Below are 55763 nucleotides of genomic sequence, written 5' to 3'. Positions count from 1 at the left end.
AAGATTATGATGACGAGTTGATTTGTGGCGATCGATAAATTATATACAAACACAAAAAAACACAAAACAGAACGGCATTTACTCAGTGAAATGAACCACGCTAATAAGATTTATTTAAATTCAAACATTTCTGTCCCAAAATCATCGAAATTGATTCGTCATTNGTATCCCCGAACACTTGCTAATTTATGTTCCCTACTGCTATTCGAGAACAATCCGAATTTCCGAAGATAAGTTCGAACACTAACAAGAGTCGGACCGATTCCAAAAAATACTTCCGCCAAGAAGTCGTAGTTAATTCGCGAGNCGTTGTCAATTGGCGAAATGTTTTGGTCGTCAAAAGTACTCTTGGGACTGAAAAACAGCAATTAAATTGGAAAGCTGTATTTAATGGAGCCGTATTTGAAGAATTATATTTACGTTTGAACAGGTTGAAATGTGTCTCTAGCAAACTTCATTTGTTTCGTGAATTTCCAAGGTTTTCCCTGATTTGGCCCAGCTGCACCACTTTTTTTCGTAGATTTTTCCTCACCCAGTTTTCTACCATACGAAGCTGNGACCGATTCCAAAAAATACTTCCGCCAAGAAGTCGTAGTTAATTCGCGAGGGTTTTCGTGACTGAGGTTTGATTTTTTTGGAGGGGCCTCGCCTNAAATTTCGCTAAATGAACATTTCTTTGAATATAATCCTCAAATAATGACTAAGTAATAGATGTAATAAACCATTAACATAGAAAATTTCTGTTTACAAATTTGAATTTTCTTCATAACGATCTCCCAGTCCCTTCTAATTGCATCTCTATTCCGTTCTGCCATGCTCAGCTTGTGATTCCATAAAATAGGATATTTCTCGACCTCGAATATGAGAAACTCAGCAGCACCATCATCGNTCGAAGGACAAGAATTTTAGTCTTTTAGCTAGAATTTATAATTAAATAAACTGGACGACGCTGCTTTTTTATTATTACCTGAGGTTGATTTTACTATTGATGGATATGGATTGGAAATTGAATTAAAAAGCGATTAGATCAACTTTACACATTTATTTGAATTGATTTTGATTCTTCGTACAATTTTAGAGGTTGACACAATGATTATCTGTGAAACCCTGCAATCATTACTAGATCTATCTCTTGAATGTTAACAATGGTAATGACTCACTTTGAGTGGTTCTTAATTATATTTCGTGAATTCTTGCGGTAATCCACCACGTTTCTCTGCCAGCGAACGATTGGTACACTATTACAAATACTTAGGTGGAATTTCCGTCTTCCACTCGTTCGGAATTGATGAAGTTAGAATTGAATAAGTCTTGAGACTTAATTGTTTATAAAAGTTGAGCCACACCCACGATTCACCAAGTTCACCACTAATTCTCTCAGATGCAAGAAGCGGTTCTACTTTCGGTTAAAGGAACTTGTATCCCCGAACACTTGCTAATTTATGTTCCCTACTGCTATTCGAGAACAATCCGAATTTCCGAAGATAAGTTCGAACACTAACAAGAGTCGGACCGATTCCAAAAAATACTTCCGCCAAGAAGTCGTAGTTAATTCGCGAGGGTTTTCGTGACTGAGGTTTGATTTTTTTGGAGGGGCCTCGCCTTACTTGAGGAAAATGGAAATTTATTTGGAGTGGGGGAGGTGGCGTGATTTCCGCCTCTTTGGTTTCCTGGTTCATCGACCCGGCTCTGTTGTCGAATTTTGCAAGGTTGCGGTCTTTCGTTTTGCAAGCGTTCCCGAGGAGTGCAACGTTGTGCATTCTTTAGAGGTCGATGTCGGTTGGCATTGATTTTGAAATAGGGTGATTTGTGCATTGTTGTTGATGTGGAAGTGAATGAAATAATCTGGACATTACAGCCCCNGCCCTCGTCTTTTTTACATGTGAAACTAAAGTAGCTGATTGAGCGGTCGTCTCTGGAGATTTTGATTGTGAGACGACCGCTCAGAATCTCCAGATTCTGATTGAGACCTGGGATGTTTTTCTTTGCGNATAGGGTGATTTGTGCATTGTTGTTGATGTGGAAGTGAATGAAATAATCTGGACATTACAGCCCCCGCGGAGAAAATCTCTCTTTATTTATTTTGGTGAGGTTTTATCGGAAAGAGTGAAATCTCATTATTTGAATTAGTTCCGATTCGCACGCGCTTTTAATTAGCAGGTGTCGGTAAGTGGTGGGTGTGGTTGACCTCATTAATATGTTAATGCGGCCGTCAGGGGTGCTGGGTCACTAGGCCATGTCGACGTCCTGTTATCGGTCATCACTTGTTCGCCATTTTTCTGTCGTTCGGTGCACGTGGGTGGCAACAGGTGGTTGTTGGGATTTTTGTGGTTTTCTTTGTGGTTCGTGGTATGTATTAATGGTGTTAATGGGTAAATCTAGATTTTGAGTGCGTTTTTTAATCGGTCTAATTTGGTTTTTAGATGAGGGGATCCAAGCGTGAGTGGAAGCGGATGTTTGGTTGGCAGCCACGTGTCGATCTTTTTCGGTGTGATCGTCTCATGGGGAGGGCTGCTGTTCCTGTGGGGCTTATGGAGTATGTGGGGAGAGTTCTTGGGGACGATCCCGACTATCGTGAGTAATCTGGTGTGGTTGGTCTGTTGGAAGCAGATGTGTGGTTTTTAATGAATCGAAATATTTTTTGTTTTCTTTTTTCAGGCCGTATGATAGTTGGAGTGACGGGGAGTAGCTGTGTACCAAAGGGTGGATTTTGAGGGTGAAGATGATGTCAAACTGAATTCTAATCTCGGAATCTAAGGATCTTCTACCCTGGTGCTATTCATCGGCGCGGCTCTTTTTGCCCGTTTCCTCAACAGTAGCTTTCTGTCGGCCGGTTGTTGGCTGAGGGATATGTGCATATGTATATACCTGCTTAGTATAGATTGTTAATACGTTTTTTTTTGTTGTGATGGGTATGTATCGAGAGGTGGGTGCAAATACATATGTGGGCATATATATATATATTTCTGTGGCTCTCCGGCGGGGAATGATTTTAGGGGGTGAGGATGATGTCAAACTGAATTCTAATCTCCGAATTTTAGATTCTCAGGTGTCTGATTTGGCTATTGACTCTCTGAGTTTTTCAGATTTCTGTAACCCTGGCACTCTGTCGGCCGATTATTGGGCCTGTCAGTTTTTGATAGCAGTGTATGTATTATTATTGATATTTCGACGGCTAAGGTGTTTAAGAGGTAGTAGATTTTATTTGGGCGGAGTAACTTGTCATATTTTAAAATGCTACTTGATCATTTGGCTAATTAGTGACCGTTGGGGTACATTATTCTATTTTACTTTCGGAAGGAAGTTTCGGATGGTTAGGTGTAGTCAACGGTGACGAATGATTGTGAGCTGGTCACGTTGTTGCCAGAGGGACGATGATGGACTTCTGTTGGGGGTAATGCCGGTNATGTAATCTAGGTCGATCAGATTTAAATCACATAGAAGCTTCGTGTTCTGATTAGTGAATTCCATGTCGGCCGCCAGGAAATGTACAATATTTCCNCTGATCGGCACTTCATAGACCCTCTGAATGCGGGATCGTTGGGTGGATTGCCTTGCAGCTTGTCGCTTCGGTTTTTTTGGACTTCCGGCAGCAGCAGGCTAGGATGTTGAGGAGAGCGAATCCCTTTTTGTAGGCGCCGTAGCCCACCGCAGTCGTTACCAGTGATAGGATCAGGGTGATAACCCCATTGGTTGCCGTGAAGATACGGTGGTAGTAAACTTCCTGATGGTGTACTCCGATTTTCTCTGCTTCATCAATGGTTTGCTGTAGGGAATCNCCAGCTGGATTCGGGTTAAGCTCTATCCTTTCCTCTTGCGGGTGATCTACGGAGAGTGGTTGATTGGAATAACCTGATTCCGCCCCCGATAAGGTGTCGTTGGTGAGAGTGGAGGAGGGAAGTTCCGTAAATTCTTCGTTTCCTACAGAGTTGGGCGTGACGTCTTCCTCTCCTGAGAAGAGTTGTTTGGGAGTTACGACGTCCTGTTTTTCGGTTGCATTCGATGGTGAGGATCCGGCTGTTGGATTTTTGATAGCTCTTGGAGTCGGGAGTAAGGATTCTCGAATAATCCTTGGTTCGGAGATTATCGAGTGTCGGATGGGGGGTGATGGATTGACCGCCCCCGATGCCTGTTCCGACGTGGTGTTGTCGACCTGGTTCGGCTCATCGTTGTGGTCTTGGCTGCCCGGTTCTTCTTCTGCCGGAGTTGTGGAATCCTCTTGTTCCCCTTCTCTGGTTCGTATTCTTTCATCGACCTTATCCTTGAACTTGATTATGGCCTCATGTAGTTCTTCAGCCGTCATCTTGTCGAATTTCTCCTTGGAGATTTCATCTGTAGATTTGATGAGCGCTAAGGATCGGTTCTCATATTGACGCATCTTTTCGTTGAATTTTTCGTATAACGTATGGAGATTTTTGTGGAATTCTGATCCCAGGTTAAGCTTCTGTTGATTGTAGAAGTTCGGGGGGGACGGAGATTCGAGTTCCTCATCAGGGTCTCCTTCGTCTGGATGGGTCTCATTGTGGCGTTCCATGATCTCGTCGAATTTTCTGAGGCTTTTGTGGAGGCTTTCGCAGTTGAATGGTTCCGAGGATGGATCCTGTTCTTGGTCTAGCTCGTCTTCCAAGTCTGTTAGGGGGTCAGCTTCCAAAATAATCGGTTGATTGGTCGATGGAGTCTGTTCTGAAGTGAACACGTCATCTTCTAGTTCTCCAGTTGAGTCCCCCTCTACAGACACTTCCAGTTCTGCCTTCTCCGATGCGGTTGCACTTGGTTCCAGAGGAGTCTTTGTGGATTCCAATATGTCGTTGCTAGGAATAGCCACTTCTTCGGGTACCTCAATGACAGCTTGAGGTGATGAAGCTGAGGCTGGCGGGGTCCCTTGAGGAGCTTCCATGTGAGGTCGGGCTCCGGTTGTTGGACTTGGAGTAGTCTCTTCAAGGGTTTCAACGATTGGTTGAAGACTGGTTGTAGGGGTAGGAGTGGCTTCGTCCATGGGTGGTGACCTTGTTGACCTTGCTGAGTTGCGGTTGATGTGAAGGCAATATTCCCTATTGTCTCGGTAGCTGATAGGCTTCCTGGTGTCGTCAGATGTTTGAGTAGCCCTTCTGAGTCTAACTCTATCAGTAATGGAGCCCTTGATGTTGATAACGTCAGGTTCACTGTTGATCCTGACCCTGAGATGCGGGTTGGTGACTGTCCGAGGAGGTTTCAGGCATGGTCTGGATGGAAGCTTAGTGTTGATTGGCAGACACACGGTGAGAAGTACCGGTTCGGAAACCTGCGTTTCCAAAGGGTTTTCTGCGAACGCCTCAGCCAGTTGAGCGCCTTTCTGTTTCCTGATTTCTACCTCGAATGAGTAGTCATTCAGGAACGTCTTCCAATTCACCTGGCGGATCGTCGGGTTGCTTGAATCCATCAGCCAGTTTAAGGAGGAGCTGTTCGTGACTACGGTGAATGGTACCCCGTAAATGTATGGCCTGAAGTAATTTAGAGCATACATGACAGCTAGGCAATCGACCTCCGCAGGTGTATACCTGGTCTCCGCATCTCGAAGGGTCCTGGAAGCGTATAGGATCGGGTATTCATCCCCTTCTTCGTCTTTTTGACTTAAAATTGCTCCAATTCCCTTAGATGTTGCTGAGACGTTGACGATAAATGGTTCGTCCATGTCGGGGTGGAATAACAGGGAGTCCTCGGTGATCGCCTTCTTCAGGGCCTCGAAAGCTTTCTCATGTTCTTCGTTCCACTTGAATTTCGTATCCTTCCTCAAGAGATTTGTGAGGCTTTGGATTTTTCTGCGTAGTCCTCTACAAATCTTCGGTAATAATTGCTGAAGCCTAGAAATCTCTGTACCCCATGTTGACTGGTCGGTGCCGGCATTTCCCTCAAGGCCTTGACCTGCTTTGGTGGATTCCCTTTTTATCGATGACGTGACCCAGATAGGCGACTTCTTTCTTGAAGAAATTGCACTTGTCTGATTGAAGAGAGAGTCCACCTTGTCTGAGGCGGTTGAAGAGGTTGTTGAGTCGTTTGACATGATCTTCTTGGGTTTTTGAATAGATGACTATATCGTCGAGGTAGACGTATAGTTCGGTGCCCTTTAATCCAGTGAGAACATGGTCCATCATTCGTTGGAAGATTGGTGGGGAATTCTTCAGTCCAAATGGCATTCTAGTGTATTTGTAATGGCCCTCTGGTCTGGTAAATGCTGTCTTTTCGCCGTCCCTTTCATCCATCCTTATTTGATGAAATCCGCTAGCGAGGTCGAATACACTGAAGTATCTGGCTTCTCTCAGCTGTGACAAGATTGTCGTGATGTCAGGCAGAGGGTACGAATCTCCAATGGTCTTCTGGTTGAGAGCTCTAAAGTCAATCACAAGTCTCCAACGTTTCCTACTTTGGGAGTCGCTCTTCTTGGGAACGATCCATAGTGGTGAATTGTAAGGAGATTCTAAGTCCTTGATGATGTTTTGTTCCTTCATAGACTTAATCTGTTTGTTGATTTCCTCTCGATGTTGCTGGGGATATTTGTATTGTCGTTTGAAGACAGGGACTTCATCCGTTGTTCGAATTTTGTAGGTGAAGTCTTTGGCGTATCCCAGGTCATCTCCAGGCAGATGGAACACATCAGGGAATTGTTCTACCAGTCGGATTACTTGTTTCCTCTCGAATGTCTTAAGGTCCTGCTCTGACAAAGCCTTCAGAATTTCAGCAACTCTTTTGTTCAACAGTTCTTCCTCACAGGGGAGTAGACCTAGGTTGCAAGTGGCCATGCGAATCCGCCTGGTGTTGGTTCGTCTGAAGAAGGCTTAGAGGTTTCATCGAAAGGTTCAATCAGTTGGGGTGATAACTGTAGTTGGACCGGTTCCTCAGTGGTGTTGATCACCATAGCTGTAGCCACGTTGTCTTCCACTTGGACCACCGCTTCTCCCAAGAATATTCCGGATGGTGTGTTTACCTTGGGTAGGTAGCCAATTTTCACCTCGGAGTTTTCGAGGAGTCATCCCTGATGATGGCCCCGTAACCACCAGATTGGTGGGTGATCACGTGGAATTTGACCGCCACCTTGGGATGTATTGGGAGCATTATTATTCCCAATGATTGGACGACATGGTTGGTCAGTCCAACGATTCCAATGGTCTCTTCGATATCAATGGTGGTATCAGAGTTTAGCGACTGGAGAGATAGTAAGTTGACCGATGCTCCGGTGTCAATGAGTGCAGTGATTTTTCCCGATTTCAAATAGGGTCCGTTTAGGGCAATCATTGGTCCATGACAGGGTTCAGCAACAGCTACCTTGTACACTTTTATTGGCGGTGATGAGTGCTGGACATCGCGTGTGGCGATGGGTTGTTCTGGCTGCTCAGTGCACTCTGCTGGCGAGCCAGGATCCCGTGTAAATTCTGGGCTGACGGAAGTTGAACTGGACTGGGTGTTCCTGGACTGGTTGAGCTGGTAGGGGTTCCTTCAAGTCCGAAGTTCCTGCTCCGGTCTCTGGAACGGTCTCTACGGGGTGTTGCTCCTTGGGACCCTCCCGCCTTGACGTGAGTCAGCAATTCCTTGACGAGAGAACTCAAGCTGTCGAAGTCTCCTCTCAAGTCGTCGAAGTGCTCCTTCCTGACGTATTCTTGCCTTGGTGCTTCAGGGGGTTTCCGTGGTTTTGCCATCATGGTTGTGGCAAGGGGTTGAGCCAGGCGGTCATCCGGTTGCAAGAAGTCCTCATACTCGTTGGCGAACTCGGGGTGGCGATGTTCCGGTAAAGAGAAGTCATTCCCGGTCTCGGGAGTCCCTCTCCAGGAGCGCGGCTCTGGTTGTGCGCCCCATTGCGATGTGTCTCCTGGGTAGGTGTATCCCATCATCACTCTTGGGTGGAGGTTCCTCGTTGAATTGGGCATTGGAGGTCCTGGTGGATTCACCGATGGTCTCTGCTGGCCCCATGGTGGGGTGCTCCTTGGTGCGATCCGGGTTGGAGGACGGTATCTATTCATGAGCTCGTCCACAAGAGGATCCGGAGGGCGTTGAAGTCTTCCATTCGGTGGTTACGAGTAATGGAGGCTGTTCGACGGAGTTGGTGTGAGCATGTGGGCGTGGGATTGATTTTGCCCTTAGTAGACGTTGTTGTGGGTAACATGACGGGTAGGCTGGTGTAGAGGGTAATCGGCTTTGTCCACTGGAGTTGGTGTATCCCTGTATGGACGGATACTGGGACGTATAGTTGGCTTAAATTCGTCGGCGTCCACCTTCGTTCGGACGTCAAAGATCTTGGTGACCTTGTGATGTTTGATACCGTCCTTAATACTTTGTGGACTGTACTCCTTGAATCTTGCGAGGGCATCCTCGTGCAGGATTTTCTCGAGGGATGGTTTGTCTGCCGCTTCATACGTCTCAATCGCTCTTAGACCGTATTGAACCAGTGCTGCCAAACGATCTAAGAAATCTTGCAAGGTTTCGTTTTCGAATTTTAGGAGACCGCGAACCTTGTGAGCATAATATGTAAAGTTGTACTGACCCCTGTACCTTTCAATTAACAATTGAAGAATGTGATCCACGGAATAAATCTGAGTATTGGCTAATAAGTTTTTAACAGGGAGTAAAACTCGTTTTAAAATTTGATGGATACACTGTTCTTTCTTTCCATCTGCAGTGGGTATAGATCCTTTATTGGCTCTAATTGCGTACTCGAATTCGTCGAGTGACGCATGGTCGGATATACCCGAAAATAAGGGGATGCTATTTGAAATATCGCGAGCTTTGATGTAATCATCATATTTATCTGAAGGCGCGGCACCCCCGACGGGAGTAGTGGTTACTGCATCTCCCGAATAGTCGATTGTGATAAAAGATCTATCTGCCATTTTTGTGCGATTTTTCGAGTAACCGGAGATGGAGAGAGAGACCAAAGTTTAAATTGAGGTAGGTATTTCTTCAATTATTAAAGAATATGCGACAATTAATTTGTATAGAACCAAAAACAAAATTGGAATTGATTTACTGAATAAATTCTGTTCTAAATGGAAATTGAATTTCAATTATTTCCTTTTAAATCATTTTTAAATGATGGGATTAACTGTTAATTTGAATTAAAATTTTAAATAGTCCGAGTGACGTGAAATTTCTAATTTTTTATTTAAAATTCACTAGTGAGGTAAGAATAAAGGAAGTTCAGGCGCGTCCTACCGACTGCGCCATGAAATTCAAGCTGTTATGTCCGGAGATGTTACCTGCGTCGAAGGACAAGAATTTTAGTCTTTTAGCTAGAATTTATAATTAAATAAAATGGACGACGCTGCTTTTTTATTCTTACCTGAGGTTGATTTTACTATTGATGGATATGGATTGGAAATTGAATTAAAAACAGATTAGATCAACTTTACACATTTATTTGAATTGATTTTGATACTTCGTACAATTTTAGAGGTTGACACAATGATTATCTGTGAAACCCTGCAATCATTACTAGATCTATCTCTTGAATGTTAACAATGGTAATGACTCACTTTGAGTGGTTCTTAATTATATTTCGTGAATTCTTGAGGTAATCCACCACGTTTCTCTGCCAGCGAACGATTGGTACACTATTACAAATACTTAGGTGGAATTCCCGTCTTCTACTTGTTCGGAATTGATGAAGTTAGAATTGAATAAGTCTTGAGTCTTAATTGTTTATAAAAGTTGAGCCACACCCACGATTCACCAAGTTCACCACTAATTCTCTCAGAAGCAAGAAGCTGTTCTACTTTCGGTTAAAGGAACTTGTATCCCCGAACACTTGCTAATTTATGTTCCCTACTGCTATTCGAGAACACTCCGAATTTCCGAAGATAAGTTCGAACACTAACAAGAGCCGGACCGATTCCAAAAAATACTTCCGCCAAGAAGTCGTAGTTAATTCGCGAGAGGGTTTTCGTGACTGAGGTTTGATTTTTTTGGAGGGGCCTCGCCTTACTTGGGAAAAATGGAAATTTATTTGGAGTGGGGGAGGTGGTGTGATTTCCGCCTCTTTGGTTTCCTGGTTCATCGACCCGGCTCTGTTGTCGAATTTTGCAAGGTTGCGGTCTTTCGTTTTGCAAGTGTTCCCGAGGAGTGCAACGTTGTGCATTCTTTAGAGGTCGATGTCGGTTGGCATTGATTTTGAAATAGGGTGATTTGTGCATTGTTGTTGATGCGGAAGTGATTGAAATAATCTGGACATTACATTACTAATGGATGGCAGCTGGCAATGCTGGTTTTCTGCGTTCTTCTTCTGTGAATCATAGAATGCTGAGGTCTTCTCCAATATGTATCTCTTCACGAGATTACTTGTTGAGGAGTTGTCAGTTCAAAATGGTAGAAATAAATTTAAAAATCTGATACAAAGAATATTATTTGATTCAAATACGTTATGTCTTTGCATACTATCAAAACTCGAACAATATTTAAACAAATCACTATTTGAATGAAAAATCTGTTCTCTTCAATTCTCACCTATGGTTGTGAGTCCAGATGAGGCTGGAGATAGTTTGAACTCTGTCTCCACATCGTCTTTGGTGAAAAATTCTGCAAAAAGGAACATTCACTTAACTATCTTCATTTTTCAAATGGTTGTTAAAACACATATCAATATTCGGAAAATAAATATACCAGTAATCACGGTAGCATTGCAAGTGTCAAGGAACTTTCATTTAACCTGAATTGAATTCCACAGCTTTTGAAACTGCTCCATGTTACCATACAATTAGCGTGGTGAATCTCTCTGCTGTTCCTGTACTTCCAAAACGAATTCGGAATCGTATCCTCGTTTTCTTTCTGCTTTTGTGCTTCAGTGTTTTGAAATTTATTTTTGAGTTGACGATATTTATCGATGATTTTGAAATTCTCCAATAGATAACGTACAGCCTCAAATAAATTGAAAGTCTACATTTCTGGTGGATCGGAACCAAAAATTTCCTCAATGACACGAGAATTTTCATCTTCCCATAGTGGTCTATCTGGTGTATGAAAATACTTCATTATTTCAGGAGCTCCATACTCTTCAATAACTTTTCGATGGACTTTCCAACCTTGATCAGGTCTATCACTAAAATAATGATCCACAAGACCTGTGTAATGATGAGCGTAGGGTGACGCGTTGTGCAAAAATTTATAATGGTCTGGACTCGAGGAATTGATGGTGACAACGGACACTCTATGACTCTAATAAACTGGTATAAATATCGCAAGAATGTTCTAGAATGATGACGAGATATAATGCAACTCACTAAGCAATTTCCCCCACTCCAGACGGTGACCCGTCTTTTTCTCCTCGACATTTCTTCCCCGATTTTTTTTCTCCGACATTTGTTCCTCCCCAAATTTTCCTCGCATCAATTTTTCCCATCCCAATTTTTCCTCGTCACTTTTTCCCTACCACTTTTCCTAATTTTCCGATTCAGTTTGCATATTTGACGTACATTTGCTGAACACAGCTAGCGATGGTAATAATTAGTGGGGATAATCCTTGTTTGGTAAGAATCGACCGAATTACGACAACACGGTCGTTTCTTGATTTTCGAGTGCGTATTGATTTTTCTAATGAGAGGTNAAGAATCGACCGAATTACGACAACACGGTCGTTTATTGCTTTTCGAGTGCGTATTGATTTTTCTAATGAGAGGGGATAATCTTCGGCTTTTGGGGCTGAGCGATTACCAGAAGCATTCAATTATGTCAGTTTCAATAAGTTATTCGCGGGGCTAATCGCCACAATGCCTTTGGAGTTTATTCGTTCGTCGAAAGGGAAGAAAATTTTAATCGTAGATAATCATCTCCATTACTTGCACAGTCATGCTAAGAATTATTCGTGGAAATGTTCTCGCTTTGGGGATTTGAAATGTTCAGGGAGAGTTCTAATAAGTACGGATACTCCTAATGGTAAGTATTTTTATAATTTCATGCCTGTATGTTTTTGAAATTTTGCTGATACTGAGTTGTTGATTTCCCTTTTTCCCTTCATTTTACTGCTCCAAGGGATTATTGTTCGCTTTTGCATTGATGGAAAGAGAAGTGACAGTATGTTTTTGGAAAAAAAATTGGGGAATATATGTCGGGGAAGAAAGGGATATGGAAGAAATGGCAGGAGGAAGAAATGACAGTGAAAAAGTGTCGGGGAAAAAATGTCGGGGAAAAAGTGGTGAGGAAAAAAAGTCGTGGAATCCTCCAGACTTCTGTCATAAAAACTGCGCGATACTTCCAAATGTACAGTTCTCGGAACTGGTGACGTACAATTATGAGTATGACACATAATGATGCAATTGGATCCTTTAAGAAAATCGCGAGTTTTTCTCGAGAGCATTCAGTCGTCCGCTGAATAGTGTAGTGTAAAGATGGAAGCAATCTTGGACATTCAAGGATTTCAAGGTGATCAGAAAACATTCATCATCAAAGACTTAGCAGCAGCGTTCACCAATGACCTTCAACAGATTGAATGTATTCTCTTCAAACCAACCTATTCATGGAAGAAATTATTAGCTAAATCCAAACGTTCTAACACATGGCTTATCTCCAAATTCCATGGCTTACCCTAAAGAGCTGGCTTTACACCGTACTCCGGGCTCCCGTAAGTTGTTTAGGAAATCACAAAAGACGCAATTAACTTCTACGTGAAAGGATTACACAAAATCGAGTGGCTTCCAGGAATTCTCGGAAGTTCTCAATCGGTGAACAACTCGGAAGATTTGAATGATCCGAGATTATCGGACCTCGAACTTCCAAAATGTTTGAATCTCCACAATGACTGCAATCCAATTCCATTTGTTTGTGCACTAAAGAACGTACAAAATTGACAATTTGATATATAATGAGTCACGGTGTCAGTCAGTGCCCATCTTCGGACATCTTCTGTACCCTAAAAAGCTTCATAGGAATGAGCAGCGGTGACATTTCCGTCTTGCCCAAAAAAATTCGGTTGGCATTTGTTTCGCAGTCCATTGAGGATGTTGGGGATGAATTACCTGAAAGCTTGCAAAAGGATGAAGACATTGCAAATTGCCGTAGGTGTCACCTTCATCATTCTTACAACCCACTAATGATGAAAAACCATTCTGGAAGTTAATTCTTCAAGGATATAAGAATTAACTAGGAAAGCATTGAAAGACATTGACACCATTCATCAATCATCAATCATCTATCAAAAAAATCATTTGACAGATTGATAAATGTTATCAAAAAACGAAGTCGTGGAGCAGTGAAAATCCACAACCCAATGCCGGCAAAATTTCCAGGAATGGAAATCCTTAGAGAGCAGTGAACCAAATAACCAAGAAGCTACTCTCTGAAGCAACAAATATAAAAATGAAAAGTATATTGTAAATTATATCTGAAGAATGTAAAATGTTAATTTTCAAAAATGTGATTTTTCAATAAATCGATGAGAAAAGCAAAAATGTGAAGTATTGTCGTTATTAAACTACCCTCCCCATTCAATCTATACGAGTTTAGAAAGCTCTCTGAAATGAGTATAAGAAATCAGAAGTCAGAAATCAGAAATTGAAAATTAACATTCAAACATGGCAATGCAGCAATCAAAGCCCCCAAGCGGAATTGAATCAATTTAACTGTTTTTCAATTATTTTGACAATTGCAAGCGTTGCGTCAAGCCTGCATTGCGTTCATTGTAGAATCTCCTTAACTTATATGATGGCATCCCTCGCCTTCGGTGCGGGCTGCAAACTCATATTCGCCAGAAAAGTTTCTTTTCGGCTTCATCCGCACTGAATTTCCTTGTTGAACCTTTCAACCTTCATCCGACCTACTTAGCTGTTCATATCTTCTTCAAAGAGTAATTCAACCGTACTATTTCAAATGGAACCGTCTGCAAGTGGACCCTTTCATATATATTCGTATTCAATAGCTGAATGAAAAGTCAAAAAATTCACTTTGATTTTGGACTTAAATTCTGTGATAGAATCATCGATTGGACAGCATCACCGTGAAGAACGAAAACGAACTTTTCAAGACCTAGAAAATTATAGAAAATTTATTTACATAAAGTATTTTCAAAAGACTCATGAATGCTGCACTATGTCTCACTTTCCCAAAACTCTCCATATTCTGAGGGTAAAATTTCGCAGCGGTCTGGTTTTGGTTTCATGCTACGCATCAACATGATGGATATTAGTCTTTGCGCCTTGAGAGACATCGCAGACCAATTGCAACTGTAACTGAGATGAAAATTTGGAAAGAAAAAATCGTAATTTCATTTAATTTTCCTAATTTACTAGTACGTACATTCTTTCCGATACTCAACTGCTATGATCAAATAATTCTTGGCCTGGTATACTTATGAATAACAAGTGGAGAATCACGCCACTCCAAAATGTAGCGTATCTAATCACTTCGACTGGCTCATCCATTTTCATAATTATCTGAAATTATTTTATGGTGTATAATGATGCAGGTAAGAGTTCTTATAGAAGCCTAACATGACTACATACTTCAAGTCCTGTAATGCTGATTAGTATCATGGCTAGCAAAACTACGATCCCATACATTATCGTAAATGACGTTTCAATGGATTCCGCCAATCTGTTGAATGATAATGGCTAAATAGAATGGCTTTGACAGGTCGATTTATTCCAGGTGTAAAGTGTCATCAATGAAGGATGTTTTGGATCAGAAAAGGCCACAATGTAAATGCATACGTTATGGCGCGATGATGTATTATTATGCCGTCACATAGGATTTTATATTTCCGCTCTGAAGGAAAATCTGCCTGGATCTGTTGTAACATTTCCCTACGTATTGGAAACAAAACATGAGATAAATATATGATAAAGTATTGTTCGTTTGAAAATATAGCTAAAGAAAATTCACCCAACAGCTTCAAACAGTCAACAACAATGTCGGACTATGATTGAAATGAAAGTATCGGTTGTTACTGAATAATATACCACGATCGTCACAGTAAACAACCCATGCATTGTTATCATAAAATGATAGTCATTCGCATTGATGCCGAAGACAGAGTAATCGGTTTGCAACACAAATATTTTTGGTCTTGATTCGTTGAGAGGAAAGATCATATCAAGGATTAGTGGCTTCAAAGGAAACAGACAGAAAATTACTACTGCAGAGTAGAGGATAACTGAAATAGAAAATGTACAAAAAAATTTTCGTTTGAATGTTTGACATATGAAAATGTTCATATTAACAAATTTAAAGCAGAAACTCAACCCAGAGACACTTCGACATGAGACTTTTGAAAAGGAAACTTTTCAAGCGATGAATCGATCTGAACTACTTCAGCATTCGCTGATTTTTGATAATTCAGCATATGTATGTTATTATCGGTATAGAATTGAAGAGGGTCTCGAGCATGACGGAAGTTCCTTCGGAAAAGAATAAGTAAAAATTGGAAAAGAAATTCACCATGTGCCACATTCCTAGAATTTCTCCAGTATCTAGTCTCATTAGTTCTACAAGTCCGAAAATGATATCATTATCTATCGAATTATAAATTCCATGAAAAATATATACATAATTTGAACTCAAAAAATCCGATATGGACAATATAAGGAGAGTCTAACCTAGGTATTTCATCTTATTTCTATTGCGAAATCGATTTCTCCAAGTTTCATGACACTTAGAAGAAAAATTGAAATTTCATGGACAGTCCATCAGTAATTTTCAGGAAAGTGGCATTGAATGCGATTTAATGGAAAGAAAATAATAAAATTTTAGAGTTCATGGAAAAATCAATGAAATTCCGAAGGTTTTTGGAGCGTTGAGATGAAAATTCCTCAACCTACTTAAAATTTTAATAAATTAACGAATATTTAATGCCGTATGGTGATGAATTTTCAATGAATCATATTTGCCGGAAATTTCCTGATCTTGCCTATTCTTTAAGAAAAAATTGAGCCGAAACTGATAGTTCTCCTTCATTTTTCCATAAAATTCAAAATTTTCAAGAACGAAATTCATTGAAATTTCAGTGGAACTAAAATGTCATAAAAATTTCTGAAAAGTGTACTGGAAATTTTAGCCAAAAATTGTTATTTTGAGCCCTGAGAGTTGGTTATTAGATGATTGGTTAACCGTGTTATTTCCGGAGAAAGATTTTCGCGTCGAAAGGACATGTTTTAATCGTCACATTAAAATCAAAGCTAAAATTATTAGATTTTATAATTATTGGACGACGCAAAGTTTTATACTCTTACCTTTTTCTAAAATACAAAAGGAAAAAGGTTTGATTTAGGGATAGGGCTTGAGTTGAGACTAATCTCTAATCAACTAAATTAATTTAATCAAATTTGGAGTTATAATGGGAATCAAATTTGAATTTAAATATATTTTGTATAACTATTCGGTTTACAAAAACATAAGCGTGATTTTACAGAAATCTATGTAGCTAAAATTCCTATCCCTGGAATGATCTGAAGGATTCAAATTTAGGTTTACAAATTTTGTTACTCACAATTCGGTCTGTTATTTGGTAATTATTCGATGTTTGTAGATCCCTGGGTCAATCCGTAATTTCCTCACCAGCAATTAGTCGCGCTAAAGGCTATTATGGATACTTTCACGGAAACACTTTCTTCTACTCGTTGATATTTTAATGAATTTTGATAGTTGAATTTGAAGATTTTAAGAGTTTGGTTGCGACTGTTCACAACGCGTCACAATAAACGAATTCCTTATTTGTAAGAAAAGTCACCACTCTCGATTAAAGAAATTTTATTCACTGATAATTTCAATTGTTCCTAACTTACTATTAATTCAGTACTATCCCGCGTAATCGAAGGAAGGATTGAAAAACCGGACCGATTAAATGAACTATTTCCACCAGAATTGTTACTTTTTATATGAATTTTGGAGTCACTTGTCACATGGGCTCCAACGAGTCCATTTTTAATTGGTGGAAAATGCCGTATGACTTTTCCCACTCCTTTGATTTTTCTGGGGAAGTAGTTCATTCGGTTTTTGGGGTTTCAATTAATCGGTTTTCAATCGCTCTTTCGCGTGCGAATCTTAGTATTGGGTAATTGGGGCATGCTGAGTATGGCATTTCATCACTTTTGAACTCGATTCCGGTGTCTTTGGAATTTTTAATCGAGTTCAAGTGATGAAATGCACTCGATTTACTTTACAATTGTTGATTTGGTTCCTAATTATTTTTCACATAAAATTATTCTAGCCTTAAAGTTTTCTAGTACAAAATTTTGGACATTACAACCGACTTGTTGATTTTCCAAATGGCGGTATCTAAGGGGGTAGGGCTTTGAGTTTCTTATTCCAAGTTCTCCGGATAAAAGATTGCATTCTTTCTTGGAGAAATTTGGTGACTTTGTTGAGGAGAGGTTTAAGGCTGATAGGGTAACGGGTGGACTGCCAGAAGTTTCGGACTTTATTTTTTTCCTTAATGAGATTCTTCAAAGCAGGGAGACTTGTTGATGAAACGGTTAGTGTTGGGGATTCGTTTCTCTGCTCTCTCAAGGAAGAAGGTAGAGAACAAAGAAATAGTTGGATCCATGTCTTCGGCAGACTGAATGGAAGGATTTGCTGTATATGTAGATAGTTTCATCGAGTTCATTTTTGAATGCAGCTAAGCGCAGGAGGATTTCTGGTTGAACAGCATATAACGGACACGGTAAGTAGGTGATCGGAGGGGGTTCGTGCAAGACTAAGAAGTTGTTAATCTGTCTGAGCTAGTTAGTGATGAGTAGGTGAATAGTGCTAGGGGTAGCCCGGTCCGGCAATAATGGGTAGATTCACATGTGGCGAAGAGGTGGTATGGATTCGATGTAAAGAATTCAGTGCGGAAGGAGCCTGATTTATTGGGATGGTAGACGTGCAAGTTGGATCTTTGGAGTAAAAATCTCCAATAGATGTGACCGATTGGTTATTAGAGGAATTATATATGGTGTGACGTAATTTCCTGAGGTTCGTGGAACCCTCGATCCACTACGTAGCTCTTCGACGCACTTCAACCCTGAAACAACAAATAAGTCAAGCGCCAGGTCGTTATTACCAGAACGACTACTGGAACGAAACGAACAACCAAAACCAGAATTTCCAGAATAATCCCAAGCTTCGAAACGGTCTCCCGCTAACTCAGACCGAAGAACGGCGTGAAAGTCACTGGTGAAGCTTAGATTAAAGTGTGACTAGGTACTGATCGAATAAATAAATTTAACTCAACATTGCGGGGAAAATCACAATATTTAATCAGGCTTAGATGACTCGATACAATAAAAAAAAATTAGTTTCTTGGAAAACCCCCTTTGGTTATTTCGATCGATCAACGATCATGAGGCTTCGATAGTTACTAAATCTACAATTGTCAAAGGAATAAAGAATTCTGATAGAAAATAAGGAAGTAAAATACCCAGTCAATTTAGTCAAAAGAGATCCCGATAGCNTGAAATGAGTATAAGAAATCAGAAGTCAGAAATCAGAAATTGAAAATTAACATTCAAACATGGCAATGCAGCAATCAAAGCCCCCAAGCGGAATTGAATCAATTTAACTGTTTTTCAATTATTTTGACAATTGCAAGCGTTGCGTCAAGCCTGCATTGCGTTCATTGTAGAATCTCCTTAACTTATATGATGGCATCCCTCGCCTTCGGTGCGGGCTGCAAACTCATATTCGCCAGAAAAGTTTCTTTTCGGCTTCATCCGCACTGAATTTCCTTGTTGAACCTTTCAACCTTCATCCGACCTACTTAGCTGTTCATATCTTCTTCAAAGAGTAATTCAACCGTACTATTTCAAATGGAACCGTCTGCAAGTGGACCCTTTCATATATATTCGTATTCAATAGCTGAATGAAAAGTCAAAAAATTCACTTTGATTTTGGACTTAAATTCTGTGATAGAATCATCGATTGGACAGCATCACCGTGAAGAACGAAAACGAACTTTTCAAGACCTAGAAAATTATAGAAAATTTATTTACATAAAGTATTTTCAAAAGACTCATGAATGCTGCACTATGTCTCACTTTCCCAAAACTCTCCATATTCTGAGGGTAAAATTTCGCAGCGGTCTGGTTTTGGTTTCATGCTACGCATCAACATGATGGATATTAGTCTTTGCGCCTTGAGAGACATCGCAGACCAATTGCAACTGTAACTGAGATGAAAATTTGGAAAGAAAAAATCGTAATTTCATTTAATTTTCCTAATTTACTAGTACGTACATTCTTTCCGATACTCAACTGCTATGATCAAATAATTCTTGGCCTGGTATACTTATGAATAACAAGTGGAGAATCACGCCACTCCAAAATGTAGCGTATCTAATCACTTCGACTGGCTCATCCATTTTCATAATTATCTGAAATTATTTTATGGTGTATAATGATGCAGGTAAGAGTTCTTATAGAAGCCTAACATGACTACATACTTCAAGTCCTGTAATGCTGATTAGTATCATGGCTAGCAAAACTACGATCCCATACATTATCGTAAATGACGTTTCAATGGATTCCGCCAATCTGTTGAATGATAATGGCTAAATAGAATGGCTTTGACAGGTCGATTTATTCCAGGTGTAAAGTGTCATCAATGAAGGATGTTTTGGATCAGAAAAGGCCACAATGTAAATGCATACGTTATGGCGCGATGATGTATTATTATGCCGTCACATAGGATTTTATATTTCCGCTCTGAAGGAAAATCTGCCTGGATCTGTTGTAACATTTCCCTACGTATTGGAAACAAAACATGAGATAAATATATGATAAAGTATTGTTCGTTTGAAAATATAGCTAAAGAAAATTCACCCAACAGCTTCAAACAGTCAACAACAATGTCGGACTATGATTGAAATGAAAGTATCGGTTGTTACTGAATAATATACCACGATCGTCACAGTAAACAACCCATGCATTGTTATCATAAAATGATAGTCATTCGCATTGATGCCGAAGACAGAGTAATCGGTTTGCAACACAAATATTTTTGGTCTTGATTCGTTGAGAGGAAAGATCATATCAAGGATTAGTGGCTTCAAAGGAAACAGACAGAAAATTACTACTGCAGAGTAGAGGATAACTGAAATAGAAAATGTACAAAAAAATTTTCGTTTGAATGTTTGACATATGAAAATGTTCATATTAACAAATTTAAAGCAGAAACTCAACCCAGAGACACTTCGACATGAGACTTTTGAAAAGGAAACTTTTCAAGCGATGAATCGATCTGAACTACTTCAGCATTCGCTGATTTTTGATAATTCAGCATATGTATGTTATTATCGGTATAGAATTGAAGAGGGTCTCGAGCATGACGGAAGTTCCTTCGGAAAAGAATAAGTAAAAATTGGAAAAGAAATTCACCATGTGCCACATTCCTAGAATTTCTCCAGTATCTAGTCTCATTAGTTCTACAAGTCCGAAAATGATATCATTATCTATCGAATTATAAATTCCATGAAAAATATATACATAATTTGAACTCAAAAAATCCGATATGGACAATATAAGGAGAGTCTAACCTAGGTATTTCATCTTATTTCTATTGCGAAATCGATTTCTCCAAGTTTCATGACACTTAGAAGAAAAATTGAAATTTCATGGACAGTCCATCAGTAATTTTCAGGAAAGTGGCATTGAATGCGATTTAATGGAAAGAAAATAATAAAATTTTAGAGTTCATGGAAAAATCAATGAAATTCCGAAGGTTTTTGGAGCGTTGAGATGAAAATTCCTCAACCTACTTAAAATTTTAATAAATTAACGAATATTTAATGCCGTATGGTGATGAATTTTCAATGAATCATATTTGCCGGAAATTTCCTGATCTTGCCTATTCTTTAAGAAAAAATTGAGCCGAAACTGATAGTTCTCCTTCATTTTTCCATAAAATTCAAAATTTTCAAGAACGAAATTCATTGAAATTTCAGTGGAACTAAAATGTCATAAAAATTTCTGAAAAGTGTACTGGAAATTTTAGCCAAAAATTGTTATTTTGAGCCCTGAGAGTTGGTTATTAGATGATTGGTTAACCGTGTTATTTCCGGAGAAAGATTTTCGCGTCGAAAGGACATGTTTTAATCGTCACATTAAAATCAAAGCTAAAATTATTAGATTTTATAATTATTGGACGACGCAAAGTTTTATACTCTTACCTTTTTCTAAAATACAAAAGGAAAAAGGTTTGATTTAGGGATAGGGCTTGAGTTGAGACTAATCTCTAATCAACTAAATTAATTTAATCAAATTTGGAGTTATAATGGGAATCAAATTTGAATTTAAATATATTTTGTATAACTATTCGGTTTACAAAAACATAAGCGTGATTTTACAGAAATCTATGTAGCTAAAATTCCTATCCCTGGAATGATCTGAAGGATTCAAATTTAGGTTTACAAATTTTGTTACTCACAATTCGGTCTGTTATTTGGTAATTATTCGATGTTTGTAGATCCCTGGGTCAATCCGTAATTTCCTCACCAGCAATTAGTCGCGCTAAAGGCTATTATGGATACTTTCACGGAAACACTTTCTTCTACTCGTTGATATTTTAATGAATTTTGATAGTTGAATTTGAAGATTTTAAGAGTTTGGTTGCGACTGTTCACAACGCGTCACAATAAACGAATTCCTTATTTGTAAGAAAAGTCACCACTCTCGATTAAAGAAATTTTATTCACTGATAATTTCAATTGTTCCTAACTTACTATTAATTCAGTACTATCCCGCGTAATCGAAGGAAGGATTGAAAAACCGGACCGATTAAATGAACTATTTCCACCAGAATTGTTACTTTTTATATGAATTTTGGAGTCACTTGTCACATGGGCTCCAACGAGTCCATTTTTAATTGGTGGAAAATGCCGTATGACTTTTCCCACTCCTTTGATTTTTCTGGGGAAGTAGTTCATTCGGTTTTTGGGGTTTCAATTAATCGGTTTTCAATCGCTCTTTCGCGTGCGAATCTTAGTATTGGGTAATTGGGGCATGCTGAGTATGGCATTTCATCACTTTTGAACTCGATTCCGGTGTCTTTGGAATTTTTAATCGAGTTCAAGTGATGAAATGCACTCGATTTACTTTACAATTGTTGATTTGGTTCCTAATTATTTTTCACATAAAATTATTCTAGCCTTAAAGTTTTCTAGTACAAAATTTTGGACATTACAACCGACTTGTTGATTTTCCAAATGGCGGTATCTAAGGGGGTAGGGCTTTGAGTTTCTTATTCCAAGTTCTCCGGATAAAAGATTGCATTCTTTCTTGGAGAAATTTGGTGACTTTGTTGAGGAGAGGTTTAAGGCTGATAGGGTAACGGGTGGACTGCCAGAAGTTTCGGACTTTATTTTTTTCCTTAATGAGATTCTTCAAAGCAGGGAGACTTGTTGATGAAACGGTTAGTGTTGGGGATTCGTTTCTCTGCTCTCTCAAGGAAGAAGGTAGAGAACAAAGAAATAGTTGGATCCATGTCTTCGGCAGACTGAATGGAAGGATTTGCTGTATATGTAGATAGTTTCATCGAGTTCATTTTTGAATGCAGCTAAGCGCAGGAGGATTTCTGGTTGAACAGCATATAACGGACACGGTAAGTAGGTGATCGGAGGGGGTTCGTGCAAGACTAAGAAGTTGTTAATCTGTCTGAGCTAGTTAGTGATGAGTAGGTGAATAGTGCTAGGGGTAGCCCGGTCCGGCAATAATGGGTAGATTCACATGTGGCGAAGAGGTGGTATGGATTCGATGTAAAGAATTCAGTGCGGAAGGAGCCTGATTTATTGGGATGGTAGACGTGCAAGTTGGATCTTTGGAGTAAAAATCTCCAATAGATGTGACCGATTGGTTATTAGAGGAATTATATATGGTGTGACGTAATTTCCTGAGGTTCGTGGAACCCTCGATCCACTACGTAGCTCTTCGACGCACTTCAACCCTGAAACAACAAATAAGTCAAGCGCCAGGTCGTTATTACCAGAACGACTACTGGAACGAAACGAACAACCAAAACCAGAATTTCCAGAATAATCCCAAGCTTCGAAACGGTCTCCCGCTAACTCAGACCGAAGAACGGCGTGAAAGTCACTGGTGAAGCTTAGATTAAAGTGTGACTAGGTACTGATCGAATAAATAAATTTAACTCAACATTGCGGGGAAAATCACAATATTTAATCAGGCTTAGATGACTCGATACAATAAAAAAAAATTAGTTTCTTGGAAAACCCCCTTTGGTTATTTCGATCGATCAACGATCATGAGGCTTCGATAGTTACTAAATCTACAATTGTCAAAGGAATAAAGAATTCTGATAGAAAATAAGGAAGTAAAATACCCAGTCAATTTAGTCAAAAGAGATCCCGATAGCGAAATTGAAAGATCTAACCATCCCAAAAAGTCAGAAACAAATAATGTCAAAGAGGAAAATGAAAATCAGAATCAAAACATTGTCAATAATAATCATGTAGATTGAGCAACACTGAACGATCGAAACCCAAGAATTCGTCCACATGACAAGTAAAGCTGGCTGTCCGAAACAAATATGAAAAACCAAGACAACGGGCCAGCGAAACGAAGCAAAGTCACGAGACACAAAAGAAACCTACGTTCAATGTCCTTCACTGAATATTAACCGACAGCGAGAGTGTTCGCCTAACACAAATTCATTCAGACGCAACACTAACTAATTTTCCAAGTATCGTTTCAAAAATAAAATATTCATAAAATAATTGTCGCTCACAACATGAAACACGAGAGCCCGAAACTCTACGAACTAAATCAATGTCGCGAGACAACCGAAATCGAATGATCAAACACATTAATTCCGAATACGCACGAGAGAGAGACAAAAAAGACCCACTAATCAATTACTGATCAGAGTGACTAGGACTCTATCTGGCAATTATCTCGAAACTCTAAAAGTCCTACGGGACTAAGATGCACAAAACATCTGTTCAAAACTCTAAAATTGGCCAAAGTCCTACTCACGACAAATTCACACAGATGCGTCATACAGAGTTGTAGCCATCCCGCTCATCCAGCAGTCCACCTCGGTGTCTCCGGAAAATGTCTCCAAAAACTCCTCCAATCCGAGTCCTCGGAACCTTCCTCCAGACAAATCCACTCGGGGCTTCTTCCACAGGTTTATTTGTCCTTCCAGACGCCATCAGGCTCCCCAAAACTCCGAAACTAACGCAATAAAAACTCCAAAAATTGATCAAACACAATGTATGGCGAAACCATCAAACGGGAAGTGAGGTTCGTTTTCCCAGCGACACCACGCTGGACCGTGAAAACGCGGCAATGAGGCTCATTGCCTGCTCGTTCCGTTCACTTCTCCAATCAGTTTCCGAACAACTAGAATCTGTCGCTCACATGGCCGAACCAAGTCCGTCGGCGCATGCGCAGTGACTTCTCCACCGTTGTTTATTCCAAAACAACTTATCAAAAATACCAAATAAATCCGAACGTCCTCTGACATTCTTCCAAATCATTCTCCAGACCATTCTGTTCCCAAAAGACCATCCAACTCAACCTCCTTCTGATTTTGGCGAAATCCTCCACTCTCCCTTCCGTATCGAACCAGTCGGACTCCTACGTCACGTTTTCCCTAGAGTTGCCCGAGAGCTGGTGACCTCTGGCAATCCGAAGACCCATGAGGCTCGCATCACGAACTCGAAGTGTCCTGAAGTCTCTCGACGATTCCCGGAGACGTTGCCACCTCAGTCCCACGATGTCGGCGCCAGATTCGATTCAAACAATACAGAAGGAAATACAAAACAAATAATTAACAAAATATAATTAACAAAATATAAAATAGTTCACCTCTCTCTTGACTCTCGCTGTCGGTTGGTGACTTCCCGTCTGGTGATTTTTAAATTAGAAACCCACACGCGAAACGGTCGAATAAAGAAATACTATTTGTGACGGAAAATAACACGTCACAATGGAATAAATATGGATGATTTTGTGGCTGGTGGAGGAGATGGAAATGGCTGTGTATTCTGTGGAGAACTGAAAGTCGTGCGGGAGAGGAGAGTAGTTAAAAGAATTATGGATGGCAATGGCTACGTCTCCGCTTGTGTGTCCTAAGACCATTTTTTGTTAAGTTTGAGGTTTGGTTTTAAGAACAAGACTATCTGATTGTTCTGGCTTTCCAATAATGAGATAAGTTCGTATTTATGCAAGGTGAAACTACTTATATTTAGGATTAACGTATTAGTGTCGTTATGAAAAGCCATTTTTCAAGACAGAATCTTTTTCAAAGACATTAGAGTATTCATGAATAATTTGTAAGAACTCTATTCCATTCTGGGATTTTTTCAACTTGTTCGTCATATCGCAAAGTTGATCAAGAACGTTGAAAATTTCAAGTTTTTCCAAGTCAAGGAAAATTGATTCTGCCTCGGATATCATGTCTCTTATTTTAATCTTTATATTTATTCTATTCATTTTATCATTGATTATCGTAGTTTCTTGATGCTGGCTTTAATGACATACGGGGTTAATGACCGGACTAGCTGGTCTCTGAAGTTTGTTTACGCTCTGCGATTACCCTCTAGTAGAAATTGTGATAGGCTCTGCGACGTTGATTGTCGCAGCGACATTCACGCATGGAGTGTGCTGCCGTACTCCGCGGTTGGGTCGCTGCTGGAACCCTATGCGACACTGACGCAGTGCGCTCCTATTTTTTCATTTTATCGATAATAATAATCATGAATTAGTTGCGAACGATTATTATCCACTAACAAATTGTTAATCTTTCAATAATTGATTCGAATTAATACGTATAATCTGAAATTTGTGAATCTTTAATTGACGGGATTTGAAAGTAGAGCGGATACAGATATGTCCATCCTACTGCGTACCTTTGAAGGTACTTCGCCGCGAAAGGCAATGTCGCGCATCAACTTACGCCGCGACGTTCCGCATCCTTCCTACCCAGCAGCCACAGTTGGCAATGTCCTAATAGAATATTTTTAAAGGTCGTAAAATATACCTAGGTTCCTAACTGATTTATGACCCATTTGTGACCCCTCATTGCTACCGCCATCCCCTGTTCATCAAATTTGAGAACCCCAACACGGTCAGTAGATGACGCTTGCGTAAATTGGCAGAAGATTTGAAAAGGAAACGTTGGTGATACCGCAAAAAGTCGAGCGTCTTATATGCATCTTGAGAATCATAAATGGCGTTTTTATGGAACAAAATGTCACAAAAATCAAACAAAAGAGGTAAATAAAGTAATTACAGGGGTCATGTGGGGGCAGCAAGTGGCGTCTTCACAAACGTCAAACAGGGGAGACGAATGATGTGAACATATAAAGGGTGAAATGAGGGAGATAAGTGGAGTAAACGTAAGGGTCAAATGGGGCAAGCGAGTGGAGTGATTAAACGGCGGAGACAAATGGAGTGAACATAAGGGTCAAGAAAAAGTAAAGGATAAGAATAATCAGGAAGGTCAAGCTGGAGAGATGAATGGAGTGATGAAGCAGGAAAAATGGTGGGAAGTATCGAAAGAGAGTTTCTAACTTTCCGTCACAGGAGAAGAAGTTATAGTGATGACCCCGAAAATCAAAAGAGGAAATTTAATGATATCTCCATTTTTTATGACTCCCCGAATTTTTCTACGATATTTTCGAACACGTGTGTGTGTGTTTTTTTTTCTCCTTTGTGTCCAAGAAAAAATGCCTACGCACGATAGTGGATTTCATGATTAGCATCACACCAGGGATAGCCATATCTATAAATTCTAACTGCCGTTAATTCATTAATATGACTCTTAAATTTTAATCATTGAAGTAATCATCAATTTAAATATTCAAAATCCGAATTATCGGAGTTATCGGAGAACATTTTTCTCCATGTATTATATCTGTAGATAGTGGAAACCCTACGGTTAATTCATTAAATTCAGATATCTAATGTGGGATTCGGTGAAGGATAGAAAGGTTTTGTAATGTAAAACACTCGGAATTAACGTATAAATCGAATTGAATTTATTCACAGCAAACGCGGCTTTGTGTGTACACCCTGAGAGCTGTAACTATAGTGTGAGGTCCCGCGACAACGGTATTAGATCATCCGATCGAGGTTGTCCGAATTATTACGAATCGTCGCGAGGATGTCTCGCGACAAGGACAGCGATATATCGGCGATACGTGTCACGGTACGAAATTCGGCTGCTAAGCCGAGCTCGAAAACAATACATTGAAATGGTGTGAAATAAATATAAAAGTAGCTTCGCTACATTTAATATTCAAATAGAATCAAGATATTTCATATTTGACGGAAATATGTTAAATTCAAGAATAACGACTCTCTACCTTGGGAAGTAATTTGCGGGAGGTTGTTATTATTCGAATATTTGTTGAAGACAACTGATTTGTTGAAGGGGGAAAGAAACTCCTTATAAAATCAATGATATAAATAATATACCCATATAGATCTGTGGTTCGTAAGTAGCCCTTTTCAGCAAAAGTTCGAATAGTTCCAACAACTGATTCATCCACAATGGACCAATCCTCTCTTATGGAATTTAGAATTATTTCAATCTGTTACAATGGGCAAATAAAACGTATATAATTTAAATAGGATTGTTTTATAGCATTCGTTGTGCATGAGTTTAATACGAACCCGTTTTTTCCTTTTTATAAAGAAGCCAAATTTTACAAATCCTATAGCAACCAACAATTGATGTAAGATTGCAGTCGCCAGATCCTCTAGATTGTCACACACTTTAATGAAAAATGCGAACTGAAGAAATAATGACATTACTCAGCTATGTGATGATTTCAAGTCTCAACAAACTTGGAAAGTACTGTTATGTTAGTACATCCTCTAAAATGATACGATACCTGTGGTATCACTACCGTTAGCAATGACAGAACAACAAGAAATTGTATAATAATTCTTGACCGTTTCGGATATTCCGGCCATACTCCAAGTGTCATCAGAAGAATCTTATTTCGTTGGTAATATCCATCGAAAAAAATATCTATGTCACCCCCCCAGATGTTTCCAGTTTTAAGTGGTGTTGCCACCATTGTACTTTCACAAAAGTCGTTGTGCTTATACTACAGTTCGCGAGCAACTAATGCACCATTTCCGCAGTGATGTTCCCAACCTTATTCCTTATTCTGAAACGAATTAGTATAATATTTGATTGTCACCTCACCTTACCGTAGCGGCACTGTAATATCGCTGGATGCTATCGATCGAAGTCTTCCAAGTAGCCATTTGCCACTCTGAAATGAATTTCTACATGTTTCTTTATTATGTGCAATTTTCTTATTCTACTCAACTCTTTCATTATAGAGACCATCACTGGAAGCATAATACAACTTTCCCAGTCGAAATTGACCATTTATGGCTGCGATGTCTTACCACCTTTACAATATCTACTGGTCATTACCCCATTCAGTGACCGCTTGCTTCCTTCTCTGCAAGATTCTTAATAATAGTCAATATTTCTATGAATTGCGAAAAATAGGAAACTACATGGTATCGTTCTTCGTATCGAACCGCGAAAGACATACATACGGTGGCTTCGACTCCAGAACACTTGGCTCCCACGTGCTCTGCTTGCTGCTTCAAATTGAGTCGATCGTCGATCATCCTCAGGTACCGAATGAACTGCTGGGAAGTGAGTTCCTAGTTCCCGCCGTGCAGCGTTATAGTCTCGACTTGCCTTCTGCTTTTGATCAAATTGACCTCTGTTTTGTGCTCTGCCAGTTGCAGATCGACGATTTCCATCCAGCGACGAATTGCTCTGAAGGTTATGTTGAAAACAAGTTTGATCTCCGCCACATATTTTCCCATAACGACTACGGGCACGTCAACCGCAAACCCCACGAGATTCACATCACGCGTTAAACTTAGTTTCAGGGGGCCTATCGTGAAGAGAAAACGAAGGGATCACACCGCGTGATCACGTGATCGCTTCACCCCGTGTTCCCATATTTCCATATATTTTAAACAGAGAAATACGGAGCGTGGACTATCGAATTTTGGAATTTTGATTCGGAGTACCGCATGAAGAGGTTATGTATTAAAATTAATTGATAAATTAAACTTGATAATACATTAATTAATAACTAAGACTTGATAGTTTAATGGAGAGAGTGTGGAGATAATGGTAATTAAAAAAAAAAAATTCTTAACCAATAGTTAAATTTCGGAGTTGATGGTGTTGGAGTGTTTCCCTGATGTCCAAGGAGTTGTGACTTCTTTGGAGGACCTTCTGTGCAGAACAATTGTAAATAATAAGAAAACATGTAAAAAAAATATAACAGTTGTAATTTATGAAAAAAAGAATCATCGATAAATTGCAATTAAGTGTAATTAAAGTTTTACAATTGTTCTGCACAGAAGGTCCTCCAAAGAAGTTACAACCCCTTGGACATCAGGGAAATACTCCACTTAACAGCATCAACTCCGAAATTTAACTATTGGTTAAGAAATTATTTTTTTTAAAATCACCATTATCTTCACAATCTTTTCATTAAACTATCAAGTCTTAGTTATTTATCAATTCATTACCAAGCTTAATTTCTCAATTAATTTTAATACATAACCTCTTCATGGGGTACTCCGAATTAAAATTCTAAAATTCGATAGTCCACCTTCCGTATTTCTCGGTTCAAAAATATGCGGAAATATGGGAACACGGGATGAAGCGATCACGTGATCACGCGGTGTGATCCTTTCGTTTTTTCTTCGCGATAGGCCCCCTGAACCCTGAGGAACCCCTCTAGTGACGCTGTACGGGGCCACACTCCGTGTCGTACTTGAGACCTTCCAGTGGAATAATGATCCACCATTTCCCACAAGTATTCAGATACGTAGGATTTTACCAGAGGCAGTACTTCGTTTTGCCCTTGAGCCATTTAATACCGAAAATCTTTTCCCTGGCGGTATTAACGACAAGGTTTGTTTTGACGTTGAAAGCTATCCCTATATACCCTAGGTGGTATGATAGCTGCATTAAATTATAGAAAGAAAAAAAAAGAACAGTTTTATGGGAAAAAGCCTTTCGGCATAAACAACCCAGATTTATTATCAATACACTAAGTTTGGAGGGTTCACTGCGAATCACGGTGACACACGTGTATTCACACACACACATGCATACAACACAATGTATTTGTTCGTTATTTGATAGTTTACGACAACGGCTAGCACGTGTCCACACATATAAAGATTTAACCTACACTAAAAAACTTAATAACGCAGGCTAATTTGGGGGTTAGTTGGTGCAATCGTTGATTGCGTCGTTGGAAGCGTAGCTTCTGTGCCACGTGGAGACACGAAATTGTGTGATTTCGTGACCTCTTTGACGGCCATATTGACAAAAAACAGCGCCTTTAACGATATTTCCTGTTCCCAATACACGCTTCAGTGTCGGTTTTTGCTAACTGACGCCATGGCGTCCGTCGGCGTGCGTACACCCCGTCGAGCGAGAAGGTGCTTGTTGGGTGCTGCCACCATTTACCGCCTACCCATAACCGTCAGCGCCGGCACATACCAGCGACAACGGCGCCCGTAAGGTGCTGCCGCCGCTTGTCGCCAGCATGTGAACGCGGCTTCAAACCCTCGCAGGTGTTACGAAGGTTGATAACATCGAGAATGGATCAAGTTCCCCGAAAAATATACTGGTAGTCGGCTAACAGCAGCTCGACCGCTGGTTCTATTCTCATATGAAAGATGTGTTCGCAAACTTTGCAGCGATAGTTATTTTCTTTGGTTCCAATAGTCATTCTATATAATATTCATATAATTCGAGAGGAAATATGATGGAAATCTTTTCTTCAAAATTCACAAAAATAGTCATAACTACAGTGTTGTAATCCGCCATATGTCCAAAAATAATTTTTTACTTCTGCATATTTTGATTCCGAAAAAGGAAAAATACCGAAAAAGGTATTTCGTATTTTTTCATGCTCTTTCAAATTTATTTCGGTTTATAAAATTCTAAACCACCTTTTTTTTCTTAATAGAAAAACAAATTTTTTCCAGGGGTTATTCAATCTCAAATTTCAATCCTCTAAGGGACTATTACTAGCGATTTTGATCATTTTCCACAACTTGCTAATTACCTTAATGAGCATTGCCCTTTAGTTTTGAATTCTCTACAAGATACATATTTCATAAAAATCGGAGGGGACCCAGGTAGAAAATGTCAGTGTTGGAAAAACGGGCCAAGTGTGGTACAATCCTAGGCTTGCCAAACCTTGGAGCCCAAGCTTGGTCCGAGATTTGGCCATCCTTGAGGACCAGGGCTTGAGTCTCGGGGGAGAGGGGAGTAACCGAGCCTTAGTCGACACATTTGGCCCAGCTTTGGGCCGATCATTGGCATGCCGAAGCTTGACAACCGAGCACCAGCCAGCGGTTGCCCGTAATTTGCTCTTCATGCGTTTTAGGCTCTCTTTTGTCGTTAGTGATTTATGGAATTCCGGTTGAGCATTGGGGCGCTACTTTTTCAATTATCTTCAATGTTTATGTTAGGAATCCACAATAATAAAATTATTTAAGCTCTCTTAGCTCCCTTTTTCTATCTTTTCGGTGGATAATATCCACAATTTTAATGTATTACAAATGGCGAACTATTTGAAAATTATTATAAATGCTCTCTAGAACCTAAAACACGAATAGTTATCGCCAGAAAATGGAGAAAATGCGTACATTTTTTCTAGCTCTCTTTTACGCTGCAAGTCGGGGACTACGAACTTATTTCTCAGGCATTGTCGCGATGCCTGGTAATGATGATCGATGCAGAACTCAGTTTTAAGTAGCAAACAAAACACGTGGGTCCTAAGGCTTCGGAAGTTAGCCATTTTATCGCGCCTCATGTCCTACGTAGAAGGACCTAAGCAGAGGGGACGAGCATTGTTGTTTCAACTAGAGTTGCGGGCCATGAAAACTATATAGTGACTATAGTAGAGTTTTTACGTACTATTACTCTTCTTTCTGAAATTTGACCGAAAATAATTCCCGAAAACAATCCACAAATTATGAGAACAAACGGTCAGAAGAATCATTTGATATTGTCTCCATCACACTTTTTTAACATATTTCCATACTCCCCAAATGACAAAACCTTTACTTTTTCAAGAGCACGAACGATCCATCCCTGGGAACAAAGGATATCACTATTCTTTGTTTAGCTATCCTTTGTTTAGGATAGCTAGTTTGAGGCATTGAGAGAGAGTGTAACGCGAGTGTTTGTCCATACTGGGAAAATTTCAAGTGAATGATATAAACTTCTTCCCTCCTGTTACATTTTCTACCATGTGCTGAATTCGAAAAATATAGATTTATCTCAAGCTGCTTACACTACTATTGACTGTCTCCATAAAGAGTACTCACTATAAATTACATGTAATTTCACATTTTTTTCATTATATATTTGTTGAGCTGTACTGTACAACTGGGTGTACATTTCCGGACCAGTTTCCTTAACCAGAGAAAAGAAATGTCCATTTTCATTCTGGAGTAGAATATAAGGGTGATCAAACTCCTAAAACAAAAGAAAATCATTTATTTATCCTTCATATCAAACGAACTCGAATGAATAATCGTCAAGTTACACTATTAAATACTGAAGGAAGAAGATAATGAAAATTACCATTATTCGACCTTGTTCCATGACGAGCACTTTGTCGCTATCCATGATTGTATTCAAACGGTGAGCTACTGTCAATACAGTACATGATGCAAATTTTGTCCTAATGGTTCGCTGAATGAGTTCATCAGTATGTGGATCAACATTAGCAGTCACTTCATCTAAGATAAGAATCTTATTATTACTCAAGATCGCTCTTGCCAAGCAAATTAGTTGTTCCTGTCCCACACTATAATTCGCTCCTCGCTGGAGAACTTCATTATCTAAACCATGAATTCCGTTAGTAATAACAGTATCTTTCATCTCCACTTCTTTCAATACAGCCCAAAGTGCATCATCGGTGTATGCATTGAAAGGATCAAGATTTTTCCTTAGTGTTCCAGAAAAAAGGACTGGATTTTGGGGAATAATCGAAATGTGTTTTCTGAGACTTTTTAAAGAAATCTATTCTGTATTACGGCCGTCAATTTCAATGCTGCCTTCTACATTTCTTAACCGAAATAGTGCGGAAATGAGAGATGATTTTCCAGCCCCAGAGCGTCCAACAATACCCACTTTATCTTTTGGCTCTATCACTGCATTGAGTCCGTTTAGCACTGGTCGTTCGTTTTCATCATATCTCATAAATACATTTTTGAAGTATATGCGCCCAGCCTGGGGCCAATTCTGTGACGAAGAAATATGTGAATTGATGGAAGGTTTACGATTACCTTTGAATAAATCATTCATATTCCCTATTTTTTCATCCATGCATAAATTATCTTCAGGCGCCATCGACGTATACTCTAGAACTCTCTCAACACAGGTCATCTGATTGACAACTTCAGCGGACTGGCGCATTCCCCATCGGATCCAAGCAGTCATAGAAATTATAACAGTAACTGCAAGACCTACTTCAGATCTTGAATAACCACTGACTATCAACAAGCTGAAGGTAACAATTGTGATAAATGTACAACAAAAAGTATCGAGATAAAATCCAAAAGCAGCATTAGTAACGACAAACATGTACCAGGCTGAGCTATGATTGTCTTGAATGGTATCGAACTCATGCTTCAATATTTTCTGTGTTCCATATGCCCTAATAGTGATCAATCCTGTCAATGTTGTATTTAGGTACGTAAACACTGGTGACTTCAGAACTCCCTCAAGTCTCTTTACATTCACTGCTATTTTAGCATATATTCTCATTAGCCAAGAAGCACCAACGGCTAGAACAGCGAGTGGAATGATAAAGAACGGATTTACAATACATACAATGAGGAATCCTCCCAAAGCAATCAGTATGATGAGCTCGGCATCGTGCAAAGTTTTTGGTAAGAGTTCGTCAATAGCATTAATATCTTTTGAAAATCTATTTAAAATACGACGACTTGGAGTTTTATCGAAGAACTCCATTCCAGTTCGGATGACCGATGCAAATGCTTTGTCATGTAGACGTTGACTCGCATTCATACATAACTGATAGAAAAGCATTGATTGCGTTATACCAATGACAAATATTGATAAGACAATGACTGTATAAATATAAATGTATTTATATGCTGGTTCAATCGGAAAATCCTCGAGAGTTGTAGGATCTTCAGTGGAATTCCCTAATTTTTCTACCTTATACGCATGGTAACGTTTCTCTTCAGGTGTCATCATTGCAGGGAAATACATATCATTTATAGTTAGCGTACATTGGCTTAATATACAGAATATTCCGACGCTGATTATAAAGCACCAGTTGCCACCGGATTTAAAATAATGTGCGATGATCGAACCTTTGACGATACCTCCAGATGTATCTTCTAAATTATCATTGAGGTTGCAATTATGAATTCTCTGTACGCTGCCTCGATCGACGGGCCTGTTCGGATGTTGATTATTCCCCATAGATTCTTTTTCCAACTCAATTTCCTTAGTCGCCATAGAATCACCAGTATTCTGGTCCATTGACCCTGAGGCGAGCAATTTGTAATAAGCCGGACAGTTCTCCATGAAATTACTGAAGCTTTGGAATTGTCTCAATTTGTTCTGTTCTATCAATAAAATTGAATCTGCTGCTTTGACGTATTGCAGTTGATGAGTCACCAAAATTCTAGTTTTTTTCATTAAATATTTTTCAAAACATTCCTTAAATAAATGATTGCTTACATGTGTATCCACAGCGCTCAGTGGATCATCGAAAATGTAAATGTCTGCATTCCGATACACAGCTCTAGCCATATTGATTCTGGCTTTTTGGCCACCAGATAATGAACATCCATGTTCTCCAACAAGTGTTTGGTCGCCTTCGGGAAATTGTTCAAAATCACGTACTAAAGCGCACACATTAACTGTCTCTTGATATCGTTGCTGGTCATATGGTTGACCAAAAAGTATATTCTGCCGTACTGTTGATCCAAATATCCAACTTTCTTGGCTGGTATAGCTAATTGTACCTTTGATATTTATCTCACCTTTCTTGATTGTGATTTCGCCTAAAATTGCGGATAGAGAGAGCTTTTACCAGATCCTACAGAACCAATTACAATATTCATTTTTCCTCTCTCAATAGCGACATTCACGTTCTCCAAAATGCTATACGTTTTTTCGGATTCCCAGGTTGCCGTTAAATTTTTCATTTGAACCACAATGTTATCGTGATGGTTAGATGCTTTCTTGTGATTTATGGGAATAGTCAAATCACTTGCAATAACATGAACCTTTTGGTTGTGGTATTGTAGCGGTTCATCCGGAATATCATTGATTTCACAAATGTCACTTGATAAGTAGCGATTTCCTCCAGTTTCGAACTCATCATACATGAGAAACTCTTGAAGACGACCAATTCCAATAAGGGTGTCAGCTATTTCCGTAATGCCACGCACGAATGTAGCACCCATCACTTCCGCGAGAATTACAAAGTATGAGAAGAAAACGAATACTTTCTCAGCAGATAAGGATTTACCAAAAAGTATCGTACTAATTAGAGTAATGTAGAGACCCATTCGCGGAGTGAAGAGAAAGCATGTTATAAAATATGCGTGAAGCCAATATTTCTTTCGAATCATTTTCAGTTCCATTTTGCGGATGAATGCTATGAGCGAACAGAATGCACTCTCCCACACGTACATTTTGATAACTTGAACACCAGAGATTATTTCATCCATTAGCTGAACACGTTCATCTGTTCTAAGTAGTGTTTCAGAACGGAATCTGGCGGAAAGTTTTCCATTGTATGCTAAAAAAAATGGAAAAAAATTAATTAACTTCAACTAATCATAAATTATAATGAGAAATTAAGTAGATGTAAATTTACATTGAACAGGAACCAAAATTAATATCGTTGTGAAACCAATCAAACCGGTGAATCCAGTTTCAGCATATGAGAAATATCCAATAATTATAGTTACTACCAGCGCTGACCACATATAATGGAGATAGATCACAACCATGTCAAATCGAGCAACATCATTGCTAATTAAATTGACAACTTTTCCTGAGGCCGTTTCGTTTAACGCCGTTGTGCTTAAGCGCAACGCTTTTCGATAAATGACGGAACACAAAGCAGTACGTATTTTTGCGCCAATATGGAAGCCTTCGAACAATTCATGATTTTTCAACGAAACGTAAAGGCAATTGGCCATGCACAGTACGGCTGCAAACAACAGTGCTGTATTGTAAGATACATCTGTATCTTCTTTGAAGTAGAGTAGTAGGTTTCCAATCAATACTGGGGTGCATAATCTGTGTTTTAAAAAATGTAGCAATTATTTAATACAGAGGATGCACAATTATATACGTAATATTTTTTATTTTTTTTTTTCATTAGAATATGCCTTTTTGATAGTACCTGAGGCATTTATTTACAGTATGCAGAAGTCTAAGGATCATGAACTCCCCTAGGAAACATCGAAATAAAGTTTTCCCGAGGTCCGGTTGGCGGTTATATTTTTTGGATTTCGCCACTTCTTGACGCCAATATCTAGAAAATTATGGAATCTCTATGTAACGATTGGTGAATAACTGTATTTTTTTTATGGATCGTTTTGGTTTTGCCGTGTTCAAAAGCGATAGTCGAACAGATTGCACACTTTAGTTCCCAATGGAAGCATTATATTCGTCAAATTTGAAATTTCCTTTTTTTTATGTGACGATGCCTAATTTTGGTCTCAGGAGTTCGAATATACTGTTTTGTATCATGTCCGCATGTATGTATGTATGCATGTGAGCTTTTTTTCAAATTGAGGTTTTTGACGATCATTGAAAAAAGAATCGTCGAAATATTTTCAATTATAGCTTAAAATATTCGTTTCGATATTATCTTATTCGAGTTCGAAGATAGTGGCGATCGCATCATTTGCTTTGAAATAATAGCCTTAAATGCATTCAAACGAGGTTTAATGATGGTTTAGTCGGGATTTAGTTGGAGATTAAACAGGGTTTAACCAAGGTTTCGTCGAGGTTTAGTAAAGGTTCAGTGAAAGTTTAAACCAGTTTAATTTTAATTTAGTCGGCGTCTGTTATATGTTTAACCAGGGCATATGGAGCTCATGTTAGACATTTGGGACATTTACGGATCATATTAAGGTTTCCTGGCTGGTATATCTTCTTCTCCAATTTACCATTCGGAAGCGAATTACTAATTTTTAGCAATAAAACTATACTTGATTTAGACCTGTACAATGGGCCACTTGTTTGAAATCTCATAAGTTTCCTGCCATCAGACATTCGCATGCCTAAAATGTATTAAAACTAGTCAGAGCGAAACAATTCTGGGAAGTGGTTGGAATAACTTTGAAAACAGGTTTAGAAAGAAATACGAAAACCAAAAGTAAAAATTCTCATGTTACAATAGTCACATTCATGGAATGTTGCAATTCATTTCTCTCTTTGAACTTTCAAATCTTTGAACCGCCTGCGGTGAACGAAGTAATCGATTTTCAACTAATAGAAAATAAAATTCAAGAAGCACGTAATTCCCCTTTGTATTCATTATATGGAAAAGCGCTACATCCAACTGAAAAAATATAAATTAATAAATAAATTTACTTCTCTAGTCGATCATCGAGCACCCCTGATTTATCTTTCTCCAAAGGATCATACAGGTCTTCTGGAACTAACATTTTTACGGAAGCATTTCTGAAAAACTTGAGTATCCATCTGAAATGAAACTATAATTAGGTACAGATGACGAGATATATCTGTAGCGAAGCCTTCTAATTCCTGTTTTTGCTTCCGAATGGAAGCTTTGCAATCCTTGAATTTTTCGATTTTCTAATTTTGCCTGGAAATGATGTAGAATGGTCTGAAATGTAAAAATACGAAGTTTGGCGACAATGTCTGTTTGTCCCCCCCCCCCCCCCAACTTTTTGGAAATTAGGTTTTAGAAAATACAACACTAAGAGGGCTAAAAAAATTCAAAAAAATTTGAAATTTTGTCAGATTATAGGTCCTAACTAGGACTAACTCTGAGCGCAGGATCAGCTCGATCGCTCCCGTAGTTCCTGAGAAAAAGCCATTTCTTTTTCAATTTTTTTTGCAAATATCTCAAAAAATAATCGGCCAATTTCATTTTTTTTTTCAAAATGTTCGTCTCAACTCCCTTTATCTGGATCAATCGAAACCTATGGAGCCGTTGCTGCAAAGTTTTTGAGATATTTTCACTTTTCTGTTTTTTTCCCAAAATCGTTGTACGCTCTCTAGCCTTCGCAAAAATGGAGATATCAACTTGAAATTTGGATAGAATCTCTGTCTTATGACAAGGACGGTTGGGATTGAAACTGGGCTAAATCGGCCCAGTGGTTCCGGAGATATTCCATTTTTTATGAAAATCGATTATGTGTAATATCTCGAAAACTAGTAGACCGATTTCACTTTTTTCTTTTCAAAATATTCGCCTTGATGTCCCCTATCCAGATCAATCAGAACCTATGTGGCCGTACCTGCAAAATTTTTGAGATATTTCTACTTTTCTGTTTTTTTCAAAAAATTGTTGTACGCTCTCTAGCCTTCGCAAAAATGGAGATATCAACTTGAAATTTGGACAGGATCTTCATCCTATGACAAGGACGGTTGGGATTGAAACTGGGCTGAATCAGCCCAGTGGTTCCGGAGATATTCCATGTTTTAGGAAAATCGATTATGTGTCATATCTCGACAACTAGTGGACCGATTTCACTTTTTTTTTTCAAAATATTCGCCTTGATGTCCCCTATCCAGATCAATTAGAACCTATACAGCCGTTCTTGCAAAGTTTTTGAGATATTTCCACTTTTCTGTTTTTTTCCAAAAATCGTTGTACGCTCTCTAGCCTTCGCAAAAATGGAGATATCAACTTCAAATTTGGACAGGATCTCCGTCTTATGACAAGGACAGTTTGGATTGAAACTGGGCTGAATCGGCCCAGCAGTTCCGGAGATATTCTATTTTTTATGAAAATCGATTATGTGTAACATCTCGAAAACTAGTGGACCGATTTCACTTTTTTTTTTTCAAAATATTCGCCTTGTTTTTTGCTTCCGAATGGAAGTATTGTAATGGTGCTGTTTTCACATTTTCTAATTTTGATTGGAAATGATGTAGAATGGTCTGAAACGTAAAAATACGAAGTTTGGCGACCATGTCTGTCGGTGTCAATGTCCATTGCTACCTTTGCGGTGGTCGATTTTTGGAAAATTGAAAATTTGGTAAAGATCTGAAATTTTGTCAAATTATAGACCTTAACGAGGACTAACTCTATGCAAAAGTTCAGTCCGATTAATCAAATAGTTTTTGAGAAAAAGCTATTCGTTTTTAAATCGTTTTTCGCTAATATCTTCGAAGCTAGTCAACCGATTTCAATTCTTTTTGTCAAAATATTCGTCTCGATGCCTTCTATCCGAATCAATCAAAACATATATACCCGTTCATACAAAGTTTTCGAGATATTTCCGTTTGTCTGTTTTTTCATCAGGAGGCAGTTATTTCCACTGACATTGTTGATATCTAATCTGAGCGGGTTTGGTGTTTCCATTTTTTTCTTTCTTTAATAGTATTATTACAGATCCATTCGGAAGCTTACTACCAATGGGATTGGTAGAAATGAAAAAAAGAAAAAGAGTTATAACACATAAAGTAACGGTCAGATGGCTTCGGCCAAAAAAGCTCGAACCCCTGCTTGTTTTTTCAAGTGGTGCGACTGGAGTCATCATTTTTACACGCAGAGACGGAAGATTTGAGCAAAAACGATTGTAAAAGTTATCACTCATTGTCTTTCTTTAACTAATAATCCGTATAGATTCATTTGTTTTCCAATGTGTGGTAGTCATTGTTGTTAGTAACTGTCAAAGTAATCACTAAATCTAATCACAAATTTAATGATTATCAAGTACTGGTTCTTGATCAACAACTGTCTGTTTGAATTGAAATCCAAGTACGCAATAATACATCGACGACATGAATATATCAACAAGCGTACCAAATGAGACAAAGACGGAGATAATGTGTATACCGTCGTTCTCTTGCTGGGCAGTACAAAAGTATTTGCTCGTGTTTGGCGTAGTGACCTCAACTAAAGCTGAAGCGTTTCCACAGTTTAATTAAGATCATAGTATAGTGGAGATGCCCTGAGAGTCTCTCCAATCACTATTAATGAATCTCAATATCTACATTATCGTTAAATCTCCCCCTTAGTGCCAATAATAAATTACATTGATGACATTGTAAAATACACAACACTCCTTATTGCGATAATCGGAAATTGGATTATAAGACAAATTTTATTCATACCCTATTTTGGTATGAAGGACCAGTGTTTCATACATGTGTTTCGGAAAACTGGTTGGAGGGTTTTCCATCCTAACGGGAAAAGGAGAACGGAAATCGATCCCGACATATTTAAAAAATCTTGAGGAAGCGTAACCGTAAGGCTAGAGCCGAAGTGCTACTACGTGAGATGAGAAGGCGCGCACGTAGCACACCCGGCCGATCCCGTACAAAAAAAGAGTACTGGGGGCCTATTATCGAGTTTGAGGTGAACGGATTCGTGAACGGAAGTGGCTCCGTTCATGCATTTCGGTGGGGACCGAAAGTTTCCGCGAACGAATACTAGATCTACATGTGAATTAACTTCGTTCACGGAGGTCATTTTTAATTCGCACACTGATTCCCAAGTCGCGAACTTTACACGTCGTGAGAGTCTGCACGTAGAGAAAGAATCTTTAATAAAATTTTGAAACAATAAGTCCATATCTCCGCAAATTATCCATTTTTCAACTTATTGTAAAGCAAAGAATTGAACTATAATAAATAAATTTAAACAATTAACGTTTAATATTTCGTTCCCCAGAAGAGGTTAACTGTATCTTCATACGAGTATCCTCACGTGTGAATCGAAAACGACATCCGTCAACGGAATTCATTCACATGTGGATCTAGGATTCGTTTACGAAAACTTTAATTCCCCAACGTGAAACGGGAACGGAGCCACTTCCGTTCACAAATCCGTTCACTTCAAACTCGAGAATAGGCTCCTGGGGGTTCCTCATGACCACAGCGATAAATACTTCCTAGCGGGCAGTCTCTTTCATTTTCCGGTAAAGGAAGAAAAATTAATAAGTATTTTCCTGATTCTTCCTCAATAACGACAAGTATTAAATTTCAATCATTAAATGTTTTCCCGTAATTCCCCTTAAATTTTCAAGTCCGGCGGTAAGTCTTAAACTAGACAGCCAAAAGTAGTCAAAGCGGCAATTTCCTCTGTCAAATCGTACACTAAGAGAAAAATCGACATAACATCACAAAAATTATTTCTTGAACGAAAAATATCACATACATCTCTGATCAATTTATGGTACGTTTCAGACAAGAAATCGGTGCTCTTCGGGCTAAGGAGGAAGTTCATGAATGAAAAGATTTTTTTTTTTAATCGTTATTTTACATCGCTTCAACCCGGTTAGGGTATACTGCGATGTTGATGAAGACTTTAAAATGTTTAGATGAAAAGATGAAAAGATGATGTTTTGTTTCGAAATGAAATAATTTTCCTTCAACGACAAGAATAGTTTGACAAAAGGAAAAGAAGACATTGCTTCCCATCGAACTCAACGCAATTGAGCGTAAGCGACGGTTATATTTTTTTAATATCTGAGGGTTTCCTCTGCATAAACTCTCTATTCTTTCAATATGGAAGTCTATGATACATGATTCACTAAATCGAAGATTTTAATAGTTTTCGTCATTTTCTCATCTTCTGTCAAGGAAAACCCGATTTCTTGTGACAGGAAACTCTCACTTTATCATGGAATGTTCATGTTCACGTCATGAACACTTCACCGAAATCTGACAGTGTCTGACACATTACCCGGAATTCTTATCCTAAGAAATTTATCCTCAAGAGATGAGATATTCGGCGCAAAAAATTTGTTTTGTGATATTATGTCGAAATTTCTTTCAGTGTACAAGACACTATCGATACTTTTTTCTCTGCATTGCTATTACATTTAGGAGATACTGCACAGAAATTGGTCCCCAAAGGATTGTAATCCCAAGGGATTAAGTGGATTAATGGGCGTCCGCTAGCGCGCCCAATTCATTCTAATAAACGATAAGAAAAACCAGCAGAAATGAGTTTATATAATTTTCCAAATAGAACACTTTCATTCATCGTGATATCTTTAATCTCGAAAACAGCACAAACACGTTGAAATTGGGCTGTGCAAACTAGGAAGCATGTATACATGCATGAAGCAAGGTAGAGAATACTTCCTTACACCCAAAATAGAACGGAAACTACGTTGGCCCTTTCCCTTGGATTCATACGAGTCAATCTCTCCGTAGTATCCATACTGAAATATTCTTTCGAATATGGACTAGGAATTCGGAATCATCGTACAATTTGTACAGAAGTAGATATCAATAAAATTGTTTCTGAACACTATCACTTGTTACTGCAGAATATATATACTTCAAAATATATAATAGCACTCATAGATGAAATATTTATCTTCTTCGCGCACTGAAGCAATGTTTGGAATAAAATGAACAATTTTCATTTCCTATACTGGTATTGCCAAGCGAGTGGGGGCTCATAGAGCCGTTGAAACCTCTAATACCAACTACTGAAAAAGTTCAGATAACACAATTGTATCCAATGAAGACAGTCTAACTTGGGACACAATATAAGTATAACCTTGGAGTAATTCGAAAACAAACTGATGCTAGGCAGATCTGATGACATGAAGCTTTCAGAGATACAATTGAAGACACACATTTCTATCATTCGTGATATAGTCAATCTGTTATAAGCAGAGAGAAGGTCGACGTAAAATAGAATCAGTTTTAGGGATTGGAGTAAGATGAATGCCGCAATAGCCATATCCCTAAGTTGTAATTACCCTTAAATTATCAAGTAGTCAATTGGTTAATATCACCCTTAAATTTAATTATTGAAGGAATCATCGATTTAAATATGAAAATTCCGAATTATTTTTTAATCAGTAGTTTAGTTAGGAAGATTGACGATTATTTGAATGATCGGAAATCCCTTATAAGAAATTTAGTATTATTTATTTAATACAACACTTGTAGACATATTCTTAAATATTTAATTCACCATCAATTGAAAATTAAGATTATCTAGTATTTTAGTTTTTTTTTAATTTCTGTTAGTATATTTAAACCTTGATTAATGTAAGTCGGAAGTTCTTTCAATATTGAAGAATTGGAAGATTGATAGCCATCCCTGCGTGAATGATTAACACACTGATGGTATTTTAATATGCCATTAGGGACGGAATATCAACGTATCGAGTATTCATTTCCGGCCATTTCTCACCGTATCTTCTCCTTACATGTAATACATTGTTGAATTTTATTTGTTCGCGATTCATGCGAAAACGACTGGAGGAATTTCAAAGTGATTTTTACTGTTGATTAATTCACAGTTATATATACACGGGAATAGACCATAGAAATTTTCCGGATTTTCATAAAAATAAGGAATAAAGAAAGTATTGCATTATATAAATATGTACACTGCAGTGTGCAAGGTACAAACTTCAGGAAAGTTCAAGAACTTTCTATAGAAAGTTTCTATAACTTTCTGGAAAAATTTAGAAAATTCTCGAGTTTTTAACTATGTTCTCGGATTTTCTATGAATATTGAAAATATTTTGGGTCTTCTATCAAGTTGGCCAATATTTACAATTTTTTTACATAATTTAAGAAAAGTTTAAGTTCCTCCTTGTTACATCGTAACTCGTTCAAATCTTCGCGCGGGCTGAATGCTAGTTTCTATCTAGTTCACCGCGCTACCGCTGCGAGTTTTTCCCCCTCTCGACTGGCTGGTTTCTCGCGGGGAAGCGCCCAACTGGCGCTAACCCAACCTAGTCTGTTGCACCACGTGTAACAGTCAGACCGACGCTACTCGAGCACTCAAGTTTCTAATCGATCTTTTGTGTAAAATCAGTGTCACTAGTAATTAAAAGTGTAAATTTGTCAATCCAAAACATCTCAAAAATAAGTCTCCTCAATCTTATATAGTTCCCTCGCGAAATTTGTACGAATCAATCGGATTAACAGTGTAGTGCAACGCCAATCGTATTGGAAGTGGTGCAACGTGCCGCTTCCTCTACACCCCTTTTTTGAAGTGGCGAACGTCCACTTCATCTAAAACCGTATCGGAGGTGGTGCAACGGCCACCTCATATCGTCGTAATTTAATTACGAAGAATATCGTCTCGGAATCACACAACGTGTGATTCCATAACCCATCCTTCGCATTATCGGCACGCGCGCGTGTGTGTGTGTATGTGTGTGTGTGTGTCTACATATCTATAGCTGCGTCCGATAGTTCACATCGTCGTGTTCTTAGGACAGACATTGCAGTGTAGTAGCGTATGTGTATGTGCATGGAAAACAAGTGTCATTCGCAGTTGTAATCGATCTATTACATTATAATCAATAAATCTGGGTTTTTTATGCCGTAACGGCTTTTTTCCCATCCAATTCCGTGTTTGAATTATTTAATCCTTTCTTTGTGTTTGTTTTAAATCGATTCTTCGCGATTTTTAATTCGACTATCATACCACCTAGGGTATGATAGCCTCTAACGTCATTTCACTCCTTGAAAATATACCTTTTTCTGAAAATTTCAAGAAATAATGAGATTAAAAAGAAACCCGGGGGGAATAGCTAGTTCATGTGTAAATTAAATTGAGTGCTTGAAAGTAAATTCTCCAACAAAAATGTATTCATTCCTCATTTCAATGCATGATGAACATTCAACAACTAACATTCTCTAAACATTTAAACTACACCCGACTTGAGAGTAACGTAGGGGCGAGTGGGACAAAGTGAAATGTCTGTGATCCACTTTAATTTTCGATGTCTTTGGGATTCTGAATAGATCTTCCACTTTGTCCCACCTCCTCTAATAATCGAGGTTCTGGCTCCCTCTGATGCTGAAAAATGAATTATTGCGACAGACTTCCTCAAATAGCACAGCAACATCTCTAGATGTATACAACGTATACATTGTGGTAACTAAAATGGACACAGGATATAACTCTTGACCTGTTCAAGTTGTCAGTCATTTGGTTACCAAAAAGTTGACTGAGTACATCCATTAGGTGACTTGCCGTACTTATTTGTCAGACAACCAAAGAGCAACTTTCGAACAAAATGTCTATCAACATTTCGACGATGAAAATAAGATATACTAAAAGTCCTGGTGGCTCTTGATATTAATGCCTCATCATCCGCATTTGAAATCCATTTAGAATATCTTAATAATTTTTTTAAAGTACAATTTCTTTATAGAAGGAAGGTTCCGTTTGGGGACACCCATAATTACTCTACTTTTGCTCACCGCGAACCCCAATCGGGCTCGCCTTTTCGATTTCGTTGCGTACGGATACGCCTAATATATTTGGGTTGGCGATCTCATAGTTTGTCTTTTATGCTGGTTACATTGGTGGTTTTCTAGCCATTATTCTGTGGGATAATTGTGCGTTGAGGGACGCAGGACCTATTGGTCTAGCAATCGTACTACGCGTTTATTTTTGACTCCCATTTCCGACCCTCGTGACCTTTAGTTTTGACCCTTCTTTCTGACCCTAATTCCTGATACTCGTGACCCTTATTTCTGATCCTTAATTTTGACCCTTATTTAGATTACTGATGGGTTCTCTGATGGGATCAGTTATGCCCGACCGGACTTGGACAATCAAATGTCTTTAACACCTTATAAGGGACAAATAAGTTACAAAGGCCCAGGGAATAATATAGATGTTCAATATACCGGTCGAAAAATGTCTTTGATTGGGGGAAGTTACAAAGGGGTTGCGCTACATAAGTTAGTGATCGGTGGTAAACTCATCTGTCACCCACAATGTTCATCCCTACTAGTATTGTTGCGTTTGAACCTATGAGTCAGTAACCTGTAACTAACTCATAGGTTCCCAATGCACATTGGTGGCTCCCGACAAAATTTCTACTCGGGTAGTTTGATTGATTGATTGAAATTTATTAACTGTACATTATGTTGTACAAAGTAAACATGACTAAAGTCATACAGCAGAAATACAGAGTAACTTAAGGAAAAAAATAAGCATAGAGTTGTTGCCAGTAGCTTAAGCAAACTAGACGCACTCACTCAGTAACAAAATGCAAAAACAAAAAAAAATTCATCACATGGGCTCACAATAAAAGGTGAAAAATTAGGGTTGGTTGCAGAGAAATGCACGCAGGGCTATTTTGAAGGGCAGGAAAGAAGGGATATCACGAACAGAAGACGGGAGCTCGTTCCAAACATAGGCGGCAGACACGTGAAAAGAGCGACGAAGGGATTCGGTTCTGAAAGGCTTGATGAGCAAAGGATTCACCTCACCCCTCACAAGACGCACATCACGGTTAGCAACAAACAAATTAGCCAGATAAGTCGGTTCTTCAAACCGCAAGATTTTAAAAGTGAGGCAGGCAAGAAAGTATTTCCTGCGAGTAGTATAGTAAGGCCGGTTCTGGATAAAAAACGTCCAAAACGACCCATCTGAGAATGGCGAACGGGGGGGTGGGGGGTCGGCATCCGAATACTGCCTCAGACATGTGGGGGGGTGGGGGGGGGATTTTATATTGTGAGTTGGAAAGAGTTGGTTGTGATCGCGCGCCCCCCAATGTTTATCAGTGGACACGTACGCATTGTATAAACAATCGTGATCGACCTTGATACCGCTTGGTGGATCGCTGGAAAGTTGAATCGATGTCGAATGCAATCCCACTGAATGAAAAAAAAAGTTTCCAGAGAATTTTCAAATGTTTTATCGTTTTTGGGAATAATAATAATTTCAGAAAAATGTATTGATCAGGAATATAATAGAAATGATTTTTTCTCAAAATTTGATATGCAGTGTTTGGAGGTGAGTTGTGGCTGAGCGTTTATGTTTATCGGCCGTCACGTGTGCGTAAACAAAACTTCTCCCCACAGCGCTCGGTGAATCGTTGAAGAATAAGAAATCTAACTGCATGTGTAATTTTCATATTAACATAGAAAAATGATTCTCCATAGACAAATGTTCATTATTGTTTGAATGAATAGTAAAAAAAAAATCCTTCTATTTAATTATGCACAAGTCGTCTGTCCGATTATTCCAAAAGTTTCAGTTATTTGTTTACATGAAGGCACGTGCGAGTCTGTCAGCTGAGCGGGGCGGCAATGATCGCTGGTGGATAAAAGTGTGAAGTCGAGATGAAACAACGTCGATTCAATATATATATGCGATTGAGAGGATTTATCAATGCGGAATAAAGCAGACTGTATATTCCACCGATTAGAGAGAGAAGATGTGGCTCCAAGAGTGTGTGAACACCTGAAATTATTCTTTGTTGAAGGAATAGATGAATGACACATTATTAATTTAAAAAAAATGCACTTTATCAAATTTGAAATTTCAGATTATATTTTTTAAAAGATGAAAATTGGAAGATACAGAATTAATCGATGATGATGAGGAACAACAATATTTTACATAATTTAATTTGTGGAATGTCAGTTTTCAGTCAAAAAAATTTCATTGAAATCACTTTCTTTGGTTTTGAGATTTTGGTAATTGTCTTCGACCCACTTTTTCAAACGATACACATTGGCCAAAGCACAGTGGATTTTCTGATCACGTGTGTTGATGTTCTGATGGATTTTCCGATGAGAACAGTCTTTGATATTGTAGTTGCCAATGTTTGGACAATTGTAATCATCCAAATTTATGAGTACATGTGACTTTCCCACCAGTTTCTCCAAGTCTGTGATTTTCTCTAACCCTTTCACATAAATTTTTGTTTGTTTCTTCAAGAAACTGTCAAAAACTTTCCCAATATCATTGTAATCACATTCACCAGTATTCCACAATATTCCATGATGATTACGCGTCAGCCATCTGTTGGTTATTACATCCTGCGTCTCCAGATCACTCCAGGCACATGGTGGTTGGAAAACAATGTGGATATGAAGCGAACTCTCATCAACTGGTGACTGAACTGACACTACACCCAACTCTTTCAAAACAAAATGTCCTCCTCTGCGGAATCCTTGAAAATCAATAATTAATTCCATGATGATATTCACTCGAAGATTAAAGAATGTCTATTGCCAATTTGTTCTCTGACAGGCAACAGAGGGAGAAGGACCCCCTCTTATACACTCCATGCACTGTCATTGGTTATCCCCCCACCTTCATCTGATTTTCAACTTTTTATGTCTCGCCATCAAAAATAAAGTTGAAAGAGACCTCATCCGAAGAGGTATCACTGCTATCAACGTTGAATACGCTCACCACATGGTCATCTTCTACCCCATCTTCCCCCTCATCGTCCCTCATTGGACTCACATAAACCTCTGGCACCCTCGCTCCATCTGCTTGCTCCATCGCTCTCATCTCCTCCAACGTTTCTATATCTGCACTGCTTCCTACCTCATTGCATGAGTCACATTCAGGGGAAGTTTTACCCTCACATGAGCTGCAATCAGGAGATGTTCCCTCATCTGCCATAGGTCCCTGGACGAAGACGTACACATCGTCTTTTTTAACCAGAATAGTACGCACACCAACAAACGATAGATAAACATCGGTGATGCCATCCATTTCCTCAATAGCCCTCATGATGTGTGTCAACAACGTTGGCATGGGCAATTGCATGAACCATTTGAAGGGTATGAGGACATTCTCTAGGATACGATGATAGGCCTCATCCATATTCCATGTTGCAACATCCTCAAAGGATGTATACGATTTCTCACATATCTCAAAATCTATATGATGCGACATTTTGTCTATTGAACACGTAAATTGATAACTTTCACAAATAACTTTTTCAAATGAATGTAAAAATCCTGTTTCTTCTGTTCAAACTGAGTGAATAATAATTACGATGTGGTACTATCGAAATTCAATGGTGAACTGACGATGTTTACGAGAGTTTATACAAGCTGATCTCATATGAGGAGAGGGAGGATGGGGTTTCAAAGAATCCAAGTGTACCGAACGTGGTGCAGTGATTTTGTATATATTATCAACGTCGATACTGGCATAGAGGGCACTCTGCTATTGGTGGAGGCGTTGGACTGAGTGGTATTGTACCCAATGAAGACCAATGCGTGCGACAATAGCGTAAACCAGCGATGCTTGGATCTCTCTTCATCATCTCTGGCAATTTCTCCCAAGCTGCATCAACAGTGTCCTTGGCAACGGTTGCAATGAAGTGTTTGGGGAGATAAGAAATTTCCTGGCTTGTCAACGAATTCAAATGTTGATTTTCACAAAACTTTTTCAAAGATTTTTCTAGAGACCCAGCTTCATATCTAGCGTACCATTTTTTTAAGCGCACCACATTATCCACCGCACAATAGTAGTGGACAGGACTTCCATCATAAAGGCTATGATGATATGTACACTTTTTTTCCTCCTTCAGGTAATTCAGAACTGGACAACCAAGATCGTTCAAATCGTCAACTGGTATATCTCTCTTGAGGATCCGATCCACCCACTTCTTCTTCTCAGCACCTTGGACGTAGATGTGTGGGACATACTCCACCATACGATTGACAAAATCACTTAATCCCTGGTACTCAATATCGCCGGGAGTTTCCCAGTGCAGCCCGTGATGATGACGTGACAACCACTGATTTGTTTCCTTATATTTAGGTAGCAAATCATCCCATTTGCGAGGTGGGTCCACCAGAGCCCAGTCATGGAGAAAATTTCCATGTTCATTAACTTCCAATGCAGATATTGCGAATTCTTTCACAATGAACTGATTTCCAATATCTTTAAAACCCTCAATATCAATAACTACCGCCATAGTGCTGTTGTTCAGATGCGAAACTGACTGAGATCACCCCTCTATCTTCATGTCTTTATGCGTTGTCATTTAGCATCATGGCGGATCGGTTGAAATTAGCCCTCTCCACACGTTTCTGCTGGAGGGGTAGATGAAGCGTTGTCTCGAGACAGTCACGTTTTTACAATATTAATTTAATAATTTTTGTTATTGTCTGGCCAACTCGCAATGATGAAGTCTGTCAGACGGAATTCGAAGAAAAAAAAAACTTTTTAAACATCACAGAGGGTGAATACCTCTCTTGCGAGCGCAAACCGTTGTCGATTTTTCCGCGAAGAATTTTTCAGTTGACTTTCTTAGAAATATAATGATGCAATCGGCGGCACCCCTGTGGAATGATCTCAGAGGGCGCAAGCTACACCCCAACATGAAAGAGTCACGTTTTCATAATATTAATTCAATATCCGTTATGGTGGAATGATTACATTCCATAGTGTGTCTGGTTAGCATTTCTACTGGTCCATGGTACGATGACCGTTGGACAAAATGACGGTTAAACAAAATGGCGGTTGTGGTGGGGGTATGCCAAAAGCGATCTCTGACGTATGAGATCTGGTGGCTTTATAAGCAGCCCCCCAGACCCACTGTTCGGTACATTCCAATTCAACGAGCTAAGGTGCATAGTGCTCTCCTTTTGTGTGATGTCTGATCACGAAATAATTTCAACTTTAGAAATCGTTACAGTTCGTCAATTCATTCAAAATATGAAATTCACCGAGAGATTTAAGAGAAATGTGGAGAACGAGACCATCGAATCAATTCTCTCTGCAGAGTCAGATGACTCTGACAACGAGAGCTCCACTGATGGTGAGTTGGTAGTTGGGCTGATAGACCTTTCCGGAACATCTTCGTCTGAAGTGAATAGTGAGACAGGTGATACAACTACTTGGGATTCAGTTTTCAATGAAATACTTGTTCCACAATCATCTGGAAGTGGTGGTGGGACAGCGGCTTCGGACACATCTGAGTCACCAATGGAGCCTGACTCAACAATTGATATGGAAGAAGTGCACGATCCAATGGTCATTCCGGAGGATCCACAGAATACCGCTGAGGTGGCTATCACGATCCCCGAGTCACCTGAGAGCCTTGAGTCAGTAGAGGGAGGTTTGGATGTACCTCCCGAGGTAGCAGAGCAGGATGATTCAGCTGTTCCTATGATTCACGATCCAATAGAGGAGAGTCCAATCATGTCTGGTGTTTCAGACTCTCCAGAGAGCCCAGAGCCAGCTGAGAGAGGACCAACTCTGCCTATTATTCCAGACTCACCGGAGAGCCCGGAGCCAGCAGAGAAAGGCCCAGCAGTGCCTACTATCCCGGACTCGTCAGAGAGTCCAGAGCCAGCAGAGAAGGGTTCACTTGATATCTCAAACCCTCCAGAGGTTGACACGCTGGAGAAAAACTCACCCATCATTCCAGAGAGCTCTGAATCAGTGGAAAAAGACTCACCTGTCATCCCAGAGATACTCGAGAACTCAGAATCTGGAGAAACATCAGAGACTCTTGCACCGGGAGTGGAACCAGTTGTGATTCCAGAGGATCCTGGGACTGCACAACCAGGCTCAGCTCCAAAGTGCACTACAGGATCGGATGATGACTCAGACGATGATGATGAACTGGTGAAAATTTTCGTGCCTAAAGAATGGGGTGAGGAGCTGTCTGAGAAGGCATTGAAGAAAAAGCTGAGAGGAGTTATCAACAGACATTTCAAAGTTGGTGGCACTTTCCTCACGATTGGTGATGTACGAGCTAAACTATGGTTTTGTCCTCACGGTCACGTCTACTTTCGTCCAATGAGCCATTTCAAGTTTCCTGAGAGATTGCCTGCCAACATCGAAATTCGTCACAAGGTAAATTTCTGATAATCATCACCAAAATCAATGGACTCAATGAAGAAAATGTATTAATAAATTGTTTTTCTCATTTATCTGTTCCAGTTGTAAACGATTCTGACATTCCAAGAGGGGAAAAAAAAAACTGCTTTTGCTGTATGACGAGAAGATGGGACAATTGCTTATGCTACGAGAAAACATTTTTTCATGATGTTTAATTATTCCATAATAATAATTCCACATTACGAGTATAAAACTCATTTTATATTATGTGCGCGAGTGTGAATTATCATTTATTTTTTCATTATTATTCGAAATTAACAATATCTTTCTCGATGTATTGAATAAAAACAAAAAAATTGAATTGACTATCCTCATGGTTATTATCCAGCATCTCCACAATCCTCCTTTGTCCCAAAACGTAAACACTCGAGTGTAGGCGCCAGACGCACCAGACAACTGCGAGAGGAGGGAAGTGGGAAGTGGGAAGTGTGTGTGGAGCGCGTAACGCTGCTCTTCTTCATTACGTCTCCGGTCGTCTGAGATACAGTCCGATTGTGTGTTAGCAAAAGTTTAAAGTCGATGTAAGTATTAGATATTGAAAGTGGTTGTTCAAAAGTGCAGTGTAGTTTGTGATTGCTCAGTGTACATAGTGTGTGTACTAATTATTGTACTGTTTTTTTTTAATAGTGAAAATGCAGAATTATCCCTTCCCAGACCCAGATCTCAGGGGTGAGGTTGAGGATGAGGATTATGCGATGGAGGACTGGTGGTTGGGGAAGGTGGATGAGTGCTGGAGTAAATTCCAGCACTGTTATGGTTTGATTGCTCATCTTGAGGTACCCATGCATCTCCTCTACAAATTCATGGGGTACCTCGGAGATTTTTATTTCGTCAGCAAAGTAAGTACCGAATGAAAAAAGAGTAGATTAATTCATTTTGTAATTACAAGTGAGAGAGATAATTAATATATAACTTTTTTTTTTGTAGTTGGGCGATCTTCACCAGGAATTGAGGAATTTCCTCAATTTCCTCCTTCTCGTGGATCGTGAGGAAGAGGCACGAGAGATGCTGTCATATGTGAGACCCCTGGTCTCTGCAGCATGGCTCGTACTGGAGGATCAAGGCCATCGCATTGAATAAAGTGAGTAAACATTATTCTCTCTCTTTACTTCTCTCTCATCTCTTTATCTCCCTCACTAATTCCAATGTTATTTTTTTCTTGTGTTTCAGATGCTGTCAACTCTCGGATCGTGCACCATTCTTTTTTATTCTTTAGTTTTTTATACTTTTATATATTTTCATCATTTTTTTCATATTCTTTATATTTTTTTTTACATTTTATATATTTTTTATCTTCTTCAATTTATTATATTTTTTCTTAAAGAAATGTTTTTCTTAAATATATTTAAAAGAAAAAAACACAAATTCTGAGTTGTTGTTCATTTATTTCACCAGCGTCATCTTTTCAGGTTATTATTATTATTACATTGGTTCAACAGTTTGACAAATATCAGTAAGTATTTACGAAAAATTTTTAGATGTCGATCCAACTAAAGAGGCATGGGTTGTAGGGTCCTTCCAGAAAGGTGATTTTCAGACGTGTGGAGGCAGCAGCCATGCGAAACATTTCCAGTTTCGGTAGATCCAGCATGAAGATGTCAGACACTCGCTTTGGTAGGTAAACGATGCACTCATCGTTCAACACAACTATCACTTTGTTGCCAAACTTCGTAGGGATGATCTTCAAATCCGTCACTGGATACACCTGGCCGAGAGTTAGCTCTGCTCGACGTTTGGTAGGCAGGAAATCCCCCATAGTGGCAATTTTATTGATCTCATCGAGATTCGTAGCTTGGTTCGTCTCCATTTTGACTGTTCTCTCTCTGCTGTTTTCACTGGATGTTGTTGGACAATTGTATGGTCACCGTTACAGGCAATCGACTGGATAAACACTGATTGCACTGATGGTACTTATAGTCTTTCGATTAGGGGAGGGGAGGATGCGATTATTGGCTATTATTTCAACGGTCATAAGATTCTTGGGGGAGTGGGGTAACATGCAACGTATTTCTCAACGGAGAAATTACTCTCAGAATCTCAACCGTCAGATAAGTCTTGAGAATTCCATCCAACGTATTTCTCAACAGACAAATTGATCGCAGAATCCCAACCGTCGATAATTCCTGAGAAATTCAGTAGGTATTTAAGATTTAAATAAACACGATCGTTGCTATAAATGTATGTGTATTTCCATTGAGTTCGCTAGTGTAATTCTAAGATGGAACGTAACATCATCCCCTGTGCTAGAATAATTGAAATTCTGGAACATGCTTACCAGAATGCACTCTCTCAAGACATAGACAAATGGATTAATCGGTGTATCCGCTATATTCAACTTTATACAAAAACTCTCACCAAAACTAATCTCTCTGTTGGTGAGAAAAATCAAATTCTATCGACAATCGCACAAATCCAAGGATACCAGGAGAGTTTCAGGAATAAACAACGTCGAGGAGGTCGAGTGCAGGTGCCATCAGGTAGCAGAGAAGAAACACTCACAGATCGAGTACGCTGGAGGGATGGCCCCTTAGCTTTCCAAGGTCGCATACGCACTGGTACTGTGATTAATCTACAAAACAAGGATCCAGCTGCCTTTCTGAGTGATGCCAAAGAGTTAACAATTGTGCGTTTGAAAAATGTTCTCGAGACTAATGGGAATATGAAAGTGAACAGTATATTAGCTGGTAAATTTCAAATAAAAAAGGAAGAGGTCATTACCAACGAAATAAAACATTTTAATACGAAGAATGCAATTATTCTACCAGCTACAGACCTGGGGGCATGGTTTGATGAGAATGTGATTGAACCACTGCTTATAAAAATCGAGGATTTCCAAGAACGTGATTCAGGGTGGGAATTGATCAAAGTGCTAAATTTAATGATTAATATCAATCGCTATAGTCCACTCGCTGCAGGTTTATCGACTTACGCAGAGCTACCGTCTCATATACAGTGTAAAAAAGCCGTTGTGAATATAAGAAATTCAGATAAATTCTGTTTCTTGTGGTCAGTTATTGCGGCTCTTCATCCAGCGAAGAGAAACAGATGTGTTACTTCATCATACCTACATTATGCAAGTGCAACTCTACCCCAAAGCCTGAAGAGACTTGATTACAGAGGTATTAATTTCCCCATCTCTTTAAGTGATCTTCTCAAATTTGAGAAGAGAAATGATTTATCAATCAATATTTATGGTCTTGAAAGTGGAGTGAACGCTGAGACGGAGATAGTACCGTTTTATCTCAGCAAAATGGAATTAGAAATACCTACAATTCATTTATTACTTTTTTGTACGAGTGTGCATTTGCCAGTCAATGTACAGCCAGTTTATCACTTCGCGTGGATTAGTGANAAAGCCTGAAGAGACTTGATTACAGGGGTATTAATTTCCCCATCTCTTTAAGTGATGTTCTTAAATTTGAGAAGAGAAATGATTTATCAATCAATATTTATGGTCTTGAAAGTGGAGTGAACGCTGAGACGGAGATAGTACCGTTTTATCTCAGCAAAATGGAATTAGAAATACCTACAATTCATTTATTACTTTTTTGTACGAGTGTGCATTTCCCAATCAATGTACAGCCAGTTTATCACTTCGCGTGGATTAGTGATCTTTCAAGACTTGTTAGTGCGCAAATTTCNTCAATGTACAGCCAGTTTATCACTTCGCGTGGATTAGTGATCTTTCAAGACTTGTTAGTGCGCAAATTTCAAATCGCGACCACCGTACATAGCTCTGTGATCGGTGCTTGTGTCATTTTCGGGAGAAAAAAAGTTATGAGGATCACAAGCAAGACTGCTTTGTTATCAACAAATGTAAAATGATACTACCGTTGGAGGAGAATAAAATCTTGAAATTTCGAAATCATAAATTCAAGGAACCAGTGCCATTCGTTATTTACGCTGCTCTGGAGTGTATTTTACAACCGATTGATGATGAAAGATCGTGGGATACTATCATACCCTAGGTGGTATGATAGTTGCA

General features: G+C 39.0%; 1 protein-coding gene, 2 long non-coding RNA genes and 3 pseudogenes across 3 annotated transcripts; 1 reads left to right on the top strand and 5 right to left on the bottom strand.

Moving 5' to 3' along the window:
- Window positions 1-9428: 9428 nt before the first annotated feature.
- On the bottom strand, window positions 9429-11006 carry LOC107041838. The gene is made up of 3 exons (XR_001461095.1): window positions 10624-11006; window positions 10468-10539; window positions 9429-10349 (listed from the first exon to the last, which is right to left on the bottom strand). It is a non-coding gene; the product is annotated as an uncharacterized LOC107041838 (long non-coding RNA).
- Window positions 11007-13926: 2920 nt separating this feature from the next.
- On the bottom strand, window positions 13927-15558 carry LOC114841407 (annotated as a pseudogene).
- A 3281-nt stretch (window positions 15559-18839) lies between these two features.
- LOC114841405 lies at window positions 18840-27970 on the bottom strand (annotated as a pseudogene).
- Window positions 27971-29982: 2012 nt separating this feature from the next.
- Window positions 29983-36161, bottom strand: LOC107041829 (annotated as a pseudogene).
- Window positions 36162-36172: 11 nt separating this feature from the next.
- Window positions 36173-37634, bottom strand: LOC107041837. Its single transcript, XR_001461094.1, has 3 exons — window positions 37567-37634; window positions 36368-36499; window positions 36173-36261 (listed from the first exon to the last, which is right to left on the bottom strand). It is a non-coding gene; the product is annotated as an uncharacterized LOC107041837 (long non-coding RNA).
- Window positions 37635-52363: 14729 nt separating this feature from the next.
- Window positions 52364-53009, top strand: LOC107041854. Its single transcript, XM_015262634.1, has 3 exons — window positions 52364-52617; window positions 52706-52859; window positions 52949-53009. The coding sequence occupies exons 1-2, from the start codon at window positions 52411-52413 to the stop codon at window positions 52856-52858; spliced, it is 360 nt and encodes a 119-aa protein (XP_015118120.1). The 5' UTR covers window positions 52364-52410; the 3' UTR covers window position 52859; window positions 52949-53009.
- The last annotated feature ends 2754 nt before the right edge of the window (window positions 53010-55763 follow it).

This window comes from Diachasma alloeum, unplaced genomic scaffold, assembly GCF_001412515.2.
Source record: "Diachasma alloeum isolate Michigan unplaced genomic scaffold, Dall2.0 Dall_scaffold_00381, whole genome shotgun sequence".
NCBI classification, from domain to species: domain Eukaryota; kingdom Metazoa; phylum Arthropoda; class Insecta; order Hymenoptera; family Braconidae; genus Diachasma; species Diachasma alloeum.
The sequence above is the reverse complement of the archived record's forward strand: the minus strand, read 5'-3'. Positions and strand labels throughout refer to the sequence as shown.

What these genes read in the sequence shown, in the direction of transcription:
- LOC107041854 (XM_015262634.1), top strand. Translation starts at nt 52,411, where the DNA reads ATGCAGAATTATCCCTTCCCAGACCCAGATCTCAGGGGTGAGGTTGAG. An exon ending in ATTTTTATTTCGTCAGCAAA is followed by an intron (nt 52,618 to 52,705) that starts GTAAGTACCGAA and finishes TTTTTTTTGTAG; the next exon opens with TTGGGCGATCTTCACCAGGA.